Source organism: Xenopus laevis, chromosome 2S (genome assembly GCF_017654675.1).
Source record: "Xenopus laevis strain J_2021 chromosome 2S, Xenopus_laevis_v10.1, whole genome shotgun sequence".
NCBI classification, from domain to species: Eukaryota; Metazoa; Chordata; class Amphibia; order Anura; family Pipidae; genus Xenopus; species Xenopus laevis.
The window spans coordinates 140,944,016-141,014,403 of record NC_054374.1 but is presented as its reverse complement, the minus strand read 5'-3'; the positions used below and the strand labels follow the sequence as shown (position 1 = coordinate 141,014,403).

The 70,388-nt window shown below is 39.9% G+C and overlaps 2 protein-coding genes across 3 annotated transcripts; one reads left to right on the top strand and one right to left on the bottom strand.

Annotated features, from left to right (window-relative positions):
* Positions 1–2,258: 2,258 nt before the first annotated feature.
* Positions 2,259–22,901, top strand: rcbtb1.S (regulator of chromosome condensation (RCC1) and BTB (POZ) domain containing protein 1 S homeolog; the record flags this gene model as incomplete). The annotated part of the gene is given in 12 exon segments (NM_001091080.1): positions 2,259–2,461; positions 5,134–5,301; positions 7,582–7,732; positions 13,521–13,687; positions 14,932–15,090; positions 16,142–16,249; positions 16,557–16,696; positions 18,000–18,190; positions 19,313–19,439; positions 19,934–20,085; positions 21,459–21,589; positions 21,747–22,901. Coding segments are annotated over 12 exon segments (1,803 nt in total). The 3' UTR covers positions 21,888–22,901.
* A 5,839-nt stretch (positions 22,902–28,740) lies between these two features.
* On the bottom strand, positions 28,741–66,891 carry LOC108709920 (PHD finger protein 11). 2 transcript variants are annotated; one of them, XM_041584481.1, is made up of 19 exons: positions 66,680–66,891; positions 65,465–65,566; positions 57,330–57,463; positions 55,773–55,798; positions 54,569–54,684; positions 51,474–51,505; positions 49,257–49,291; positions 47,739–47,836; positions 46,406–46,434; positions 45,157–45,191; positions 44,003–44,082; positions 41,539–41,567; positions 40,861–40,934; positions 39,447–39,593; positions 37,957–38,015; positions 34,626–34,689; positions 33,182–33,307; positions 30,677–30,748; positions 28,741–30,253 (listed from the first exon to the last, which is right to left on the bottom strand). In XM_041584481.1, exons 1-19 carry the CDS (start codon positions 66,857–66,859, stop codon positions 30,159–30,161), a joined length of 1,533 nt encoding a protein of 510 aa, XP_041440415.1. In that variant the 5' UTR covers positions 66,860–66,891; the 3' UTR covers positions 28,741–30,158. The 2 variants fall into 2 exon arrangements, with proteins under 2 accessions (XP_041440415.1, XP_018105679.1); XM_018250190.2 differs by having other exon boundaries at positions 46,406–46,437; positions 66,680–66,890.
* Positions 66,892–70,388: the final 3,497 nt, after the last annotated feature.

Genomic DNA, 70,388 nt, shown 5'->3' with positions numbered 1-70,388 from the left:
GGAAGTTGAAGCTTTGAGGCAATTTTCAGATATTTCACCAAAACCGACAACTTTGGGAAAGCCTTGCGACTCAGTAGTTTGGAGCAGAAAGGCATGGGTACCCATTTTAGATTCAGTAGAATGTGTACTTTCCAAAAATATATGGGTTTGGGGGGTAAACATATATTTCTGTGTTTTTACCCCACAAAAATGCAGTCAATGTGTTGATTTTTCATTAGATGAAGTTACCCACAGGACTATTTGTATACGCTAACTTCATTTTGAGGCCTCTAAATGCCAGATACTTTGGTAAACCTATGAACAATGGCCACCAAATTGTTTGGAGGAACCCTGGCAATCATATTTAGGGTGCTTTTTCTTGGTGCGTAACGATACATGGGTGATATGGTGCTGGGAAGTTGAAGCTTTGAGGCAATTTTCAGATATTTCACCAAAACCGACAATTTTGGGAAAGCCTTGCGACTCAGTAGTTTGGAGCAGAAAGGCATGGGTACCCATTTTAGATTCGGTAGAATGTGTACTTTCCAAAAATATATGGGTTTTGGGGGGTAAACATATATTTCTGTGTTTTTACCCCACAAAAATGCAGTCAATGTGTTGATCTTTCATTAGCTGAAGTTACCCACGGGACTGTTTGTATGCGCTAACTTCATTTTGGGGCCTCTAAATGCCAGATACTTTGGTAAACTTATGAACAATGACCACCAAAATGTTCAGAGGAACCCTGGCAATCATATTTAGGGTGCTTTTTCTTAGTACGTAATGATACATGGGCGATATGGTGCTGGGAAGTTGAAGGTTTGAGGCAATTTTCAGATATTTCACCAAAACCGACAATTTTGGGAAAGCCTTGCGACTCAGTAGTTTGGAGCAGAAAGGCATGGGTACCCATTTTAGATTCAGTAGAATGTGTACTTTCCAAAAATATATGGGTTTGGGGGGTAAACATATATTTCTGTGTTTTTACCCCACAAAAAATGCAGTCAATGTGTTGATTTCTCAGTAGCTGAAGTAAAGTCCTGATCAATTTGGATGTGCTAACTTCATATTGGTGTCTCTAAATGCCAGATACTTTGGTAAACCTATGCATAATGGGTATCAAACTGTTCAGTGGACCCCTGGCAATCATATTTCAGGTGCTTTTTCTTGGTACCTAATATAGTTTGGGATATGCGGAGCAGCAAAATAAAACCTTTGAAATGATTTTTCAGAATTTTGAATTTTTTTTTGAAAAACCGCTATTTTCAGACAAGCTTTTATGTTTGGTAGTTGGGAGTAGAGAGACATAGTTACCCATTTTGTAATCGGCAGAATGTGTACTTTTCAAAAATGTATGGTTTTCTGGGGTAAACCTACGGTTTCAGGATTTTTTGCCTTGGAATCTAAAGCATGCCGTTTTCTGCCTTAGTGCTTTCAAAATTCGGTAATATACTGCCGGGAGTTTTTGCTGTACAGAAATCCTAAATCTCCCTAAAACTATACATATCTGGTATTGGCACGTTCGAGAGACATAAGGCTTTCCAAATCAGTTGGATTATCATCCCTAAAATGAAATATTTTTCTGGTATAAATTGATATACGATGAAAAATGGTAATTTTTCATTTTTTTTTGGTATTTAGCACTATAAATTTTTTTGCACAGGTGGAAATACATGAAAACTCCGGCAGATTTAGAAAGCTCAGTTTCTACCGAAAAAAACAATGTATAGTTTTCCTAGGTAAACTATAGGTTTCCCCTCAGAAAATGCCCCTAAAGTGAGAGAGCACAAAATGTTTCAAAAACGGCTGGCATTTCGCGTAACCAAAATGTGAAATTCTGCTGGCACTTAAAGGGTTAATATCCCCCAATTTGTGTCTGTTACCCTTCCATTTAGACTGTAAGATCTACAGGGAAAGGGGTCACTTAATCTGTAATGTAACTGTATTTTATAGTTATTTGTATTGTTTCACTTATTTGTATTTACTATAGCAATTGCCCTAAGTTTGTTCTACTAATTTATTGTTGCTATACGGTACTTCGCCCTCAAGCAGCACTATACGCATTAGATATATAAACACACTGTCAGACCTTTTATAAAACATCCGCCTCACAAGCGCTGCCCGCCCTACCCCCATATTTATACGAGTGCGTCATTGATCCCGTGACCTTCCGAAGACCAATCAGCTTTACGAATACTATATTTACCGCCCTTCTTTAATATTTAAGACACGGCCTCACTTTTCCCCTCCTTCCCACCTTGCAAAAAAAGAGGCGTTTCTAACAAAGCCGGGCTTTCCTGACTGGTCACGTGATATGGCTTTTGCCCGCCCGGCTCATTCGTTCAGACAGAGACCAGCTGGTAGTTTTCTGCGCAGTCAGAGATCAGCTCCCCGGCGCAGTAACAGGGAATGTCGTTGTCCCAGCGCGGAAGCATTTAATGAGTGGGAAGAGACGGCCGACACTAGTCCGCTGCGTGAGCGGGTAACGGAGCCTTGTTGTTAATACTGGGGGTTGCTGGATATGTAATTAGTGATGTTTCTGTTTATCCTGTGTGTCTTACATTCCGGGCCCCTGTATGGACAGCCTTCTTGTATAATGCGCCGTCTGCCCATTTCCTTGCGCTATAGTGAGCCTGTATACGACGCCTGTGTAATCCGCGTTATTACGCGCAGTCTTGGCGTTAAACGCGAGCTGTTCTATTAAGACTATAGTGCAAATGGGAATCCTAATGATCGGCTGTTAGTAGCTGCCTATAGGGGGCAACAGTGTCAGAACTAGGAATCAGTCCCCCCAACCTTGTCCAATCACCTTTATACCCTTTACACTCATGGGTCTGGGCTCCCCAGATGTTGCACTACAACTCCCAGGATGCTCAGCGCAGTACTCTGGCTATATATTGCTATATATTGAGTATATCCTAATATCTGATTACTGCCTTTAGTGTTAACTCTCCCTCTCCCCCGGGTACCCTTGTTACTATTGCTGTGCCCCTGTCAGCGCCTCTTAAGTATCGCATCATAAATAATTTGAGGAGAAGACACATGGGCTGTGGTTAAATGAAATCTGCCAGCAAAAAATGAATCCCTGAAGTGACAAAGTTCCCCTTTTTTCTGAACGTTTCTCGTCTTGGAAATCAAAAGCGAAAGTTGCCTGTTCCGGCCACTCGCAGCCTCTCTGTAATAGATTCTATTTTGTTTTTGTTGTTCAGAGCTGTTCTGCAGGGTACGGCGTGGATAAGAATCCGTCTGGACGCTGAAGCAGAAACGCACTTTTAAGTGCTTTTGGGGAAAAGTAATAAAGGGTGCAAAGTTTGCTACTGGGCTAATTACTAGGGATGCACTGAATCCAGGATTCGGTTTGGGATTCTGCTTTTTTCAGCAGGATTCAGACAAATCCTTCTGCCTGGCCGAATCCTAATTTGCATATGCAAATTACGGGTGGGGAGGGAAATCGCGTGACTTTTTGTCTCAAAACAAGGAAGTAAAAAATGTTTTCCCCTTCCCACCACTAATTTGCATATGCAAATTAGGGTTCGGTATTCGGCTGACTCTTTCGCAAAGGGTTCGGCAGAATCCAAAATAGTGGATTGGGTGCATCCCTACTAATTACCTATAGCAAGTGTTTACTGGTTATGGGTTACTGCACCTGGCAAACCAAGTGCTTTTTATTACATATGAGGGCTTATGCTTTAACTGTTCAACAAGAGCTGCTGATTTCTGCCCATAAGTAGGGAAACAACTAGTCCCATTGTAATCAGGCTGACCCATGCTGGCCAGGACAAAGACTGGATAGAAGCAGCGCACAAGGACTAAAGAGGAGCCTTTCATATCCATAGCACTAGAAAGTGCATATAATACAGAAATCTGTAAGACTTTTATGTCTAGGCAGTCTCTAGCGCGGTGATCCCCAACCAGTAGCTTGTGAGCAACATGTTGCTCTCCAACCCCTTGGATGTTGCTCCCAGTGGCCTCAAAGCAGGTGCTTATTTTTGATTTCTCGGCAAGTTTTAGTTGCATAAAAACCAGTTGTACTGCCAAACAGAGCCTCAATGTAGGTTGACAATCCACATAGATGCTACTAAATGGCCAATCACAGTCCTTATTTGGCACCCCAAGAACATTTTTCATGCTAGTGTTGCTCCCCAAATCCTTTTCCTTATAAATGTTGCTCACGGGTTCTAAATAGTGGGGATCCCTGCTCTTGGATGTGGATTTGCAAGATGATATAACCTTTCAGGCAGAAATGAAAGTGCTCTTTTGAGCGCCAAATACTGCTTAAAGATCCGTACCAGTGGCCAAGAAGCCTTGAAGAGACAAACTACTAGTAGCAGCAACTTGACATGGCTACAAAAAATAGGTAATGCTCAAATCGAATTTATGGATAACCTTCTGTATTGAGGCAATTCTCAGTATTGTCTATTGCAGGGGGGTTTTCTGGCATTTTATAGCCATGACAAGTAGCTGCTATTAAGTAGCGCCATGTGTCTTCACCCTAAGTTGCACTCATTCCCAGGACATTGTCTTGTCCTGTTTCTGTAGCAGCTTCCTCAGCCCATGCATTTAAGTCTGTATGTTTTTCTTGCTTTGTCCTATTAACACAGACATTAACACATACTACTGGGCTGTACTTTCTTAGAGCAGCAGTTCCCAACCTCTTATGCACCATGAACCAGTTTCAAGGAATACAATTGTTATTGGGGGAGATGTAGATGCGTGGGTGCATTTAACTTACCAAAAAAACTGCCCAAACAGTATTTTGGTCCTTATCATGTTCAGCAGAAGCTTCCTGTGCTTCACACAACTGATGTCATGGCAATGGCACATCAGTGAGCTGGGATTGCAGATAATTAGGACCTTTTTCATTGTTTTTGCAGCTATTATAGACTGCAGCTGGGACCATAGGTGGCCCAGTTTGGCATAGTTTGCGGCGTGCCACTAGTCTGAGGCCCAGTGGTTGGGGACCCCTGTCTTAGAGGAACTGAAGAGTCTGTTCAAATGAACAGTGAAACCAGTTAAATATAAACAGTAAAGGGGTATGAGAGCCCCTTGAGCATATCCACTTTAATTTTGAGATTAGGGTATGTCCCTATTAAGCATAGTTTTGAGGCGGTCGTTACAATGTTTGAGCTATTGTCTAATTTTGTTTCTCCTAAGATATGTAAACCAGTAATAGCCTGCACAAATCGCAACACAGACATGGTGGATTTTGGAAAATGGCCCTTGTTTGCCCTGCTTTCACCTCAAGATTTGGCCTGCATCCGGCAAGCATGTGTCTTTGGCTCTTCAGCGAACGAGGCCATATATACCACTCAGAACAATGAGGTAGGACCATGCTGCATCTCACAATGAATGCATGACTAAGCGTGTATGTTTCAAATAGAAATTGCACTTACAACTCTGAAAAGCTTCTGGGCAGTGACAAAATGTTGGGCATTTCCCAATGAATTAAAAGGGTGGTTCACCTTTCCTTAAACTTTTAGTATTCTATAGAATGGTCAGTTTTAAGAAACGGTTCAATTGGTCTTCATTATTTATTTTTTTATAGTTTTTTTTAAATTTTTTTATTTACTGTTTTCTTCTGACTCTTTCCAGCTTTCAAATGGGGGTCACTGACCCCATCTAAAAAACAAATGCTCTGGCTACAAATGTATTGTTAATGATACTTGTATTGCTCATCTTTCTAGTTAGGCCTCTCCTATTTATATTCCAGTCTCTTATTCCAAGCAACAAGATTGCAAGCTAAATAATTAAAAAAACAAAAAAAAACACAAATAAAAAAGAGAACCAATTGCAAATTGTCAGAATATCCCTCTACATCAAACTAAAAGTTAATTTTAAGGTGAACAACCACTTTAATGAACTACTTTTTCTACCCCTAGTGCATTGCTTCTTTTTGGCTGCCAGTTTATGTCACATTTTCCCAGGTATTCACAGTTTGGTCTTGCATAGCCCAGTAAAGTGGCAGTTCTTAATAAATGCTGCAAACTAAATGCTGTAAAGGAGTCCCTAAGAAAACACATAATTAAATATGTTGTGGCATGCGTTACCTGTTGTGCATAGTGCTTCTATGTATTGCATTCTCTGTTTCACTCTATGCCAGACAGAGGTTACATAAGGCCAGATGGGGCAGAAATCAACCTTCAGAAATCCACAGGCCAATTTCAGCCAGAGCCAGCAAGAAGCTTCCAGATGCAAAACAAGAAGCCACTGCTAGTTGTCTGGGGCTGATTTCAGTCTCGCCTGGCCTTCGCTGTAAGGACATGTTTTATTAGAGTGTACTTCACACAAGAGACTGTTCCAAGTCTGTTAGATGAATGCAGTGTTAATTCTTTATCCCAGTGCCTCCTGTTGAAAATTAAATGTATGTCCCATGGGAAAGGTGACGTTTATAATTGGACAAGCGCTTGCACAATGTGAAGCCTGCTGCCAGGAGCTAATGATTTATATTCTGGGCATTGTCTGAAAAAAATTTTTATGCTCTTGTGTTTGCATTGGTTACTACCTAGACTGTTTTCCTGCCTCTCTTCCGAAAGACGTCTGTTAGGGACCTTAAAGGGATTCTGTCATGATTTTTATGATTAATTATGTAGTTACTTATAAATTACACTGCAAATAATTCTCTACCATATACTTGTAACATTTTTTTTAGTTGTAATATTGGTGTGTAGGCAGCGATCTCGGGTCATTTTGCCTGGTTATGTGCTTTCAGAAAGATCCAGCACTTTAGGATGGAACTGCTTTCTGGCAGGCTGGACCTGGATTTTACTATTGAGTGCTGTTCTTAGATCTACCAGGCAGCTGTTATCTTGTGTTAGGGAACTGTTATCTGGTTTCCTTCCCATTGTTCTCTTTTTTTAGCTGCTGGGGGGGGGGTGAAGGGAGGGGGTGATATCACGCCAACTTGCAATAAAAAGGGACTCAAGTTTATCAGAGCACAAGTCACATGACTGGGGGCAGCTGGGAAACTGACAATATGTTAGCCCCATGTCTGATTTCAAAATGAGATATAAAAAAAATCTTTGCTCTTGAGAAACGGATTTTGCATTTAAAAAACAAACATTTTTCCCCATGACGGTATCACTTTAAAGGAACAGTACCGCCAAAAATGTTTTAAAGGAATTACAATATATTGTACTGTTGCCCTGCACTGGCAAACTGGTGTTTGCTTCAGAAACGCTACTATATTTATATAAACAAGCTGCTGTGTATCCATGGGGGCAGCCATTCAAGTACAGGATACACTAAGATAACTTATACATTCTGAAGAATCCCATTGTTTACTACAGAGATTATCTGTTATCTACTTTGTATCCTATACTTGAATGGCTGGCCCCTTCACTACACAAGTCTTCTCTAAACTAGTAGTTTCTGAAGCAAACACACCAGTTGTACCAGTGCAGTACAACAGTACATTGTTTTCATTACTTTAAGCCCCATTTTTTTGGTGTTGCTTTTCCTTTAGGTGTTAATTCCTTTGTGGCAGATACTTAACCGTCTCTGTATATGAATACAGAACGACTCACTTTTCCAAAATACTCTGGATATTTTGACTGTATTAGCTACATGATATGGTGTATGACTTTTTTTTCTTTTGTTCTCCAGGTATTTGTTTTTGGAATGAACAGCAGCAATTGCCTGGGAACAGGAGACAATCAGAGCGCCATAATGCCCAGAAGACTTGATGTACTTTGTGGCAAGAAAATTAAAGATCTAAGTTATGGCAGTGGCCCTCATATTTTGTTGTGCAATGAAGGTAATAGTGTTGTGGCTATGTTCTTGTCATTTCTGTAGTAGACTAAAGTCTTCTAAATAACATTCATAGAACCTCCACCAAATATAAAGCATTATTTCCTATTAAATGTACAGTGGTTGTTTTTTTATTTCTCTTTTTCCATAGTCACCCATGGTCAGCATTCACCAATGGGTTAACATCCCCGTGGGCCAGCGGACAGGACCTCCCCCAATAGTTCAAAAGGTTACACTTCCCTTCTCCCCTCAGTCTTTTTTGTCCGGGCCGGTGGATAGTATTATCTTATAGGAAGAAGACTAACTATGGAACAGGAGGGTAAATGCCTAAAAAGCTCCCCTTTCAGGGGTTAGCAGGGTCGAGTTTACCTGGAGCAAGATCTCTCCTCCCGCTTGCGGGTCAGGTGATTTCTATAAGCAGAGGGACAGTGTGCTGTCTCACGGCGATCCTCCCTGTGAATGGGTTAGGAGAAGCCGGTGCAGGGATGTGCGCGCTGAAGAGACGCGGAAGACTTGCATAGCAGCATGCTGGCGGTGGAAGTGACGTCCGCGTGCAAGTTCCCGGCGGCCATCTTGGTAATGGAGAGACGCATAGCTGGGGAAGACAGGAGGTAAGGGCGGAAGTGGCCGGGCGGCCATTATGGATAAGGGAAGGCAGCGCAAGTTTGAATGGACGATGCGGCGCCAAAAGTAAAGCAAAAGTAGCGCTTATACAGGCGCAAGGTTGCGCAAGGCCCTTACACTCTGGGATAAAGTTCATAGGGGCAGAGTTCAACCTCCCCCTATTTAAAGAGACCACACTTCCTGTGGGTGCCATTTTGCCAAGCAGTGTATGCTGAGCAGTAAGAGCACTTGTTACAGGTATGTGATGTTTTATGTGAGTTTTCAGCTGGAGAACCCCTTTTTTAAAAAAAAGGAAAGTTGCTGAATTATGTTACTCTCTTTACCTAGTTCAACTATGGAACCTGGTATGACGGGGAAAACCTCTCAACCCAGAGGGAAAAGGTGAGGTTTTAAGAGAGTGGAATAATTATGCAGGACAGCAGGCTTGATTTTAATACATTGTTATTTATGTTCAGCCTTCCTGCCTCAGAAGGAAGAAAAGAAAAGTCACCTGAAAAGCCTTCAGTTTCTGCAGAAGCACGTCAGGAACCTGGTACTTCTATGTCGCAGGAAAATCAATGTTTGCGGAGTCCTTGGCTTCAGTGATAAAACAAGCAGTTATTCAAGGATTCCAGGAAGTATCGAATGCCAAAAAGAGACCTAGACATTCGAGACAGATGGAATCATTGTCTGATGTCTCAGAAGGAGATTTGTCGGAAGATCCCGAAGCTTTTTCACAGGTGGGATCAGAGGAAGGAGAAGTGGAATCAGAGGAGGAATCCACTTTTGATATAGCTGTTATTGATCCCCTGATAAAAGCAGTCAGACAAACCCTGACCTTTCCGGTGGAATCGGCAAAAGTCTCTTCAGCAGATAAGCTATTTCCCTCTTCAAGGAGGAAGGCGGTAGGTTTTCCTGTGCATTCTTCCATCAAGGAGATTATCATGACAGAATGGAAGAAGACGGAAAAGAGAGCCCAAACAGCTGGGAAATTCAATAAGAAATACCCCTTTGAGGAACAAGAGTCAAAGTTTTGGGAGTCACCACCAAAAGTAGATGCAGCCATAGTCAGATTGGCCAAAAAGACGACCCTTCCAGTGGATGATGCGGCATTATTTCGAGAACCAATGGAAAAGAAGATGGAGTTTAATCTGAGAAAGGCATTTGGAGCAGCAGGGGCAGCCTGTAAGCCAGCGGTTGCACTAACCTCAGTATTTAGAGCATTAAAAGTATGGCTGTCTGAGCTTGGTGAGGCAATTTCATCTAATGTAAAGAGACCAAAGCTATTGGAAATGCTATCAGATTGTAAAATGGCGACAGAGTTTGTCGGAAGCTTCAATCGATCTCGTGCATTTGTCAGTGGCAGCCAGGAGAGCACTATGGTTAAAATCTTGGGCAGCAGATACTGCATCCAAATCTAACCTATGCCAACTACCGTTCGAAGGAGAAATGTTATTTGGTGAAAAGCTAGATGCTATTATAAAGAAAATATCTGGAGGCAAGAGTGTGTTTCTCCCACAAGAAAATCCAGCTAAGAAAGGCCGTTATGAACCCAGCTATGGAAAAGCTAGGGATAAAACATTTAAAAGCTCCAGACAATATAAGCCGGGGCGAGAATATTCTAGGCAAACCTCGTGGAGTTCAGGACGTCAAAACTCTAGGGGGACGTCAAGAAGATCGAGTGGTTTCTCCTCAGCCCCTTCTACTTCCAATCAGCAATGAAGGTGGCAGGGCCCAGAGCATGGTAGGAGGCAGATTAGCCAAGTTCTCACATGTCTGGGCCAGAACCATTCAAGATGCCTGGGTGCAAGGAGTGATAGAGACAGGATGTCTACTGGAATTCGTCTGTACCCAGGAAAGATTTTTTCATCGAGTCAGTGTTCAAAGTAGGAAACGAAAATGCAGAGGTGGTACAAGAATACTTGAACCAGCTATTCGAGTCAAAGGCGATAGAAATAGTTCCTACAGAGGAGAAATTCAAGGGCCTTTACTCAAGACTTTTTCTGATAAAAAAAGGCATCAGGAACATTAAGACCGGTGCTCGACATGAGAAGAGTGAACAAGTTCTTGCGAGCCAGAAAATTCAAGATGGAGTCTCTAGCCTCCATTATGCAAGCCGTGTCTGTGGGCGATTGGCTGACGAGCATAGACCTGAGAGATGCTTATTTTCATATACCAGTGGCAAGCATGCACAGAAAGTTTATGAGATTTGCAGTAGGAGATCTGCATGTGCAGTTCAGGTGCCTACCATTTGGTCTATCCCAGTCTCCAAGAGTTTTTACGAAGGTGCTAGTGACACTTATAGCAGAACTGAGAAAAGAAGGTTTGGCAGTGTATCACTATCTAGACGATATTCTGGTGGTGGCAAACTCAAGATCCGAAGCCAGGATACATACTTACAGAGTGAAAGAATTTCTTCTAGCCCACGGATGGGTAGTAAACGAAGAAAAAAGCAATCTGGACCCCAAACAAATTCTTCAATATCCGGGGGCCCTTTTTCAGACAGATCAAAATCTAGTCAGTCTTCCAGTGGAGAGACAAAGAAAGGTGATAGAGCTGATAAAAACATTCAGAAAGCAGAAGAGTGTCTCAGTACAACAATGTTTAAAAGTGTTGGGAACCATGTCGGCAACCTGTCAAATAGTCAGGTGGGCAAGATGGCACACAAGGCCCTTGCAGAATTTTCTGCTAAGGAAGGTGAGACATCCTCACTTACATTTACAAAAGAAAATAGAGGTGCCACAAGAGATAAAAACAAGTTTAACTTGGTGGTGCAGTCGGCAGAACCTGTCAATAGGAGTGCCCTTAGAAGAGCCAGAGTGGGTGATGGTAACCACCGATGCATCAAGCATGGGGTGGGGAGCCCACATAGGCGAAAGATACGTGCAAGGCACCTGGAAAGGAGAAAATGTTTCATCAAACATTCTAGAGTTAAGAGCCATAAAGCAATCTCTTTTTTCTTTTGCACACCTGTTGAAAGACAAACAAGTAAAGATTGTAACCGACAACACCATGGCAGTGGCATATGTGGTGAAACAAGGGGGCACCAGAAGCATGTCACTGATGGAAGAAGTAAAACCCTTGTTTCAATGGGCAGAAGGCTGGCTGGAAGGATTAACGGCGATTCACCTTCCAGGCAGAGAGAATCTAAAAGCAGACTTCCTCAGCAGAACAGTGATAGACCCAGGGGAATGGAGCCTACACGAAAACATTTTCAAGGAAATCGTAAGAAGGTGGGGGCAGCCAAAGATAGATGTCATGGCATCCCCACAGAACAAGAAATGTCGCCAATTCTATTCAAGATTCCCTTGCAAAGGGACTTATGCAGTGGATGGCTTGAGCCAAAGGTGGTCGGAGGACTTAATCTATGTTTTCCCACCATTTCCCTTAATCTGGAGGATATTGAAAAAGATAAGGAGAGAGAAAGTAGAGGCAATTGCAATAATTCCCTATTGGCCCAGGAGGCCTTGGTTTCCTCTTCTCCAGAAGTTGGCAATAGAGGAGCCAATGATAATTCCGAACTTCCCAGGATGGTTGTCGCAGGGAGCAATCCAGATACAAGAGCACAATCATTTATCTTTGATGGCCTGGCGGTTGAGAGGGAAAGATTGAGGAGCCTCTCGCTTACAGATGAAGTTATAAATCTGTTGAAATCGAGGAAAAGTAATACTTCTTCTCAATATTACAAGGTGTGGGGAAAGTTTGCGGAGTTTGTCACAGGAAAAGGAGAAGATCCTTTGGTTCCATCCTCTGCAATGGTTGTAAGTTTTTTATTCTCAGGATATGAGAAAAATCTACAATCAAGTACGTTAAGAGGTCAAATATCGGCAATCTCAGCCCTGACTGGTAATACGTGGGCAGAAGATCCACTAGTAAAGAGATTCTTTAATGCCTCCATGGAACCTTCCTTTTGTCTTGAAAGTGTTAACAAAAGCACCTTTCGAGCCATTGCAAAAGTCCTCATTATGGAACATGACTTTAAAAGTAGTGCTGCTAGTGGCGATAACCTCGGCTTGCAGAGTAGGGGAAATGTCTGCTTTAGCAGCCTCGGAGCCACATACAGCGGTATTTGAAGACAAGGTGGTGTTAAGACCTGCATTTGGGTTCTTACCTAAAGTCGTTTCTAAGTTTCACTCAGATCTGGAGGTGATTCTTCCGTCCTTTTGTCCAGATCCTAAGTCAGAAGAAGAAGTAGTATGGCATACTTTGGATTTAGTGAGAGCCATTAAAATCTATTTGGAAAGGACGAAGACATGGAGAAAATCAGAGAAACTGTTTGTAATTCCTAACGGTTCAAGGAAAGGTCAAGCTCCAACTAAGAGAACCATCAGTTCCTGGATTGTTGCAGCCATCGCTAAGGCTTACAATGTGGCAGGCAGGAAGGTTCCCAAAGGGTTGAAGGCTCACTCTACCAGGGCGTTGGCGAGTTCCTGGGCGACAGAGGCTGGGGTGTCGCCTGACAGCATCTGTAAATCGGCAAGGTGGTCTTCAGTCAATACGTTTGTGAAACATTATAAATTAGATGTATTGGCCTCCCAAGAAGCAGCATTTGGGAGAAAAGTGTTGCAATCTGTATTACACTTATGTTGAATAAAATTTTCTGTTATGCAATTATTCCCGCCCCTCATTTTAGTTTAGGTAATTCCCATTGGTGAATGCTGACCATGGGTGACTATGGGAAAACAGGAAATTGTTTATACATACCGTAATTTCTGTTTCCTGGTCACTCTCCATGGCAGCATTCACCAGGGAGTTTCCCACCCTCATTGAGGACAAGCTTTATAATTAGACTGAGGGGAGAAGGGAAGTGTAACCTTTTGAGCTATTGGGGGAGGTCCTGTCCGCTGGCCCACGGGGATGTTAACCCATTGGTGAATGCTGCCATGGAGAGTGACCAGGAAACAGAAATTACGGTATGTATAAACAATTTCCTGTTTTTTTCCCTCTTTATATGCATGTCCTTTTGACACCAAAAAATTATTGTGCATCCATGCTTGGATGTGCTAATTGTTCAAAATATGTAAAACATGCTTTGAAAACTAATAAAAACACTTTGAAAAAAAAAAAAAAGTACAGTGGTTGGCATGCATATCTGAATGTAGATTTTAATTCTACTCCAGTGTCTGTTTTGTATATTTACATAGGTGGTAATGGATATTAACACCCTGCATTATTTATCTGTTTCTATACAGATGGAGAAGTTTATTCTTGGGGACATAATGGTTATAGCCAACTAGGCAATGGTAATACAATCCAAGGGACCACTCCTGTCCAGGTTTGCATGGAACTGTTGTCAAAAAAAGTAATAAAGGTGGCTTGTGGCTCCCACCATTCAATGGCTTTGACATCAGATGGAGAGGTAAGTAGACTGCATGCCCTTCCCATGACTTAATACAAGTACTTTTGCCTACAGGACTTAAAAATTAAAAAAAAAAAAAAAAAAATTTAACACCTCTATTTGTGCACTAACACAATCTGAGCTGCCAAAAATGTTTTTTTTTACAAAAAAAGATATATACTGATAGTTTGCAGATTTTAAAGAAAACCATGATGGATCCTACCAATCAGACTACAATGCTGTCCTAACTGACTTCTGGCATCAATTCTTTCAGTCTGCAGGGGAAAAGGCCCCCCCCTTTAAATAACAAGTATTGGATCCAGATATCCAGAAAGGAAATTATGGAAATGTCTTCTCCCATAGACTCCATTTTATAATAATCAAATTTTTAAAAATGATTTCCCTTTTCTCCGTACTAATAAAACAGTACCTTGTATTTGATCCAAACTAAGATATAATTAATCCTAACTGTATGCAACTCCAGCCTAAAATTACTGAAAGATCAGTTATCCGGAAAACTTCAGTTTCCAAGCATTTTGGATAACAAAGTCCTATAACTGTACATACATGGTGGATACAGGAACTTTGAACTGGTTGTAACATTTGGTTTCTGCAAATTCTAATGTTCTGTGGCTACTTGTAGCTCTGTTAATGTATGAATGCTTTGGCTAGATAGGCATACCCACTTTGAGGGTACAGGAGTTGATAACATAAGTCATGCTAAAATCCTCTAACTTAGATACTTCCATTTCTAATTTGAACTGATACTGCAACTGGTGTGACCAACATAACTAGCAACACAAACACCGGAAATGATGGAAATAAGTATATCCGTATGTTTTCCTATTTATTTAAGCAGTTTCCTGTGCAGTGTACATCTGAAATGTCTAGTTTCTTTCCTTTAATATGGTCATAAATTAAGCCCATCACCCCTAACAAGGCATCTAATATTGGTGCATCCTGTTACATTTCAGTTCTGCCTGAATCTCTTCTGCAGCTGAGAAATGTGCTGCAAGTGTTGGTCCCTCTTACTAGTGGTGGTTTTTGTGCAGTAGCTCTGTCCTTCACAAGGCTTTTACACAAGCATGCTAAAATAAGAACATATGTTTACACAAGTGTGTGATTTTTCACATCCAGACTTTGGGCTGTGGCAAACTTTCTGCAAGGACTTGAGACCATTATATATTGACTTATGATCTTTATGCAAGCTGCTTGACTAAAGAAAATTACTGTTGTAATAAAATATCTAATGCCTTTCATTTTAGGTTTTTTCTTGGGGCTACAATAACTCTGGACAAGTTGGCTCTGGCACCACTGCAAACCAGTCTGTTCCACGCAAAGTGTCCAGTTCCCTTCAGAGCAAAGTAGTTGTATCGATTGCAGCTGGGCAGACCAGCTCCATGGCTATAACAGACAATGGGCATGTATGTAATTCATCTGCTATAATTCGTTTTTGTACCTAGTGAAGGCTAGCAGTCTTTTGGATCAAGCTTGCCATTTTATTAAAAGGCAGAAGGCATGCTTTACACTTCCATCATATTTAAGTCTAGTAAAAGAGGATTCTATCGTGGCTTTAAAAGAGCGGTCACCTTATTTAGGCTTTGCACAGGCTGACTTTGTTAGGTCTATAGGTATATTTCTATTCTGACCTTCTAGCAATTTGACAGAAGACAAGAACTAGGTGGTCAATCTGGTCATTAAAATACATATAGCTTTGGTCTTGGAACCAGAAGGGTCCTCTTTACCAACCAAGTTGATTTTATTGCCTGCACTGTTATTACACACTGCAGATATGTAGGTAAATATACATATGTGAACAAAAATGAGAGGCACTGGTTCCAGTTTGTGCATTGTATGTAATTCAGAGCCTAAGGCATACAAAGCAGATTTATGTCCCCTCTTCTTGACAGTGTCCCTGTTTAAAGCACAAATCGACCCTCAAAAATCTGCCTTATTAAAAAAAAAAAATTAATAAAGCCACTTTCCAATATACATTTATTAAAACTTTTCAGTGCTTTTAAAGTTACTTGTAGAAACAATTACTATTGAAAGCATTATTTGCTTAACTCCTGCTTGATACTTTTTAAACAATGTTGCAAAAGTCTTCGTTCCCTGCCAGTAACGTAACTAGAGGGGGGGGGGCGGACCCTGGCGCAGGATTTGCTGCTGGGCCCCCCACCCGTACGCTGTTTTTTGCGTGTGTGCAGTGGCGCTCGAGCTGCTGGGGGGCCCTGGCCCAATCGCACCCCCTGCTCCCCCGGTAGTTATGCCACTGTTCCCTGCAAAGCAGTTTAATTCTTCTGCCTAAGTAGAGAATTTATGGTTATGCTGTGGTAAACTAATTTCCTAGCAACACTTTATTATTATTATGTATTTTTAGAGTGCCCACATATTGCGCAGCTTCTTCCTGAAGAGCCACTGTGAAACCACCAACAGGCAAAGCGTTCACTCAAACCTCTCACACTTGTTTTTTAGGTATATGGTTGGGGTTATAATGGCACTGGCCAGCTGGGATTGGGGAATACTGGAAACCAGCTTATGCCGTGCCGACTTGTCTTTGCACAGCCAGTTTGTATTATACAGGTAAGGCTCTTAATAATGTGCATATAATTAAATAAATTCAAGTTGTCATTTTACTATAACTCTGAGATTTATCAATTTATTAGCCAAATAATAAAAATGACTTGTCCTCATAGAACATTTCAGATATGTTTATGTAGAAAGTGATTTCTGCCAAATATCTTGGTCTCATAAGTCTAGGTTCTAAACTTTTGTATGTTATGGACAGTAAGAACACCCAGACAGGCAGTTATTTGAATTGTATGTTTGTGGCCTTGTTTAATAATACACAATCCATAGTTTCACCTGTAACCGCTTGTTTTATTGGCAGGTAGTTCTTGGCTATGCCCACAGCTTGGCACTAAGTGATCAAGGTGTACTATATGCTTGGGGTGCCAACAGTCATGGACAGTTGGGAATTGGGAATAAAAGCAATCAAACTGTGCCTGTAAAAGTTGGTACAAATGAGAGGTAAGAGCACAAACGGGCTGGTAAAATGTTTTGCTTAGTCTATAAACAAAACGGTCTGTAATAAACAATCGTGTCATTGCTTTAAATGGCTTCCCTCTTATCTAGTTCTTCTGGCTGTTTCCAGCTTTCTAATGGGGGTCACTAACCCCATCTAAAAGCTCTGTTAGGCTCCAAATTTATAGTTATTGCTACTTTTTATTACTCCTCTTTCTATTCAGTACCTTTCCTATTCATATTCCAGTCTATTTAAAACCGTGCACTGTTGCTAGGCTCATTTTTACCCTAGCTACTAGTGATGTGCGGGCCGGGTCAAGCTCTTCCTCCTGCTCTCCCCCTTACACTGCTGGTTTTATAGCCACACGTCTGTGCGAGTGCAGGCAGATTGGGTGCAGTTTTAACCCGACCCGCACATCACTACTAGCTACCAGATTGCTGAAATTGCAGACTGGATAGCTGCTAAGTCACTCAAAACCACAAATAATAAACTGAAACAGACCACAAATTGTCGCAGAATAGCACTCTCCACGTCATATTAGAAGTTAATGCACAGATGAACAAACTAAGTCCTAGAAATTGCATCCCTGCTTAATGTCGAACGAGGATTTTTTTTTAAAATGTTTTTAATGGGTAGAGGCTACCATGCAGGATAATTTTCATATACTTGAATGTGTTATAGAGTTTTTTTTGTTTTGTTTTTTAATCTTTAAAAGGGGAACTTGTAGAAAATGGGAGCAAACTTTGTATGCACAAAGTAAGGCTCCGGTAAAAATGCTGTAAAAGCCCAAATGCTTGAAATTAATTCATTAATAAAATATTCAGGACATTTTTTTTCTTTAAAGTGAAGTAAACTTAGCCAAAACATTACTTCTGCAAGTTGCTACATTTAAGCCATAAAAGCACCTCTAGAAACTGCACACTTTGCTTTCCAAATGATCCCAGTAGATTTTACACTGGTGAGTCCTTGCTGAAGTTGTCTTGTTGCTTTGTGTCCTTTTGCAGTTATGTAAAGGAATCCATAGGGATGCCCTTAAAACGACTAGGTGCCTAAGACTTTTGCACAGTACTATACATACTGGCGAGTGGCTCCACTTTAACATGCCTTCAGATTTTAGCCTATGAAGCTGTGTTGATTGTAAGTTACTATTGATATAAATCTGTACTTATATGGTAAAGTTTTAATCTGTAATAAACTCTTGAATTACTTTTCTCATTGATTCAACCTTTAAGATCTGTTTGAATGAGATTCACAATAAAACTAAATGTTTACAGAATGAGGTTTAGGGATATTTCCTTTTTTTCAAAGGATGGTGGAAGTTGCAGCTTGCCATTCTACCAACATATCTGCTGCTAAATCCCAGAGTGGGCAAGTTTACATGTGGGGCTTGTGTCGAGGGCAGTGTCTTCTTTCTCCACATCTCACGCACTTCGCCTGCACAGATGATGTATTTGCCTGTTTCTCCAATCCACCTGTAACGTGGGGATTCCTCTCAGTGGGTAATTGTCTTTCTGCTTGTATGCTAGGCAGGCTTGCATTGGCAGCCAAACTCTGGATATATACCTAGTGCCTAGCAAAGAAAACAATTGATTGCAAACTACAAGTAATTATCCTATAACAAAGACCAAAAACTGTCAAATTACAGATGTCTGCCATATAACTAGGCTTTAACTTTGTTTTGCTGGTTTGAGCTTTTCATTTGCATTAAAATCTAAACTAAATGTTTTTTTGTGCTGTTTCAGGTGCATTCCTTAGGGTTGGGGCAGACGGGGAGATTTAGTCGCCTGGCGACTAATCGCCTCTTCTGCGCGGCGACAATCTCCCAGAACTGCCTTCCCTATGCTTGAGTGAAGAATCGCCTGTGCTAATGCACTTGCGGAGCTTCGATTTCCGAAGTCGTCCAAAGTTTTCTCGTGAGGCAACTTCGGAAATCGAAGCGCCGCGAGTGCATTAGCGCAGGCGATTCTTCATTTAAGCAGACGGAAGGCAGTTCGGGTGGGTTTTTTCTCTGCTGAAGTTGCAACTAAGTCTGCCCCAACCATTAGGGATTGATTTTTAATTTTCCTAGGAACTATTTTCAGGACATAGCAATTTCAAAGTATACCTAGTAATTAAATTTTTGCTTTGAACTTCATATCATGAATTTCCCTCAGATCACACCAAATACTAGTTATGATGTATATAGGAGATTATAACATGAATAGAGAACATTGTTGAAATTTTTCAATCACACTGTACTCAAAGGCAGTAATATACATTTTGTGCCAAATTATGTTGCGTGCAAATCCCCCCCCCCCCCCCCCCACTTGTATGGGTGTAGACTGAATACACTGAGATACAAGGGCCTGTGGGACAGGAGATCAGAGAACTTCAGACATGGTTTTCAATCTTCTGCTGTTTGCTTGGGCCTAGTAGGCAGATCATTGGGTTTTACAGTTCAAAAAGAATGTGTAAAATCTATGAAACGGAGCTTCATCTTATCTTTATGCTGAGCCAGTATGGAGGGGTTAGCATGTACATCTGTCCTTGGAATGGGTAGTTGTATTGTGAATAGGAAGAGGTAACCAATATAGAAGTGTTGAAAGCTACAAATCAACATGTGCTTTTTATTCTTTGCCTAGAACATGATGACTTCCTTACAGTTGCAGAGTCTCTCAAAAAGGAATTTGACATTGAGGAAACATCTGACTTGAAATTCAGAGTTGATGGGAAATATATACATGTGCATAAAGCAGTCTTGAAAATAAGGTAATATGCATGTGCTTGTATATACTCAGAGCCCAGTCTCGACCAATCATCTTACATTATGTAATTGGATTGACTCTTGGCTAAACAAACCTGTTGAGCTAATTTATAGGGGTACCTACTCGTTTTTTTAATAATGGGGGGGCATATTAAGTAAGCGACATAATAAATCAGTGGAATTTTTAAATGTAATTGTGGTTGTAAGTATTTGTTTTATGTTCCTTTCGGGTTTTGACTCAAGTTCAGTTCAATCTAGGTCTGTTAATCATCTGCCATTGTTTCAGGAGTCAGAGCCAGTAATGCAGAAAACCTGCTTTCAAAACAAATATTGACAATTCAGTAAAGTTTATTTGGAGAGTTGCTTAGAATACATATTTTGTTCCTTTTCTTTTTTTACTGTAGATATTTAAATTTTCAGAATGTTAAACCATAATCTAATTAACTTTCTGTAATCTAAAACCAAATTTGTGTAAATTAAGAAGTTTAAATGTTTTCAGGTGTGAGCATTTTCGGACAATGTTTCAGTCCCACTGGAATGAGAATAATAAGGACATAATTGAAATTGACCAGTTTTCATACTCGGTGTACCGTGCCTTTCTAGAATATCTGTATACAGACATCGTGGACCTACCACCAGAAGATGCTATAGGTAAGCTTACCACTTTTTGGCTCTTAAAGGAAAACTAAACCCTAAAAATTAATTTGGCTAAAAATGCCTTATTTTATATGCTGAGCTTATTGCACCAGCCTAACGTTTCAGCTTGTCAATAGCAGCAATGATCCAGGACTTCAAACTTGTCACAGGGGGTCACCATCTTGGAAAGTGTCTGTGACACTCACATGCTCAGTGGGCTCTGAGCAGTTGTTGAGAAGCTAAGCTTAGGGGTCGTCACAAATTGTTAAGCAGAAGATGAGGCTGGCCTGTAATATAAACTGATGCTACAGGGCTGATTATTAAATTCTTATGCTAATTGCACTGGTTTCTGTGCTGCAGTCTTATATTGACATTTATAGTCTGTATACTGTATATTATGAGTCTATCTCTAAGCTCAGTAAGTGAAAGCAGCACAGAGCATGTGCAGTGAATCAGCAGGAAAGAAGATGGGGAGCTACTGGGGCATCTTTGGAGACACAGATCTTTACTGCTAAAGGGGCCTTGGGCCAATACAGAAGCCCAAAACACAACATTCAACATTCTAGCTACCTCTTTATTTATGCTTTAGTTTTCATTAAAGGCCTCATAGTAGCTTCCAGTTGTGCCTTACTGAATGGATTTAGCTCTGCAGAAAACAGGCAACCCTGCAGAGTAAGGAGCAAGAGAGAATGGGATCATTATAGTACAAAGCTCCCTTGAACGTGACAAATCTTCGCTCTGCATTTTGCTACACTTTTAATTCACTTTTAAAATGCAGCAGACAGAACATTAAGTGCTCCAGGCCCAAAGTCAGCAGTCGCCAAGAGCAGTGATAAAAGGGCCTTAATTCAATCCTACTTTTTAAAAGGACAAACTATACAAAAGAGAGTTTAAACCCAAACATTAAATGAAGTAAACCTACTCCAGATGCTTCCCTGTACATTTCAATTTACATTATTTTAACTAATTGCATTTTTAGATTAGCAGTGCTAATCTTAGCTGTATTTACTTTTAATATCTCAAACCACTGAAAATATAAAAATGAACACAAACTACAAGTGCTCAGGCCAGTAAATTTACACTAAGATTTAGGTCCCCCTGTATTTTTCTGCGTAGTTAACTGCTTCTGGGATCTTCTTGTCCCCACACCTCTGAGCCATTAATGATATATTTTATTTTTATACACTGTTGGATCCTAGCTCCATAGGTGAATTAGGAAGGGTCCGTTGTGAGATTCTTTTCTATCTTTAAGAGGTGGAGTGTCGGGTTTTTCCCCAACCCCCCCCCCCCTTGTGGTGGATTTACTTCTGTATCAGTTTGCTACTGTCTGTGCTGCATTTCCTTGAGTTTCCAGGGGTTTTAGGAATGCTGGGTTTATTTCCCTCCAGGGCTGTTGGATCTGGCTACATCCTACTGTGAAGACAGACTGAAGAAGCTGTGTCAGGACATTATCAAGAGAGGAATAACTGTGGATAATGCATTTCTCCTGCTTTCTGCTGCTGTCCGTTATGAGGCTGAGGTATGTAATATAGGTATTCCCCTGCTGTTGGTTCACTGTAGTTCAGTGGGCACTTAAGTGGTATAATCTACTGGATTCGATCGATTACTGCTCACATCCTTAACGCAAATATATTATATATGCAATAAATAACCGTAAACTATTTCCCACCCCTCAGGATTTGGAGGAATTTTGTTTCCGGTTTAGTGTCAATCATCTGACAGACGTCACACAGACTGATGCATTCTGGCAAATGGATGGAATGCTGCTAAAAGACTTCATCGTGAAGGCTGGCAGAAGTGGGGGATTCAAGAACTGACGAGTCTTTCATTAAATGGGGAAGTGTACCTTTATGGTAAAATTACAGCACTTTTAATTCAGACTACTTTTTGTATTGATTTACCCCTTTTGTTGAGAATTAACTTTAGTATTAAGGGGCCCCAGAGTGAGTCGGCTCAGACTGTGCCTGACCATTTTTTGCCGAAAAGGTTAATTTACTCTATATATGAAGATTTTATATGTATGGGGCATTGCTGCTCTTCATCCAAATTATAAAGGGTTTGGCCCTTAATTCCTGGAGGTGCATCTGTGATAGAAGAGCCTGCTGTACTGCTGAACACAACGCATGTAATTCCATTTGAGATTTTTGTGTCTAGCTCTGCATAAGACACTCATGCCCCTCCAGATTTTAATATGAATACTGCCATGTCAACACCCATTCACTTCTTACTGCAAAGAAGAGTTACTATTAACTGTTTTCAGGTGTCCCACATGCCTCTTTATTTGCTTGGTTGTGTTCTTCAACCTAATGGCAGATCATTTTAAACATATTCCTTACTGTTCTGTTTATTTTGTGTGGCTAAAAGCTGGTTTCTTAGGCTTCTTATAGAACAACATGAAATTGCCAAACAGGCAAATAAATACATTTGAATAGGTGTCTGTGATCACCTAGTTTTTCTTTAATGTTGCAATATCCCATGCAGTCGGCAACACAAGTAGAAAATATGTATGCAGGTTAAGCCAAAAGCTTTATTGTTAGTCTCTCCATACCTATCTTCTGTTTCTAGTTCATCAATTTCCTTGTGTTATGAATGTGTTCTTCCGTTACCTCTAGTCTTGTTTATATCTTGTAATGTGCTCTAGGATTTTCAGCTGGTCCGTAACCCATGGTACAAGCCTAGCCTCTGTAACCGCTGTCTGTAAAACTTCTAAGTGCACTTAATGTTTGCTATAACTTTATGTGAATGGCTGGAAATGTTTTGTTTTTTGTATTTAATGGCATGTTAAAGTTCATGTTTTTTTTAATATCTAAAATAAATATTGACCCTTTTTATTAAGTTTCCACAATAAATCATTGAAATGGTCTGAGTCACTGCAAATCCTGGTCTAACTCCATGGAATAAATGTTGTACAAATATAGGATTAGCTGGAATTCTTGGGGGGGGTCATCAAGTGGTCATCATTTGGATCACCATACCTTACATCTGCTAAAGATCACTTAAACTCCATAGTAATTTGCTACCGATATGGATTAATCCATTTAGTTACAATCAAGTGCAAGGTACTTATAACAAAGGAAAAGTCACTTTTAAAAAATTAGCATTTGCTTAAAATGGACTATGGGAGGTGTTCCAGCAACTGGAATGTTTTGGCCCTGGATAAGGTAATTACGTCATTTAAACCACCATTCCCTATGGTTAAGAAAAAAATCCATCATTTTGTGCTACCCTAGTTAAGTGAATTGCTGAGAAAAAAGAAAATTCTCATCCTCCCCGTCAACATGAAAATTCACTAATAGGTTAATCTCCTGCTACTCCCAGCCTGGACAGAAGATAGTTAATTTTAAGAACCCATAAAGCCCACCCTCTCCTGGCTCACATCAGTATTTATAAAGCCACCATAGGGAGGGCATGTTGACGGGGAGGATGACAGGAAAAGAAAATTCCGATAAGTATATTAATTTTCTTTTTTCCTGGCCATCCCCCGTCAACCTATAATGTACTAATGGGTCATATCCAAGCAATTAAACCACAAGTGACGGAAGATGATTATACTTCAATTTATATGGCCCAAAAGGCTAAAAAAAAGAGAAGACTGTCCAAATTGGACCTGAGCTGAAGACATAACCTTGAATCTGTAGTCTAAAAAGAAACGTAGTAGGGGTAACTGAAGATCATTTCCTACCGCTGATGCCCAGGAGGCTGCCACACAAAGTGTCTAATGTACCTTACTCCCCTAGACAAAACGTTGCCCTGCTATTTACAAGCACTTGATATGGTCTTGACTGTCCAGGAAAGAGTAGGTTTGGAGGCAAGTTCCCATTTTCTCCTTCCTGCTGGCACAGCAAACGGCATTCTAGACTTTCGGAAGTCTTCTCTTCTTCTGAAATAAATCTCAAATTTGTATGACTATATCTATATTTGCATCCTCCTACCGAGAGGATGCTGGAGGCTCCAAGGGCAGCAATACAATTAGTTAAATAATGTGGAACTTAGAAAAAAACTTTAGACAAGATACTGATTGGTCTGAGAAATACTTTCTCCTCATGTAACATCCTGTAAGGAGCATCTATTGAAGAGCCTGGCCCTCGAAGGGCTGACGTCAAAAAGTTTTCAGAGTAAGCAACCACAAAGAACTTGGTCTAAATCAGGGGTGTCCAAACTACGGCCCGCGGGCCAAATGCGGCCCGCGATCCGTTTTTGATTGGCCCGGCAGCAAATTGCAAAAGTTACAGGATATGGCCCGCATATTGCGCTCAGTTATTTAATTAATTTTAAGGGCAGAGAAGGCTGACAATACCGGCAATGATGAAGGCGGGGTCGTTGTCCTGTGCAGAGCTGCAGTGACTGTGCTGCTTGCGCGAACCTCTCAGCCCCAATGACACGCTGTGAGAGTTCAGCGCAAATCCGCCAGGCTGCAGAGAGAAATAGTGGATGCGGACACATGCGCACATTACTGCGGGGCTGATGGGATCCCCACGGGGAGGGGAGCAGGCTGCCGTGGAGGTAATGGGACAGGCAGGGGTTTTGGCGGACCTCATTTATGTCACTCCGGAACTGGTCCAGAAGGGATCTCTGTGGAACTGGAAGGAGATCGCACAACCAGGGCAACAATGTGACGCGCTGTGTCTGGCGATATGGTGACCCCACTGGCTGCCTACAAACTGCACAAAGAGGTGACTATGCTTTGGACCTTGCACATCCCGGGCATCGCAAAGGTAAGAACCATTGTTACTGCAGAACTGCAACTCCCTGCTCACTAACCCAAACATAAGTGCTAGCTAGCCTTATAGGACCTTCCTAGTCTGACCTAGTCTGAGTGACGTCTAGGCTAGGAGGTGGAGCTACTGCTACTGAGTTTGTTTTAACGCGTCATCTAGGACCTAGTCTAGAGGTGGAGCTGCAGCTACTGAGTTGGTTTTAACTCGTCATCTAGGACCTAGTCTAGGGGTGGAGCTACTGAGTTGATCAATCAAGGCAGTTCCAGTATATCTACAAAACAAAATTCAGGAAAGAAAAATTTTGCCACAGCGCACTGAAAATGACAACACCTAAGAAACGCAAGATAGCAAGTGAGTGTAGAAAATTTCAGACACGGTGGGAAAATGAATACTTCTTTATGGAAGTCAAGGGGAAGTGTGTGTGTTTGATTTGTAATGAGAGTGTCGCAGTGATGGAGTACAATGTAAAACGACACTACGAAACCAAGCATCAGACCTACATGTCCTACACTGGTGTGGAACGAGAACAGAAGGTTAAGCATATGACAACTATCTTGCTAGCTCAACAACAGTGTTTTTCTTCTGCCCGAAAAACTCAAGAAAATGCCACAATAGCCAGCTATGAGGTGGCTCAACTTATTGCCCAGCATGGGAAGGCATTTTCAGATGGTGAATTCATAAAACAGTGCCTCACTAAAGTCGTAGGAATAATATGCCCAGAAAAAAGTCAAAAATTCGACAACGTTAGCCTATCAAGAAACACAGTTGTGTGGCGAATCGAAGATTTGTCAGCCAACATAAAACATCAACTGTCAAACAAAACGTGTGCTTTTGATTTCTACTCCATTGCATGTGATGAGAGCACAGACGGCACAGACACCGCACAGTTATTAATTTTTTTGCGGGGAGTTGACAATAACTTTTGCGTTACAGAGGAGCTGCTTGATCTCAGCAGTCTAAATACCACAACAATGGGTAAAGACATTTTTGAAGCTGTGTCAAATGCAATTGACAAAATAGGACTTAAATGGGACAAGTTGTGTGGAGTTACAACGGATGGAGCTCCCTCAATGACAGGCAAGCGCAAAGGAATGGCCTCTATGGTGTGCGCCAAGGTGCAGGAGAGCGGAGGTGAGGCAGTTAAAATGCACTGTATCATCCACCAAGAAGCACTCTGTGTCAAGACAGTACAGCTTAACGATGTGATGAACACTGTTGTGAAAACGGTAAACATAATTAGAGTACGAGCACTCTACCACAGAGAATTTCAAACTTTCTTAACTGACGTTGATGCTGAATATGGGGACCTGCTCTACCATTCAGAAGTGCGCTGGCTAAGTCGCGGCTCCGTGCTTCGGCGGTTTTATTCTCTGAGATCAGAGATTGACCAGTTTTTGAAAGAAAAGGACCGACCTCTTCACGAGCTAAGTGACCCTCTTTGGTTGGCAGACCTGGCGTTTTTAGTTGATCTCACTGAGCACCTCAACACACTCAACAAAAACCTACAAGGCAAAGACCAACTTGTACCGCAGCTTCACGCACACATGAAAGCATTCTGTGTGAAGCTCCGACTGTTTGAGACACAGTTGCGCAACTTCAATGTCGCACACTTCCCCACACTGGCCGAAATCAGATCTGCGTTTCCAAAGGCCAATCTCTCTGATAAAAAGGAGAAATATGTGTCTGTGATCACATCTCTCATGACAGAATTTTCTCAGCGCTTCCAAGATTTTTCTACCATTGAGAACGATATCAAGCTTTTTGCAACTCCCTTCATGATAAATGCAGAAGAAGTGGAAGAGAGTCTGCAATTAGAACTTATAGAAATGCAGTGTGATGATTCTCTGAAGAATCAACATCAGCTTCTCTCCTTACCTGACTTCTACCGGAGCTTGGAAGAAGCCAAGTTTCCTCTGATGAGACGCCACGCAAAAAGAATGACGAGTTTGTTCGGCTCAACATACATATGTGAACAAACATTTTCTCTGATGACGCTGAACAAAAGCAGATTGAGAACCAAAATGACCAATGACCATCTCTGTGACGTCCTTCGCATCTCAACCACAAAACTGACTCCGGACCTGCCAGCAATCCTGCAGACCAAAGGGCAACTTCATTGTTCGCACTGAGCGCAAACCTTGTTCCCCTGAGTTCAAAATATTATTACACGTTCCATGTGTTATTAAGCCCTATTGGCCTATTACTTAATAAATGTAATCGTTCATAGCATTTTTAAAACAAATATAGCTGATCTGTTAACAATCCAAACTTATTTGCATAACAAGCTTGAAATATACTCTTTACTACTTGTTTACTAAGTTTACTTCTTAATAAACCAGGTGAGGCAATACTTCACCTCGAGTGAGTCGCCCGGCTGTTTGTGTATTTTACTGCATATGGCCCTCGGTGAAAAAAGTTTGGACACCCCTGGTCTAAATGCTCAGTCGTGCCGTAGAGGGGGGGTCTCTGATCAAGAGGAAGACCCCAGGTTGGACAATTCGACCTAGTCGGACAAATTTTGAGTTTTGATTGGAAACGTATCTATTAATGGATCTCTCGACCACCTCTTCTCCAGCAATGCAGAGACTTGCTCTTTCGGAGTGCTGAGACTCCGACCCTTTTGTAACTCTTTGTTAAACTTCAGGATATCCACCGCAGATGGTGTTAAGGATTAAGATGCATCTCAACAGCCCAGGAAGATATCTGCTATGCTTTATAATATTTACAGTTTGTGTTGCATATCCGTTGATAAGGGTTTGACCTGATCAGAACATTCATACTCTTAGGATCCTCCTTTCAACCTCCACACCATCAGTTTGAAGTTGATTGTGTTTGGATGCTTCCAACTGCCCTGGAGAAGGAGACCTCTGGTTTGTGGAAGTCGTAACAAACAATTGATTCTCAGGAGTAGATACCAAGGTCTTCTAGGCCAATCGGAATAATGGTCATCACCTCCATCCTCCACAATAAGATCTTCTGCAGGACTCTCCATGTTATCTGTACTGGAGGAAAGATGTAAGCAAACAGACCGTCCCAACTCTGTGAGAAGGCATCCACTGCCACAGTCCCATACAAGGGACTCTGAAGAGGAAGATCTGAAGCTTGGAGTTCAGATCTATCGCCATCATTTTCAGCTCCGTAAACCCCACTAGATGACAGGCTGAGATAATCTGCCTCAAGATATTGTGCTCTTGGAATGTACAGAGCAGTTAAATCTTGAAGGTGGATCTAAGCCCATTCCATGATTGGGACAGTCTCAAGAACTTGCTCCCCTTGATTTCTAAAATAAGCTGTAGCTGCTGCATTGTCTGACCTTCACTGCAGACCCTAGGAGAACCACCCTGAGCTCTAGGAGATTGGTCAGTATCTCAGAAAACGTCTTGTACCTGCCCCTGAGGCATCTGTGAACACCTCTATCCAAGCCGGTTTCCTGAGGGGAAAGTCCTTGCAGGAATTGCTGGGTATTTTCCACCAGGCTAGATGTCTCTTGCACTCTGTGTTGATCTAAATTGTTTCAAGATATAGGATCCTACTGCCTGAGAAAAATAACTTTCACCAAGTTTATAGTTGAAATCAGAAGGCCAAGAATGATCCCGAGTTACTTTGCAGATGTGCAAAAGGACAATAAGAAATTGTATTTATTTATTTTTACCAAAATTGTGTCAATTTGAGCTCCAAGGTATGCCATTTTCTGGCATGGTATCCTCTGACTTTTAGCTATCCTTATGATCCAGCCAAACTTAAACCTCCTTTTTATGAGACTGGATGATGATGTGGCTGGAATCATCCAGGTAATGGTAGATCTCTATGTTCTCCTGCCTTTTAGCTTGGCTATTATTACAACAAGAACTTGGGTAAAAGTCCTGGGAGAAGTAGCAAGGTCAATGGGAAGACGGCAAAATTGGTAATGTTGGTCTGTATGGTCACAAGAAATAAAGACTGGACTACTAGGTAAATGCACATTGTTTTGTTTATTGTTGCATTTGTCTTTGTCTTAAAACCGTACAATATATGATGTCATGTACTAATGTAACTTTTGTACATTTCAATAAACAAAATTGTTTTTAAAAAAGCATATGGGATTTGTTTCATGCATGCACTCATTCTTCACTTTTCATTTAAAAAGTTTACATGCCACTTTATACTACGGTAACAAACTAGTGATAATGAAGGGGATGAGCCCCCCCATGGTTACTATGTGGAAGGAGTTGACTAATAAAACACTCCCGCTTATTAAATTGACTTACATTGCTAGAGGCTCACCTGAAAAAATTGTAAAAATCTGGTCATCCTGGCTGGATGCTAAGCCTGAAGAGTCTCCCTTATTCCCCATAATTAAGCACTCTACAGACCTGTTCCATTGATGGGTATGTGTTATCTAATGTATAACTAAATATATGTATAACAGATAATGAAAACTTATTCACGTAAATAGGAACAAATGCACAATTGTTTTTCTTTGTTCATTGGTTTATTGTTAAAAAAAAAACGTAAATAACCTACTTTAAAAAAAAAAAAAGTTTACATGCCACGACCTGGATCAGTATTTAAGGGCTATAATTTTAATTTGTTGGGGGGGGGGGGGGAGTTGGAACAGGGATGTTTGCTATAACTAGGACTAGTTGCCTTTAAATTGTTGCTTATTTAGCTTCTATGTACTAAATAGTGATGCACCGAATTAGTTTTGGTTTGGGATTCAGCCTTTTTCAGCAGGATTTGGATTTGGCCGAATCCTTCAGCCTGTCTGAACCAAATCCTAATTTGCATATGCAAATTAGGATTTTGATTTAGTTCGGTATTCGGCTGAATCTTTTGCGAAAAGATTCAGGGGCTGAATCCAAAATAGTGGATTCGGTGCATCCCTAGTACTAAAGCATCAGCAAGAGACCAACAAACCTGCTTTTAAGTCAATCTATACCTGATATGACCCTGCAACCAGTTGGCAGTTTGAATTTATGAATGGACACGGGTACAAAGCAGATTATAAAAGCAGGAGGTGAAAACCCCTGCTAACATGTTAGGCCTGAGATAGGATGGGGCAATAGTTCTATGCAGACTGACTAGCAGCAGAGTAAAGCTGTCAATACACTGCCTCTTGGCTTTTGTACAGAGCCCTCCCAACTGCCGACCTGACTGATATCTGTCAGATTGCTTTGGCACATTAATGCAATGGTCTCCCTAGGCCCCCATTATTATGTAATTGTTGGCCTGGGGCCCAATACAATTAATCCCAGCTTGTTGACAGCTAAATCCATTAAAAATGCACTTGTTTGGCCGCCTCACCCAACGTCTGGATTGTTGTGTTTGACTTAAACTTCCGTCACTACTAGTCTACGGATGTGGCTGGTAATGGGATAGGTTTCTTCCGTATCATTTTCCTGTTCCCAGTAAGTCTGTCAGAGCCTTGTACTCTTTTTGTAGTCTATCTTGAGTTTCCTCAATAGACTGGAGCTTCCTTTGGATTGCTACCAATGAGATAATATATATATATTAGACATGAAAGCACTAAGTGAAAATATTTTACTTTTAAATCTGAGTCTGATACTATTTCATGGCAGCATATGCTTTACTGGAGGAGTATTTTCATTCTTTAGTCATGTAGAGAGCCATGAGGAAACATGACCCTTTATTCCCTATTCAGCATGCATGGCTGCCCCCATGGCTACACCTTAATGACATGAACTATAGTAGTGCTTCTACTAGCTTTTACTAGCACTGGGTAGCATTATGATACATATAAAGTGCTCTCCTTTAATTATACGCATTCAAATATATTTTTTAACTTCAAACTATAAACACAACACCCCCATCACACACTGGTGTGGCTCAAAGATTGTAGGGCAAGATTTAGGGTGGATGATGCTGAGCTGAAATAAAAGGATATTTACCTTGCTTTTCTTGTAAAAGAACACTTTCTAGGCATCCGCTTCCCCACAGATACATAAATGCTGCCTCGTAATCTGTAAAAAGATCATCTTAACATTTGCCTTTGTAGAAACAACCTGTCTCGGTCAGTGGTCCCCAACCTTTTTTGCCCCAGGGACTGGTGTGAAGCCCTAATTTTTTTCAAGGACCAGGGAGGAGGCGTTAACTCTGTGTGGCGCTTAAATTTTCATTTGCTGCGCGTCAAATTTTGGGCGTACCGGATCAAGTTGACTGGAGTTCAATAAAGCAGAATGTAAAGCACCCACTTACTCTATCAGACTCCTGAACATTATAATAAAGCGTTACTGCTTCACCCCTTATATCCAGACATGTAGAAAGTCTTGAGAGCCCAGTATCTTTCCCTTTCTTTTTGGAAGAAAAACGAAATTTCCTGCCAAGTCTGCACAACAGCTTCCTCCTTGGTCCTGACTCCAACCTATTTGAGCTGCTAAGCCCTGACCGTATCTTAACTGATATGTTAAATGATACTCACAGTCAGTTATTTTGTTCACTTAAGGTTTTCCCACCCAAATTAAGCCAGGAGTTCCATGGCTTTTAAAATTTCTACAGACAAAATAGCTAAATCTAGCTAAATAGGTCAATTAATACAGAGCATTTCCAGAGTTGGAATTGCAGGGGGGTTGCATCTTATCAGTAAAGCTGGCCATAGACACAAAGATCCGATCATACGAATCGTGGATTCGTACGATTTTCGGACCATGTGTGGAGAGTCCCTACATTTTTGTCCGTCGGAGATCGGTCGTTTGGTCGATCGGACAGGTTAGAAAATTTCTGTCGGCTGCCGATAATATCTCTGCGTGTATTGCCGATCTTACGATTTTCAGAGGGAGACTGTCACTAGTGTTGTCAGACATAAGTATCGTACGATTGCTGTCAGGGGCAGAACATTGGGTGATCTGTTCTTATTTGATCGGAATGGTAAAGACTTTGATCTGAATGGTTAGTGGAGGGTCGGGAGATGGGAAAGTCCGATCGCACGTTGATTCGTACGATCGGATCTTTGCGTCTATGGCCAGCTTAAGGATGAAGACACAGAGCTATTAGTAGCAGCTACTTCTTGTGGCTACAAAATACCAAAAAAATACCCTGCCATAGACAATACTGAGAATTACTTTTACTAAAACACACATAGGGGGTGATTTATCAAGATTCAAATATGAATTTTTGCCATAATTCAAATTTTTTTGCACAAAAACAACAAATTTGAATTATATTTTAAAAAACACTGTCTGGTTATCAAGCAAATTGTTTTGGAAAAACGCGAATGTAGAAAAATCTGCATCTAAAAGCTGGCGAGTTCATGTAGAAATCAAAAAATTCAAGCCATGTTTTTTAATTCAATATTTTCAAGTTTGTAGACTGACCAATTTAAAGGGATAGGGTCATGGGAAAAAAAAAAATTTTCAAAATGAATCAGTTAATAGTGCTGCTCCAGCAGAATTCTGCACTGAAATCCATTTCTCAATAGAGCAAACAGATTTTTTTTATATTCAATTTTGAAATCTGACATGGGGCTAGACATATTGTCAATTTCCCAGCTGCCCCAAGTCATGAGACTTGTGCTTTGATATACTTCAATCACTCTTTACTGCTGTACTGCAAGTTAGAGTATCACCCCCTCCCTTCCCCCCCCCAGCAGCCAAACAACAGAACAATGGGAAGGTAACCAGATAACAGCTCCCTAACACAAGATAACAGCTGCCTGGTAGATCTAAGAACAACACTCAGTAGTAAAAACCCATGTCCCACTGAGACACATTCAGTTACATTGAGAAGGAAAAACAGCAGCCTGCCAGAAAGCATTTCTCTCCTAAAGTGCAGGCACAAGTCACATGACCAGGGGCAGCTGGGAAATTGACAAAATGTCTACCCCATGTCAGATTTCAAAATTGAATCTAAAAAAATCTGTTTGAATTCTGCTGGAGTAGCACTATTAACTTATTCGTTTTGAAAAAAATATGTTTTCCGATGACAGGATCCCTTTAAGTTCTTAAGCCTATAAACTCAAGGTATTCGAGTTTTAAACCTAGAAACTCAAGCAATTCAAGGTATATAAGTGTTTTTCACAATTGTATTCAATAGAGTTATTAACATTCACATTTTTTCATAAATAAACAAACATTCAAGCTTTTTTGAATTGTGAGGTTAATTCAAAGTAGAAAAAACTCATCAACCTCACATTGATTTTTGATAAATAACCCCATACTGTAGTGTCTTAGCAAAGCAAATTATCACTATTGTCATTACCATTATATTTTGTAGCCGTGACAAGAAGCTGCTACTAGGAACTCTGTGTGTCTTCACCCTAAGGCTTTTCAGACAATAGAGAGACAATATTCAGAGAATAGAGCGGTAAGAAGCCCTCAAAAAGTATATATATTAGATATACAAATATATATATATATATATATATATTCATTATGAAGTTAGCAGTATAAAATATATACCTTGATTTTCAGCTTCCCCACTGAGGATTTTCTGTCTGACTGATTTTACAGAGTTCTCAATGTTCTCCAACAAGAATTTTCTGCAGTGGTTGGTTTGGCATTTAGTCCAGAAGCCTTTGGCAACTCCTAAAAAGTGTATAGAGCTAAAATCAAAAATGCTACACCTATATATCTAAATATTTACTTTTCTTTATGTTAAAGGGGTAGTTCACCTTTGAATGAACTTTTAATATGATGTAGTGATATTCTGAGATAATTTGCAATAGGTTTTTATTATTTGTTGTTTTTGAGTTATTTACAGTAGCTTTTTATACAGCAGAAATTTCAGTAAACCGGTTGCTAGGATCCAAATTAGCCTAGCAACCATGCAATGATTTGAATAAGAGACTGGAGTATGAATAAGAGAGGCCTGAATAGAAGCATGGGTAATAAATAGGGATGCACCAAATCCACTATTTGGGATTCGGCCGAATCCCTAACCAAATCCTAATTTGCATATGCAAATTATGGGCAGGAAAGGAAAAAGTGTAAAAAAATTCTTCTTTTGTGACGAAAAGTCATGTGATTTCCCTACCAGCCCCTAATTTACATCTGAATCCGAATCCTGCTGAAAAAGGCCGAATCCCAAACCGTATCCTGGATTCGGTGCATCCCTAGTAATAAAAATAGCAATAATGCTAAATTTGTAGCATTACAGAACATTTGTTATTAGATGAGGTCAGCTGAAAGCAGGAAAGAAGAAGAAGGCAAATAATTCAAAAACTATAAAAAAAGAAAAAATGAAGGCCAAAAAGTTACTTAGAATTAGCAATTCTATAACTTAAAGGAAAACTACACCCCCAATATTATTACTTAACCAACAGATAGTTTATATCATATTAAGTGGCATATTAAAGAATATCACCAAACTGGTATATACTGTATATTTAAGTAAATTTTACATCTCTTGCTTTGAACCGCCATTTTGTGATGGTCTGTGTGCTGCCTCAGAGATCACCTGACCAGAAATACTACAACTCTAACTGTAACAGGAAGAAGTGTGGAAACAAAAGACACAACTCTGTCTATTAATTGGCTCATGTGACCTAACCTGTATGGTTTGTTTGTGTGCACTGTGAATCATACGATCCCAGGGGGCGGCACTTATTTTTTAAAATAGCAATTTCCTATTTACAATTACCCAATGGCACATACTACTAGAAAAGTTTATTATTATGAAAATGGTTTATTTACATGAAGCAGGGTTTTACATATGAGATATTTTATGCAATATCTTTTTATACAGACTTACATTGTTTGGGGGGGGGTATAGTTTTCCTTTCATTAAAGTCAACTTAAATGTTAGCCACCCCTTTAATTATTGTTTGCTGTCACCCTTGGTTGAATTAGTACACAACATCCAAATTGAATGTTTATTTTACATAGAAAGAAAATGAATACCCACCTTCTTTTAGGTCGCCTTTTAACATCTGATCTCTAATATTTGTGTATTCACTGAAAAATGCAACCTGGAAAATTAAAAGAACCGTTCCCAGTTTCTCAAGACAGCATTACAGAAACCATAATTATATACCCTTGTATTAAAGGGGTTGTTCACCTTTAAATTGACTTTTAGTATAATGTAGATGGGGATATTCTGAGAGAATTTGTCTTTATGTTGTGTGTGCTTTTTTTAATGTAAGCAATAGATTTTTGGGTTCGTAACCCATGTTTTAAAGCTGAAAAGAGGCAGAAGAAAAAAAGCAAATAAATAAAAAATAATTAAAAATAAAAGGTGAAGACCATTTGAAAATTAAAGGGGAACAACCCTTTTAAGAAACTGGGGTGCTTTATGTGTTATTTATTTAAACATGTTTAAACGTACATATGTAAACAATAATTTACAAAAAGTGGTGATATTGATACAAAATAAAAGTGGAGATAAAATTGTCAGATTTCCCGCCATATTCACAAACCTCTTGTGATAACTTGCCTGGAGTTAAACCAGGTATTCCTGTGCTGTCTGCATTACCGCTGCTCTATGTGAGCAGACAGCTAAAACCATGGTTAACTCCTATGGCTATACCTTGTGACTGCAAGTAGGCATGGCTTGTTTCAGCTGTTGCTGGCTACTGGTGATCTGTGTAAGTCATTAAGCTGCCTATAAAACCCACTACTCTGCATTGACTCATTGCCCAACGTAGGTCTATTTCCTAATAATTCCAGGGTGTGATATCTGTCTGATTATCTGTTTCTGACCTTTGTCTGTTTTGACCTTTTGCTGTATCACGGAACCAACCCTTGCCTGTTTGACCACTCTTCTGGATCCTAACTTTGTGCCATTTTAGCTACTTGTTTTGACCCTGTCCTGTTTATCCTGACTACGCTCCTGATTCTGTACTGTACTGTCTTGTACGGTTCCTGCCTGTTCCATGTCGGCACTCTCTGTTCCCCGTTCTTCCTGTATATACGTTATGGTTCCCTTGCAGGTTCGGACTGGGGGGCCCTTGGCCCACAGGGGCTGCTGTCCCAGGGTCCCCCTCCAGCCTCCCTTGTTGAGCTGGCATGTTGGCACTCTGACGCAATGTGCCGCATGTGTGCGCATGTACACGCTCAATGTTTTTGCCGTGACCACCTGACAAGGTTACAGCACAAAGAAGTTTCTGGATCCGGATCTGGCACGGCCCAGTCCGACCCTGTTCCCTTGCCTGCCCAGAGCTTCCCCCTTGGTCCTCTCACATTAAGTTCTGGCGGCATCTGAGTAGCGGAGAGCTCCTCCCGCAGCCAAAGGCAGCTGCTATAGGCAGAAGTGTGAGCTGAGACCGGGACCTTGGAGTTTGCTCTTGGTTTTGGGATACCATACCATCTCCACGTCTGTGAACTTGTCTTTTAAACAGAACAGATTTTGTCTTTTCAAACAATGCTTTACCAATATTTTTCTGAATTTGCCTTTAGTTCTTCCTAAACCTGTCAGTCTGTTATTAGGTGACTCTCTCTCATGGTCAGCCTGGACATTGGGGGCCCACCGGGTTACAAACCTCTGGGGCCCCCTGTGCATGTGCCACGTGGCGCTGACAGTTGTTGTTTTAGTGGGCCAGGCAGATCGTGAGAGGGGGTCTGGGGCCAAAACTGACCCTGCTCTCACTGTACCTGTGCCTTGTACTAATGGTTGTGCCCTTCAGAGAAGAGATTCCCTGCCACTTTTAAAGGCAAAACATTCCCTTTACCTCATGCCCATTCCCATTATTTATTTAACCAATGAACATGTGCAGTAACTCAAGATCCCAGTTTAGCTGCCAGTGTGCATGTACCTACTCACTGGTCAGCAAGATGGATGCTGGGAACAGAAGTGACACAGTTAAACGTCGGGCCAACACTGCTGGGCAGCTCTTCAGGTCTGGGCATGATGGGGGGTACAAAAACTATAATTTGCCAGGGTTGCTTTACTTCACCTTCAAATAAAGATCTATGCTATATATTTACTTAAAATGCTGCTAACACTGTCTCATTCATTTAGCAAAAAATAATATAAATAGAGGTAAAAGCATGTTTTTGTCCCCTCTTTTACAATGCCAATAAACTTATACTTTTATATATATATAAATAATATATACTGTTTTTCTTGTTTATACACAAAAAACAGGATTTGTAGCTTGACAACAATTAGTCCCCCATACTGCACCGACAAGTGGGGTGAACAATGCAAAGTTGACACAGGAGGAAAAGTTACACCAAGCTTTTCTCCATTCAAAAAATATTGGGAGAAAATAAATGTTGTCAAAAATTTTGTTTTTTTCTCTGCTTATAGACACAAGTGGGACTCATTTATAAACTTCGTGCAGGGCAGATGTCTATAGGAGCTTTTTAAATATGTCACAATTTGCAAATTGCGAATATTTATGCGCACACTCTGCGACCCAATTACGCCACAACTTTGGTGGCGGATAAAATATTTGCAAAACAGTTTTGCAAACTGCGAATTTAAGTTACTGTCAACGTTATTTTCGCGCACAACAACCTCGCACATTGGGTGCGCTCGCGCAAACTCCTGTCTCATTTGCGCGCCATTTGCGAAAATTTATTCACACTGCGAATTTGCAAAAACCGGAAAGACGGGCAGAGCAGTGCAATATATTAGTGTTCAGGAAAAAACATGCGCAATACAACCATTTGCGAAAAATATGCGCTGCGCGGACTTTATAAATGACCCCCAGTGTCTGTAAGCAATGTTCTTTCTAAGGTGTGGCCCATGCCCTTGCACATTTTAAAGCCAGGCACACAACAAATTGTTGTGCGCACAAAGAATTTTGTGTGAAAACACAAAATTTTGTATTAATTCTGACCTGAGCACACAGTTTTTAAAAACTGTGCACAAAAGTTTAAAATTTCATCACGAAATACATTTTTTTTTGCACACATAGCCGGGAAGAGATTGGAGGGAACGTTGTCTGTAAACTGTTATTTCTTACGCCAATAAATAAAAAATGTGGCAATTGAGCTGGTATTTTGCCAGATTTCTGTTTGTGACATGGTATTTACACCATTTTTTAAACCAGTTTTACACCAAAACAATGCTTCCTCCACTTTTGTGAATTTCACCCTAAGAGCTTGTAACAGATGTGTTCAAATAATCAAATATGGTAAACAAATACTCAAGGGATGGGTTAATAATATGGTATTTGTAGGTCAGCACTTGCTGGGGGTGAATAATGAGAAAAGCAAAGGGTGAAAGGTGGATTCTTGAAAGACCTTGATCAGAGAGGAGCAACATAAAATGATTAAAAAAAAACTCTTACTTTGGTAGAAGTATCAATGTCCGCAAATGGCCCATCTTGGTTTTGAGTACCCCCTAAAACTGGATAAGATCATTTAGAAATCGTTAAACTCAGTAGGAGGGCATATATATTTTTTACCAATATTTTGGGATTAAGAACAAGACAATGCTAACAGCACAGACTGTGTATATGTAAAGTGCCACTTTACAAGAGTACTACCTAAAGTGTATAGCTCTTTATTTATAATGGTTATTTAGACATAGACAATGGCATATCGAGATGGGTGGGATACCTCTCTTCTAGAGATGAAACTGAATCCAGGGATTGAGCTAAATCTCAGCACATTTTGCAAGATTTCGATATTCAGCCAAATGAATTAAACCTGCATCCTTACTGTGTGATTCTCAGGAGCTACATACATGAAAGGAAGGGTTTCCTCACTTACAGGGTATTTTGTATACTAAACTTACTGCACCGGCCTAGATGTTCAGTGTACATATATAGTAATACTAATAATCCAGGCCTCCAAATTTGTGCACAGGAGCTTGCCATGTTGAGTTTCAGACACTGCACATGCTCAGTGCTTTGGGGAGCTGAAAGAATAATAGATAAGACGTTTGGGGAATGTAATAAAAGCTGCAAAGAACAAAACTATTTGCACAAATAAGAATAAAAATGTGCATTTCGCATTGTAATACTCTTCCTTAAACTGTTATTGCTTTGCAAATGTTAATTGCCCATTTTTAAGGAGTGCTTGAAGGTTGACAAGAAGAACTGTTCATTCATGATGGATAATAGTTTGTATAAAGGAACTAATAATATAATATAAAATGTCAGTTTCATCCCCCAATTCCTTAATAGACAGAAACTGACCTAAGCTAAGTGAGTGAAGTAGGATAAACGGAGGTCCTATAAAGTAATATAAAACTGTGCTCATATAATGTCAAGGCGCTGCAGCCAGAGGTCAAAGATTAACATCAGTTGGGACATGGGCTAGAATTGTAGCTCTAGAACTATTTTTTTTTTTGACACTGCGAAGTTTTACTTTGTAAGAGGTCTTGGTAAATAAATTACCAACAAGGTATTGTCTCTTTTGGAGCCAACACAACTTATTCAGTAAGAAGTTTTTTTACATTCACTGCGCACTGGCGCAAACGATAACATTCGCAAACCGTCTTCCACTGTCGGAAGTGGTTACTAAATAGTTTTCGGGTTTTCAAAAGCTATATTAAATTCACACAAAGGAAAATTGGTCACACAAAGGCATAACTTTTCGCATTGCGAATATTTTTCCATTGCCGACTTTTATTACATTCCCCCCATAAAAAATCTAAAAACAGAGCTACAGGCAATAATGGTAAAAAAAAAGTTCTTATACTGTAGAACTACATTAAGGAATGTCTTGTCCCAAACAGAATTATCTGCAACTTTATGTTAGGAACTGAGGTAAAAAAAAACCTAAACATATACAGATCTGGAGTAAACTGATCAAACAAATACAAATTACTCACCTGATTCAGAAGTAGAAAGAGCACTACTCATATTTGGTCCACTAGGAGAACCTGGACACCCTGCCACTAACAGGCCATGGGAAGAGTTTGTACTCTGTGCCTCAACTGTGTCTTTTGTTCTGGGAGAACTTGTACTCTGTGCCACAGCTAAAATTAAAATAAATCTCAGATTAAACAGTTTATTTTCTGGAAAATGTTTACATACATGTGGTTTGGCAGTTTTTTTCCTGGTGTCCCGCCGGCCCAGTCTGACCCTGTCAATATGATCAGGCTCCTAAAACCTTTCCATTTTCATGGATATGATCTGTGTACTGAGACAGGCTCTCCAGCTCTGCATTGTGTGTTGAATGAACCCCTGGTAACTGTACCATTTTCCAACTTGATGTTCTCTTTTTGGATATGAGACCATGACCTGACTTGTCTACTGTTTTAGCTCATTATTCCTGGCTTAGCGGAGTACCTCCCCTGACTTCTGTCAATTATCTTTATTATCTTCCATTTTTCCTACTCTTTCCAGCATCCTCCATTGTCCATGGTTTTAACTGTTCTTTCCCATTATAAAATTTACATACAAAACCAACTCTAACACCAAAAAGTAAAAGCTGACCAATTGAAATTTGAAAATAATTGAAAGTAAAACTTCGAGCATTATATGTGGAACAGCAAAATAAAGTTAAACTGTAGCTCACTCAATGGGGAGGAGAGTGACCTGGGTGTATAAACCCCAGGTCTATCACTTTCAGTTTAGACTCAGTTTAGACAATATAATTAATGTAGGTGAAATCAGCTTTTTTTTGCACTCACCAGTAACGGCAGGTGGCTCGGGTGCCGTGGCCGAACCAATAGCTTGGGGTGAAGATCCAACCAGAAAAAATGAGCATCCACTCCTGGACTCAGCTGATGAAGTTAAAATTTAAGTTTACTCCGTAATACTAAAATTACACCTCCTGACGTGTAATTTTAGTATTATGGAATCAACTTAAATTTTAACTTCACCGGCTGGCTCCAGGAGTGTGTGCTTGTTTATTCTGGTTGGATTTTCCCATTATAAAGTCTTACTGTATATTGCAAACCACTATGTTCCTTTTCAACATTTTTCTCTAATCTCTGCCACTCCTTCCCAGTTTCCAATTCAGAACTCCACTCCCTTCATCTTTGTTATCCATTTCCCAGTGTTACAGCTCTCTAGTTACAGCCAGGGCCATATTTACCATATAGGCACTCAATAGCCCGTGACTATGGCAGCAGCTTCAGTGGGGGCAACCATCAGGTGCCTAAATGGCAAATTAAAATGTGAAGACAAAAAGATATCCCCTGTATCCACTGGTTATTCAAACTGCACATTACAATGCATGTTGCTTCCATATCATACAATATGATTTTATCTAAGGCCTTTAGCACACGTAGTACTTACTTAAGGACAAGTAATTAAGTAGTTTATGTTTTGGACTCAATAAGGATTCACTTGAGTCGCTTTCACTCGATGATCTGCACAAAATGAAAACTCAAGTAAATGTTATCAATGGCACCTGAATTATGGACAGTGTTAAATCTATTATCAACAGGCTAGCGCTCCTTTAATTTTACAGCAACTTATCAAAACTAACTAAGGGGAAAGTTGGACAAACCAGGATTACTTGTATTCTATATAGGCTGCAGTAAGTTGTATATTATGTGAAAAAAACAGATTCAATACATAATGTTTTATGGTTGAAGCTTATACAGGTATAGGATCCATTATCTGGAATGCTTGGGACCTGAGGCTTTCCGAATGGAGGAATCTTTCTGTAATTAAAATCTCCATAACTTAAGTCTACTAAAAATCAACCTTCGCCCACAAGCCGGGGAGGGGGCAAAGTGGTCAGCCAGGGTTGCCTGGGGGGGCCAGTTGTCTTAGTCCAGACCTAGGGAATAAGTTCCCTTTGTATTGTATGTCTGTAAACATTCTGTTAAATTTGCTTTCAAGTACTTTGCCTTTATCCATCTTTGTCCCTTGCTAGTGTTGGGATTCTACTGTATAGTTTGAAAATGCTGTATTTGAAAAGAAACTATCAGTTTCCTCATCTTTTTAAGAAGAAATCAATAATCTCACCGATCACATGACGTGTTATGTTCTGTTCCCTAATTTAAAAAGAAAAAAAGGAATTGTCTGTTTTCTGATGTAAAATGCATTTCTGTGCTTACATATAATAAATAGCAGAATATTCATTCCCACTCATTCCCAATTTTAAGATGTGCTTGAATAAAGGTTCAGATGCAAATATAGCTTTTTCAGTATGAAGTTTTTCTTATATACACTTCACATTTGTACAGACTATAAAATTTACAATCTTTCTTCCACTGGCAGATGTGGACACAAAACAATTTCTTTAAAGGGATGGTTCACCTTTAAGTTACCTTTTAGTAAGTTATAGAATGGCTAATTCTAAGTAACTTTATTATTTATTTTTCCTAGTTTGTTAAGTATTTGCCATTTTTTATGATTCTTTCCAGCTTTCAGTGACCCCATATAAAAAACAAATGCCCTGTAAGGCTACAAAAGTATTGCTATTGCTACTTTTTACAACTCCTCTTTCTATGCAGGTCTCTCCTATTCATATTCCAGTCTCTTATTCAAATCAGTGCATGGTTGCTAGGGTAATTTTGTCCCTAGCAACCAGATTGCTGAAATGGAAAACTGGAAAGCTGCTGAATAAAAAGGTAAATATCTCAAAAACCAAAGAAACTAAAACTGAAAACCGATTGCAAATTATCTCATAATTTCACTCTCTACATCATACTAAAAGTTAACTCAAAGGTAAACAACCCCTTTTAACTAAACCTCATCCCCTTAGGGTAAGGCCACACTAAGCGATAGCGCGGCGATTTGACTCGCGGCGACTTTTCGCCGCGACTTTTAATCCGCAATCGCTGGCGAAACTTTGGCGCTGGCGTCTATGGGGAATCGCGCAAAATCGCCAGCGTAAAAACACACGCGGCGATCTTTTTTCTATTGTCGCTTGAAATCGCCTAGCGAGGCGATTTCGAGCGACAATAGAAAAAAGATCGCCGCGTGTGTTTTTACGCAGCGATTCCCCATAGACGCCAGCGCCAAAGTTTCGCCAGCGATTGCCGTTTAAAAGTCGCGGCGAAAAGTCGCCGCGAGTCAAATCGCCGCGCTATCGCTTAGTGTGGCCTTACCCTAAAAGCCCTTATTGCTGCAAAGATGACTCTAAAATAGTCTATATTACCATAAGTATCCAGTAGCCACCTCCCTGTCCATCAGCTGATCCCAAAACCAAGGATATTAACATAAAGTTGGTCCTCCCCATGTTCCAGATGAATAGTTTTTGTAATGACATTCAGTATTCTACTTCCAGACACAGACTGTGGGGTATATTTATCAAAGAGTGAAGTTAATAGTGAAGTTCCGCCACTAGAGTGAAATTCCGCCACTCTCCATTCATTTCTATGGGGTTTTTATAGGCGTATTTATCAAAGGGTGAACTTTCACTTTCACCCATTGATAAATACGCCTTTCAAAATCCCATAGAAATGAATTGAGAGCTGCGGAATTTCACTCTAGTGGCGGAACTTCACTCTTTGATAAATTTACCCCTGTGTCCAGTTGGGGCCATATATCCAGGTCTGGACTGGGAGTCAAAATAGGCCCTGGCATTCCATGTATACAGATGCCCAAAAAGCCCCGGCCAGTCCAATATATAGTTACTGTCTATGGCATTTTACAGCAGTCTCTCTGGCATTTGCCCTCAGATTGCCAATCCGGGCCTGCATATATCATATTAGATTGAATACATATGCAAAAAGCATTTTTTTTTATTAAAAAAAAAAAAAAAACATTTTTACATTAAAAAATTAAATATCACAGATCACTGTTTACCCTGTAGGATTAAAGGAGAACTAAACCCCCCTCCTAAAGAGTGTCCCCATCTAATAACCTCCATTCACCCCTCCCTGCTTCCTCTCTGCATAGTCCACGATGTTGTAGAAAGTTGCACAGACCTTCCGATGCAGAGCAGCGCAGCTCACAGATGCCATCTTCAGTATCTTTGGATAAATCACTAAAGGATCACCGTTTTCACACATGTGCAGTTGGAGCTCTTTCCTATACACGTCTACTGCCGGAGCACTCAGTAAATACAGTAGCCGAATGGGAAGAAGAGGATCCGAAGGTACTGAAGATGACACACGTGAGCTTTGCTGTACTGGCCTGCATGGGAAGGTCTGTACGACAATTTTTTAAATAGTGGACTATGTAGGGAGGAAACGGGAGGTGGGTGAATGGGGCTATCTTTAGGAGGGGGTTTAGTTCTCCTATAGAATGACAGATAAAACAAAAGCTTAGCTAGACAAAGGAATAAACTTTACAGTTTTATGGAAACTGGGTAAATTTTTTATTATTATTATTATTATTATTAATAACATTTATTTATATAGCGCCAACATATTTTGCAGCACATTTATTAACATAAAACTACCCAGCACTAATTATAAGTGAAACAATGAAACAGTAATATTTAAAAAGGGAATGACAGTATGACGGTATCCCTCCATACCTCCACAGGCAGTAGTCCTTCTGATGATTGGTTTGGGGTGCAGACTTCGTTGGCATCCTGATTTTCACTAATGGGCATAGCTAAAAGGTACAAATAAACAATTTCTTGTTGAAACGTACCATTTGTGTGTTTTATTTGATCAAAACTACTAGAATATACAAGCAAAACAACATATTTGTAACTTATATTTTAATACAAAGCATAAAATAAGCATAACGTACTGGGAGTTTTTGTTATAAAACTCAGCACTCCCTTTATTTAAAGGGGTTATTCACCTTCAAACACTTTTTTCAGTTGGTTTCAGATTGTTCACCAGAATCAAGACTTTTTGCCAATTACTTTCAATTTTCTATTTGTGATTGTTTTTCTAATATTGATGTGTAAAGTGTCATTTTTCACCTTCCAAAGCAGCTCTGGGAGGGGGGTCAATTAAACGTAGCAAATTCACTGAGCTGCCACACTGAAACACTAGAGACACGAACATTAAACTTTAAACTTCAAGTTTGAGAAACGGTAAAAGAAAATAATTAAAAAAAATTGGATTATGTGATTATAATGGAGTCTATGGGAGACTGCCTTTCTGTAATTCGGAGCTTTCTGGATTGCGGGTTTCTGGATTACGGATCCCATACCTGTATATTAGTATTTAAAGGGATACTCAAACAAACACAAATTAATAGTGAGTGAGTGTTTTTCTTAGTGAGTTCTTTTTGTAGGTATCTCTGACTAAAGGTGGCTATACATGGTCAGATTAAAGCTGCCAATAACAGTTCTATAGACAGAATCAGCAGTTTATCTACTTATGTATGGGGGCTTCCAATGGGTTTCCCCAATCAATCTCTAGCAAAAATCGCCAGATATCAATCAGGGAGGTTTGATTTTCCAATGTGAACGAGGACCGCCTGGGCTAGTTGATGCGGTCCTCGTCCCTTTGGTGCCCATTTTCCTTTGTTATAACCCGGTATCGCCCTACTGTTGGTGGGCATATCGGGGGAGAAATCAGCTCTTTTGACGACCTTGTGAAACGAGCGAATCTTTTCGTGTGTTGCCACCTTAAATAGGGGACCTCAGAATAAGAACATGGTGGTACTGTTACCTAATTAAAATGCTCTAAATTGAGTGCTTCCAATGTTCATTCATTTATAATATCTCACCAAATATAATTTTCTTCCTTGCATTCGTTTTCCTTCTAAAACAGAAAATGCAGTGGTGTATTAGTACATGTTGGGGGGGGACCCATAATCCCAATCAGGCAAAATATTATTGTACAGGTTTGAGATTTGAAGTTTCTGTAATTTGAATCTTCAAGACTACTAGAAAACATTAAATAAACCCAGGCTGGTTCTGCTTCCAATTAATTATATCTTAGTTTGGATTAGGTACAAGGTACTGTTTTATTATTACAGAGAAAAAGGAAATCATTTTTAAAATGTATATTATATTATATTTATGCATTATTTGGATAAAATGGAGTCTATGTAATTCGTAGTTTTTCTGGATAATGGGTATCCAGGGACCTATCTATTCACCCCTGGGTTACCTTTAAGGGAGGGATCACCTTTGAATTAACTTCTAGTATGGTATAGTATGGCTGTTTTTTTCTTTTATATAGCTTTTGAACTATTTTTATTCTGCCGCTTTAGGCAAAAACCTGTTGCTCTGTGAGGCTACAACTTTGTTATTGTTGTTTTTTTAACTTACCTTTCTGTTCGGGTTCTTTTTTTTATTCATATTCCAGTCATTCAAATCAATGCCTGAATTCTAAGGTAATTGGGACCCTTGTAACAAGAATTTCAAACTGGAGAGCAGCTACATAAAAAGCTAAATAATTAACAAAACACAAATAATAAAACATAAAGACCAATTGCAAATTGTCTCAGAATATCACTCTCTACTTCATACTAAAAGTTAAAGATGAACAAGCCCTTTAAGAGGGCATTTGGCCGGGGACCACTAGGACAGGAGATCCACCATCAAACTTTTCATTGAATAACTTTTAAATGATAAATAACTAAGGGGGCCCAGGCTTCCGCCACAGCAACCCTTATCCCCTGCTTCCCCTGGGCATTATACAACTTGCATCTCCACAGAGGGCAATGCATTATTTTAATTTGTTGAAAAAAAATCAATAAAATAAAATAGTTTATTATTCCATGAAGAACACTTTGTTGCAATCCATACTTGCACCCACTGTAAGTTACAAGTGAGCTTAAAAACATTTTTTTGACATTACCCTTATAGATGTAAATACGCAGAGAAAGAAAGAATGCATTATTTTTGGAGGGTTTAAATGATTGTAAGATCAACTTAATTTATTCATGTATTCTGCAAACATTTTGAAGTCAGGAAGATAAATTGTAACTACATCAAGTAAAAGACTTTTTATGGAGAATATTTCATTACCTTGGAGTGGTGTCTTCAAGGTCCTTCTGCTTCTAGTAGAAAAATCAAAATGTCTAAATGAACTCTGTAGTCGATAAGGATTAAAGAACATTTACAAACGTAAATCTGTTTTAAACCCAGTGCCTTGTTTTACTCTTTGCCTTCGATACAAATTCTATTTTGCACTGTTAGAACTTTTCTGTCTCAAAAAACAAAATTACATGATTATTTACATACAGTATATTTAACACTTAATGAAAACTAAAGCTTTGTTTTAACTCAGCTCCAGGGTTTCAGTTAGTCACAGGAGGTACAAAAGCCCCATGTACTTTTCCTTTCCCCACTCTTTTTGGAACATGTTCTTGTCACCTTGTTGCCTCTTTACCTACACGCTGATGCATACAAGCAGGCCTTTCGAATAATTGTTTCTCAAGCCATTTGGTCTCATATTAAACTTTTGGTCAAGAACGTTGAACTTGCCCTGCAGGAATGGCATTTGATTGGGCAGGCTACTTTATCCTATGCATGCTAGCCAGTGCATAGGACTGGCAATCTCTAGTAGATACACAAACTGTATTGGATGGGCTGGCTCAGGGGATAATTTTTATTCTTGCACACACATTGTGAATAATCCTAATATATTTGTTCTATTTTATACGTATTTTATTTATAGTTTATAACTGGTAGGAAGGACAAAATACAATCCAATAATTATAATAAACTCTTTGGGGCAGATTCACTAAAGGGCAAAGAGGCCAGCTAGCGAAAATCCGCTATAAATCCAATCCGCAGGGACATTGCCAATTCACTAACAGGCACAGACGACAATTCGCTAGCGAAAGAGACTGTCGCTAGCGTTCGTTCGCACTCTATCGCCAGGCGACTTTTCGATGTGGCGAATGGTTCACTAAATTGCGGATTTCACTGAATGTTGCCTTTTTCACCACAGTTCCCTTCTCCACCTTAGACCAGGCGAACTGCGGAAACAAAGCTGCATCTTCCTCAATCTGATGTCAGTGACATCATATCCTGTACCCCAGAAAGTCATTAAAAGTGTAAAAAAACGCAGGCGACTTTTCTATTTTTAAAAAGGATTGCCTTAAAAAGTCCGAACAATTACTAGCGAATTTTCACTAGGCACCAATGAACGCTAGCGAATCTTTGCTATGAAATGCTCACATTGAAGAAGTATCACTAGCGAAAAGTTGCCAGCATTTGGCACCCAGGACGCAAGTTTGCATTGTAGTGAATTAGCATAGTGGTAATGAATTTGCACCTGGCGAAATGGTGCGATGTGTGCGAATCGGTCTCTGGCAACAATTCACCCTTTAGTGAATCTGCCCCTTTGTCTCACCTGCTTTTTCTGCCTCTGTTCTATGTTTGATGTGTCAGAATTCCTTGAGGATAGGCCAGGCTCAGAGATATCTGCACTGTCTTGTTCTTTCCCGCTTTCTGTAAACATAAGGTACCATGATAAAGAATAGCAAAAGGAATTATAACCAACCTTGCATCTTTTCTTTAAAGAGGTACTTGGTCAAAAAAGCTAATAGAGACAGGTGTTATTAAAGTGAATGATATTCTGAAGCCAGATGAATTCCCCAGTAGTAAGAACAGTTCTACAGAAACATTTAAAGAATATAGAAACAGGTTGTGTAGGGACATTCAGGATGGCAAAAAAAAAATAACTTCAAGTATCAATTAATTACAAAAGCAACCCTATCAGCAAAAAACGTGACCTATAGGTATTTTCTAATGTAGTTTTTTAGGGGCACATTTACTATGGGTTAAATATCGAGGGTTGATTAACCCTCGATATTCGACCATCGAAGTTAAATCCTTCGACTTCGAATATCGAAGTCGAAGGATTTACCGCAATTCGATCGAAGGAAAAATCGTTCGATCGAGCGATTAAATCCTTCGAATCCAACGATTCACAGGATTTTAAATCCATCGATCAAACAATTTTCCTTCGATTACAAATTGCCTAGAAAGCCTATGGGGTCCTTCCCCATAGGCTAACATTGGTGCGCGGTAGGTTTTAGGTGGCGAAGTAGGCGGTCAAAGTTTTTTTTAAAGAGACAGTACTTCGACTATTGAATGGTCGAATAGTCGAACGATTTTTAATTCGAAACGGTCGATTCGAAGTCGTAGTCGAAGGTCGAAGTAGCCAATTCGATGGTCGAAGTAGTCAAAAAAATACTTCGAAATTCAAAGCTTTTTTCCTTCTAATCCTTCACTCGAGCTAAGTAAATGTGCCCCTTAGTGTCAGTATCACTTTAATGCTACCAAAATAATGCTTGTGCTAAATGAAAACTATACCCCAAACAAAACTGCCCATATGTAAAACCCTGCTTCATCTAAATAAACTATTTTCATAATAATATCGTTTTCTAGAAGTATGTACCCCTGGGTAATCCTAAATAGAAAATTGTCATTTAAAGTACTAAGGGTCGTCCCCTGGTATTGTATGATTCACAGTGCACACAAACAAACCAAGGGCACACATAAATATTAGGTCAAATGAGCCAATTAATGAACCAAATTTTGTCTTTTGCTTCCACGCTTCTTCCTGTTACAGTTGTAGTATTTCTGTTCAGGTGATCTCTGAGGCAACACAGAAAAGATTATAAAATGGGGGCTTGTGTGAAAAAGATGTAAAAGGGCAATATTTACTTATATATATTTCAGTTTGGCAAGATTCTTTAATAGGTCACTTCATATGATATCATATATTAGTTGGTTAAGTATTCATGCTGGTGTTATAGTTGTCCTTTAACTGGTCTGCATACACTTTGGGCGCAGAGTACTTATGCCATCCATCATCCCCAGGAGCCCCTAACAACCATTTGAAATGTTCAGTGTGATATCTCACCATTAAAGTCTGCCATTTTTGCTTTTGTTCTCTTTCTGTAACAGAAAATGAATTTGAGATTAGTGAGTTCTGAGCAAGACAAAAAAAGTCCTGTCTGTTCTTCATTCTTTATTCACCAGCTAATGGGTAGTGAGTACCAGCCAAGGTCAAAGCTAAGGGCATCATTTTTTTTTATATCCTTTATTTTCAATTTTCTGTTTTCAAAAACATAAACATCAAATAAAGACAAAAGAAAAACATAGTATAAAAGGCATAGTTCTTATATCATAGACATCATACATGTATCTTAACATCCTATTGGGTAGAATTTCTATATTTGTATTCTTCTGACAGATATTATCCCTTTAGTCTCACATTCTTGACTTCACAGTCATTAACTATGCATAACTATACTATTGCAACAATCACAACAAGGGGGACGCAGTTCTATATCACTTCTTCTCTCACCTTCTCTCAAAAAAGGAGCGTTATTGAACCCATATTTATTACATGTCCTAAGTAGTTACTCAGGTCACACCGTATTGAGATTGGTGACAATGTTTTTCCTTCCCGCTATCATAAACATATTTTTGATTATCACTCTTAAATAACTAATATGTTATTATCAGGGGCGATCCGCCAATGAGGCGAGCTGAGGTGCTCACATCAGACGGCAGCGCCAGCTAGGTTTCCAGGGGCGGCAAAAAGCCGCTCCTGGTGCCTTTAAGAGCTCAATTTCCATTTTTTAAACCGGAAATTCGGCTTTACTCGGGTGAGAGAGCGCAATTGCGCTCTCCGCACTAGCGTTGCTGTCTCCCCACCCGGAAATGTAATCGGGCTGGGGGGGCGGCATTACTGGAGCCGCCTCAGGCGGCAATATACACAGGATCGGCGCTGGTTATTATATTCCGGCGACTCTTTAAACAGGGTCCAGACAGACCACGTATGAGCATAATTATCTTGAGTGTTGTTAGATAACGATTCTTCCATACGCATGATGGAATTGAGTTCTGTTACCCAGTCACCAATAGGTGGTGTATGGCTCTTTTCCCAATATCTAGGTATTACTGCCCTGGCTGCTGTCAATGCAAAAGCTAAATAGTGCTTTTTTTGTGATAGGGCAATTGACAGCAGTGCCAAAGCAGGATCTAAAGGAAGATCTGTGGCTATAACTTGCGAAATGTATTTTAATATTGCTGTCCAGTATCCTTGTATCATATGACCTTCCCACCAAACATGTATTATGTCCCCTCTCTGGACATTACAGCAGCTCCAGCACATATTTGACCAGGTAGTAAACATCGTATGCAAAATCGTCAGACAGCTATACCAACGCAAAAGGATTTTGTAATTGGTTTTTCTGGGCCTTACAAGCAGTTGCCATAGTATGTGTCACCTTAAACTAAAGTCTAAAATAGAATAATGTTAGAAATGCTGTATTTTGTATACTAAATATAAACATGAACTTACTGCACCAGCAGCCTTATAAGACAAATGATTTATGCTTTCAAAGTTGGCGCAGGGGGCTGTCATCTTGTAACTTTGTTAGACATTTCTGCATTATCAAGACTCACACATGCTCAGTGTGGTCTGGGCTTCAGTTGGGAGGTTAAGCTTAGGGATTGTCATAAATTATCAAAACAGCACAAGTAAAATAATATCTGCCATAGAAGCCAATACAGAAAAACTGATTAATAATCAGAATTTAAAGACTGCACTGAGTCTCTGGATACAAATCTCTACATGGAATCCAACAATGCTGCTCGAGTTCTGGGAAGTAAGGTGGGGGGCTCCCCCTGCCATTTGAAAGTATGATCGTTTACTTGAAAAGCAGTTAGGGGCCGTCTGACAATTCCTATCCACAGCAGTAAAAGAAGGGGGAATTTCACTGCATACAGTCAGGTTTATTATAAAAACAGTAGACATTTTTTAATTAAAGTATATTGGAGATAGATTTCTTTTTCATTAAAGAAAGTAAAAATGGGATTATATATTTTTGCTAGTGTTAAAAAATGCAGAAAAAGTAAAGTTTGGTTATGAACAGAAAGTTTTACAGATGATTTCAGCAAAGGCAATAACCCCAAACCCAAGCTGTGTGCCAAGGATTTAAAAACAAGTCATTAAACACTCAGCAGATATTTTTGTTTGTTTAAACCATGCTGTTAAAACAAAGGCCAGGCAGATACATCTAAATTAACTATATACAGCAGAATATTTTTACAGAGAAAATGTCTTTACCTTGCTGTACTGGCCTCAGTTTCCTTCTGTTTCTGAATTGAAAAAAACAAGGTTTATTAAATTATGTTGCAAATAAATTAGAGAGCATCAAGAACATATGTAAAAAATATGTGATTTGAAGGAGGGTAAAGGTTTTGCCAACCTTTATTTTATGTAATCCCCTATGAAGGTACAGAGTGTGAGACCTCGTCTTTATTTATTTTTTATTTCACAGTTTTCAATTTAACCACACATACAAAAAATGAAAGTAAAAGCTTAAGAAGAAAAGGAAAGGAGTAGAAGAGAGAGAGAGTGAGCCCAGCTGGTGCATTTAAACCCCATAAGGAGAGCGCTAAATAGACGAGGGCATCCGTGCAGACCTTGGGGTTTGACATTCCAACCACCTCATCTTTAAAAAGATGTTACATTTAGGGTCATATTTATAATTCTTTGTAAAATTAAATTCGCCAAAAAAAACTGTGTCAAATAAATGTACTTTTATGCCTTTCGAATGCTAGCTTTTACACTTATTTTACATTGCTTCTGGCAGAAGTCACTCTAAAAAAAAAAAACGCATAAAAAAATTTACACAGTTTTTTACATAGCGAAGCTTGGAGATGTGTGGTGTATTATCCAGTTGTTTTTTACACACCATAATAAATATGTCCCTTGGAGTACAGTGTAGGGCAAAAAGGGTTAATAGTTAACAAAAGTGAGAGGTAAATGTGGCAGGAGCTGCAGTGCTGGGTAGAGAAAGGGCACTGCATGGAAAGCTTGATGAAAGAGATAGTATACACCCAAAGGTTGAAAATGAGGTGAACTTGGGGGCCTTCTGTGGTTCTTAGCCAAGGTCAGACTGGGCCAGCGGGACACTGGGAAAAAACCCAGTGTCGGACTGGGATGCCAGGGGCCCACCAGAAAACCTTAGACTGTGGGCCCAACAGAATATCTTAGACCATGTGCCCAGGTTCCAAACTATTATTCCTCCTCCCCTTACTCAACCTCTTTATACTCCCAGTCTTTCTCTTAATCTACTTACTATACTACTTACTCTATTCTTCCATCATTACACATTTTTTTCCATAAAGAAATAGGGAATGACCATGAAAAAGGCTAAATGCTTAGAAGCAATAGGGCCCACTGACCACCGGGAGTTTTCCTGGTATCCCGGTGGGCCAGTCCGACACTGTAATCTTAGCAACAAGTACTGAGCTCTTTGAAGTGTGAGTGACAAGCAGAATAACAAATTGGGAGGTGCAAGAGAGAGCACAGACAGGCAAACGCAGAGGTTTTTACATCTGTTTCCTGAATCCAATGAGTTATCAATTTTAAAGTGAACCAAGTTTGGGGGTACTACATGTACTATATTTTCTGATTGTACGAGAGAATAGAGCACATGCTGGATAATTGAATTGTCACAGAGATTGTGTGTAAGGAGAAAATGACAGTCAACTCCCTCAGCCACCCTTATTGGGCCAAGAGGATGACTGCCTGGAAGGGCAATGGAGTGGTGTTGGCGCCGTACCATATTCATGCATGCGCCCTTGTCGTAAAAGGATGGAGAAGCTCCACCCCAAATATTAAACCTCTTATGATGTGAGATGAAAGTTCACATATCTGGTGCAAAGTCTTCCCCTACCCTGCTGATATCCCATGTGGGTGAATTTCTCTTAATATATGAGCTGAGTTTTGTAACATGACCCACCTAGGTAGATCTTTTCCCATTCTGGAGTTTGGGACTTGATTTAAAATGCACTACAGACAATGTTAATAGGCACCTTGTTTTTTTTGTAATAATTATTTTTCAAGGCGAAGTGTGTACTGGCAATTTTTCTCCTTTTCTGTGTACTAATAATGGCTTTTTATGGCTTTTAGCAGCTGGTCAACTCCAGAGTTTGGGTTAGAATGAGTTCTGGCACAAGGGTGTTTCTAGCAGCTGGTCAATGCCACAGTGTGGGTTAGACTGAGCACTGGCGATTGCTTTCTGTGTTTCATATATAAATTGCAGCCAGTGTTGCTTCTAGCTGCCATTCAGCCTTTAGAATAGGGAACCACTTACTACTTACAAGTGTATGGTAATTGGCTGAGGCTTAAACGCTCCTTACTTGCTCACTGGAGCTCCTGAGACAAGAGTAATTGCAACAGAGCTGGGTCTTACTACTCAGTTACACTGTTTGCTGGGAAACTTGATTTTAAATGCACTAAAGACAAGCGTTTACATTTCTTTTTTATACAGAAAAAAGCCATAAAAAAAAAAAAAATTCTTTGCAAATATTTATTTAATGGTTCTCTGGTGAATATTACATAACTCATTATCATGAAGCAAAAGTTAGTGGTAACACCTGCTCTGGAGTTTCATTAAATATTTTGTTGCAAAAACACTTTATGATTGCGAAATTTTATTACATACACTGCACACGTTCACAAAAGCCATATGTTCGCAAACTTTGCGAGGAATCATTGAGGTCTGAAATCAGTCGAAAAGGATGCAAAAAATGAAAATCTTGGCTGCTAATGTTCGCAAACTTGTTTGTGAATGTTTTTTGTGCTAGCTAAACATGTTACATTCCCGTATTAGAATGTTAATAGGCAGTGTAGGACTCATGTTAAATGAGGGGCCTTGACGTGGCACGTGAGCTTGTTTTGACCAAAGTGTGATGCTAAAACCTCATTTTTTGTGTAATAATTATGTTTAAAGGCAATTTTTCTCCTTCTATATGTAGTCAAAAACTGTATTTGCAATAGACTATACGTTAATGGAAGATCTGGGAAGTTTTGACAGTTTCTCCAAAAGGGCCTCAAAAGTAAAACTGCACAGATATCAGTGATAGAATTTCACATCTCCTGCTCTGAGCACGATGCCAGAAAGGATGCAAAATTAATTCTGGGAGTCGTATTTGCATCAATTTATATGTTTAATAAGGCTAAATGTGCTTTCACTGATACAACTTCTGGAAGAAGTTAACCTAAAGCATTGTGTGTTTACAGCATACTATTAAACATAGTAAATGATCCTTTTTATTTGAATTTCAGCACTGCTTTCAAACTGGCAATGCAGCAAATTATAATATTAAAGCAAAACTATAATTTTGTAGTCAAGTTTAAATCTCCTTTACCCTTTTTTTCCTTCCACTTCGTTTGACTGATGCATCAGAATCCTCTGTAGATGAACTGGTGCTCAAATCTGAACTTGTTCCTGAGTATGAAGGATATCCATCTTTATCCTGCTTGTCTAAACAAAACACAGAGTCTTAAATAGTGTAAAAAAAAAAACAGCTTCGTTTTTTTTTTAATTTAAAGAAAAACGTAATCCCTTTCATTGGTTCTCCTTTTTTTTCCCAAACTGCCTCAATCTTGTTCCCCAAAATGGTCCTGCTCCCTTATACCAGTCTTCATAAGCCAGAGTTTTGCACTAGGGTTGCTGGGGCACAACGACTGCCAACCAGGGTACATAGACAATGGTCTAAGGCACAATCTGGCTTCTAGTGCTCATAGTTACATAGTTAAGTTGGGTTGAAAAAGACCGAAGTCCATCAAGTTCAACCCCTCCAAATGAAACCCAATTCCATACATACACACTGACCCCTCCCTACCTTTACATAAACTATATATAACTATATCTTTACTAACTGTATTTTTTAGTATCACAATAGCCTTTGATATTATGCTTGTCCAGGAAATCATCCAAGCCATTCTTAAAGGCATAAACAAAATCAGCATCACAACATCACCCGGCAGTGCAACCTCACTGTCCTCACTGTGAAGAACCACCTACATTGCTTCAAATGAAAGTTCTTTATCTCTAGTTCGAAGGGGCGGCCTCTGGTACGGTGATCCTCTTTTTTTTTCCCAGGGAAAACAACCCCAACAGCTGCATGTTTATTTCATTACAGAGGAGCAAAGAGAGAAAGTGAAGCAAATGAACATGGCAACTAACACCCCTGCTTCAGAATTCTGCATTTGGAAGACTGGTACAGGGTAGCAGGGATGTTTTGGGGAGCAAGACTTAAGTGGTCCAGGAAGTGGACCACTTATTTTAAAGAGGTAACATAAAAATTCCAGGGAAATACCAGGCATATTGGCTAAGAATTTATAATTTTGTACTCAAAATTGTACTCAAAGTAGAAAGAAAAACTAATTTAACGTCTTAATATTCTTCAGCACAGGCAACAAAACATCCTGTATGCCAGGAGCCCTAAGGGAATACAGGCAAACAAATAAAAGCACTGAAAGAACTGAAATAAAATCCAAATAGCACGAAAAGTTCTAAAAATTGTAGCGGACAATTTGTTGCTCTAACATTTTAATCAAATTACTTACCATTTTTATGGTCTTTACAGTAAATTCTGTAAAACAATATAATAAGAAATAATATAATAAGAAAATAAACATAAATTATCATGTTATACACGTTGCATTTATCTATACAGCCCAAGAACCTTGGTGAAACTTTGCTTTTTGCCAGCTGAAATAAAGACATTAAAATATTGATATGTTTCCTTTATAAAGGATTGGCAAGAGCAGAAGTTTTGGGAAAACCAGAAAAGATAAATGTAATCCATAAAACCATTGACAACACAGAACTTCTCAAAATGATGAAATAAGTGTGAAGGTGGAGCCATAAAAAAAATTCTGTGTAGTTTGCACCCATGCTATTTTGTTACTGCTCCTATTAGGAGGGATTAGGGGAGACTTTCTAAAGCCACAGTTGTCAGACATTTTTATCTATTCAGAAAAATCTCACGGTTTATCACGTGAAAACACCATTGAAGTTTTGGGGGGGAGATGGAAGCGAATTAGGGCAGCAGATTTTTACTAAAAAGTACACCTTTATTAACTCTCAAGATGATCTTTCTCCATTAATCTCACCTAAATGACATCCAGACTGAGCACCTGAAACTGCTCCAGATGTCCCCTGGTGGCCTAGCACCAAAGTTTGGGGACCCCTGGTATAAGGCCTATGAAAAATATGGTATTCTGACTGATGCTGTGCTCTTGGGGAGAAATTTGGTTTGCTACACTGCCTGGCTTAAAAACTGAGATACAAAACTGTATGCTTTATCCAAAGCAATTCAACTTTGGATCAACCTTTTTATTTTTTAGTTTCTGCTTCTTTTTCTCTCTGTTTGTGACTCCTTGGGAGTTGAAGGTTCATTGGGGCCATAACCATTTGACTCAGCTGACCCAATTACAGTAAATACAATGTGTCCTGACATAGTTATATTTTACATTTTACAGTGGAACTTCAGCACCCACAGAAATCAATGTATTCCTTCAAAAAATAGTGATATAAAACTAACTTTTTACAAAACACAATTAAGGCGGGTATTTACTAAAACTCAACTTTTTCTCAATATAATTTAAAAAAACAAACAAAAAAAAAACGACCTTACTTCCAAACCCGAATGCTCTTAATTTACCATTAAAACTGCAAGAAAAAGTAGCAGAAAAATCATGCATCAATTCGAATCGTGCAACGCTTTCAAATTGACGCCCCTGAAAACTCGACTTTATTGAATTGTCGCCACGACAACTCAAATTTATCGGATTATCGAATGAAATCCAGCGCAAACTATCTAGAAAATTGAAGGTAAAAAAACATGTTCCAACAGTGACTTCTACATGATTTTGACAGATTATATCTGGAGTGTTTTCGGATTTTAATTTTTAGCAGCTTTAGAGCATAATAAATCTGGAAAAATAGTTTTTTCTTCTAAAAATCTTTAGATTTTCCCTTTTAAAAACTCAAACAGAAAAATTGGTGGTTTAAGAAATAGGCCCCTAGGAAATCACTTGTAAATGTGTATGTGATCATCAAGGGCTTGTATAAGTGACACTGTTTTACCATTGTGCAGCATAGTTCAAAAATGTACTCACAAATATTTTTCTTCGTCTTCATTATCAATAATTTCAGCACCGTCACGTTTCGCACACATATAGTGATACGTTTTCCTGCACCGTTTTAGCTCGCAGCCAATAGTTGCTCCAATTTTTCCACACACTTTGCATTTCTGAAAAACAAAACATAAGTACATGTTTTTATTTTGAGAAACAAGACAGCAGTATGGTTACTTTCGGGGGATGTGGTTGTATATTATCAAATCTAAGGATCTTCATTCCCCCCCCCCCCGCATTTCACGAGGCCCTTCAACGACCTTTCCTTATCTGTCCAACTACAGAGCATTAGCCCCACCCACCAATGAAGTAATTGTGCAGTCTCATCAAAGGGGAGCCATTTGATTGGCAAGGAGGAAGGGCAATTACCTGGAAAATGGTGGGAGACAAAAGAGCAGCTAGTAATAAAGTTCTTTAAGTTTACTTGATGCACCAGTTCCCATGGGCACGATTGAGAGTATATTTATAACTACTCCCCCATGGGGCAGATTGTAAGCTCTTTTGGGTGCTGGACACTTGAGTGACTTTCATTACATTTGTGGCATGGTATATTTTAATGATGTGTGCAGGACCGTATTTATATATAGGCCCCCGAGGGCCTGTGCCTACGGCATCTTGTTTTTGGGGCAGTCCTCGAGGTGCCTATTTTTTCATTTTTTTAAATAAAAAAAATCCTCCGCCACAGATTTCCATAGGATATCTGTTGACGGAGCTAAGGGGATGAGGGGTAGGGGGTCCGAAGAACCCTGCCGAAGTGATGTCAGCGCGAATGGCATGTGACATCAGCACGCATGACGTATGGGTGGCATCGGACCTAAATACAGCCCTGAATGTGGGGGTTGTAAAAATTCATCCGGTGCCCTCATCCAATCTGAACCTAGCCTGCCCAACCTGCTCATCGCTGATGTCATGGTAGGGGATGGGATGGGGTAGGTGTGAGAGGGTATAATTAACAGCAGGCGGTTTTCTGTAACTAAGCCCACACTGAATGAACTTACAAACATTACAGGAGCATCTGCAGTCCAGTAGGTGGAAAGCATATAAACATTTAAAAGGGAAAAAATGTAGAGATATTGGGGCAAAGGGTGAACTCTCTATTTTCATAAATATATCTCTCAAGATGGGGGAAATATAACAGGGACATCCAAATAGTGATCACAAAGTAATCAATAAATTTGTGGCTTAGGCATGCTAACGTTTGTAAAAATGATCTCTAAACCATCACCCTTTATCTCGTGCAACAAAATGAATGCTGCTCCCATGTTTACTAAAGTGCAATGAGACAAATTTGTCTTACGACTAGTGGCGCTGGTTGCTAAGGTCCAAATTCCCCTAGTAACCATGCATTGTTTTTAATAAGAGAGTGATATATTAATAGGCGAGGCCTGAATAGAAAAATGAGTAATAACAAGTAGCAATAACAGTAAATTTGTAGCCTTATAGAGCATTTGTTTTTTTAGATGGGGTCAGTGACCCCCATTCGAAAGGTGGAAGAAGTCAGAAGAAGGCAAATAATTCAAAAATTATAAAAAAGAAAAATGAGGACCAATTGAAAAGTTGCTTAGAATAAGCCATTCTATGAAATACTAAAGGTTGGTATTTTGTAGAAGTGAACCATACATTATGCCAATAGCCACAGTAATGAATAGTTTATATAAAATAGTAGTTATAAGCAATTTATGAATGTATTAATAAATATACTTATAGGCAAAGAAGTAATATCAAGAATCAATTATTTTCACATTATATAGATTACTCTTAATTAATTCACTAATAATACATTTTTAATACATAATTAACAAAAAATGTACCTTACATCTCTCCCATTATACAATTTCTGGCTTTGTTTCACATAATACCACTCTTCAGGTGCCAATAAAACTTGGCGACAGTTTTGTCTATCATGAATGCAATAATAGGCAATTAATATATATGTGTGCCAGAAAATCCGCAATGACAAAGGCGCTCGTACTTCAGTAAACCTGCTCTTGCGTTTTATTTCTATTTTCCTTATTCATTGTAAATTATACATTCTGTATAATATGTCATTGTATTAATCTTCTTATTCTGCATACTATTTGTTATCATATTGATTTTTATGGTTTATTGTGAAAACCAAATAAAATATTTCAAACCTATTTTCCTTAAAGGGGAACTTAAAGGGGAACTCCGGCTTCCAAACCAAAATTTGATTAAGAGGCCCACATAACACAGAAACCCTAATATACCCATCACAGTTACCTTCAAAATGTATGAATAAATGCCATTTTCTATGATGCAATCCAGCTGTTTTTTTTTTAATTTCTTTTTTTTATTGCTTTTTCTTTCTTTCTTTTTTTTTTTTATAAACATACATCCACATCTTGAGTACATCAGTTTTAACATCATCCATTCAGTTATCTGAGCAAAATTGACATAGAATATCAAGTTCAAATCACATGTCAGAAGTTCTCCTTAGATTCAGTTTGAATTGTAAGCCTTTACATGGAATTTAAGTTTTCAGAATATCAGGATGTTAACTATCATACAAATAAACAAACATAATACCCATCAGTGTTGTATGAGTCATTATTCCTCTATCTTTTCCCTGGCTAACTTGGGGTGGGGGGGAGGGGGGGGAAAGGGGGGTTATTTAGGGAGGAAGGGGATTTTGGGTTCCTTGAGAATCTGTTAAATGAAAGTCTAGGGCAGGGAGGTGCTCTGTAATCCAGGGTGACCATATTTTTTTGAATTTGTTTGGGCAACCTCTGTAAATATAATAGCTGGTATGGAGGGACAGCATCATTGACCATTTGTATCCATTGGCTTTTTTGTGGGGGGTGAGCTGGTTTCCACCTCATAGCAATGAGTCTTTTTGCTTAAATAAACAGGAAATTAAGGAGAGTCTGCTCGGCTATTGTAGGGGCAGTTTCTTTGACTTGTTTAATAGTACAGTTTCAGGGTTTAGAGGGATAATAAGTGCTAGGATGAGACCAATTTCTTCTATCACTTTTTTCCAAAATTTCATTATTTTTGGGAAGAGCCACACCATATGCATGAAATTTGCTGGGGATTGAGAGCATTTAGGACAAATATCTGGTACGTTAGGATTTATTAAATGGGGTCTATGGGGTGTCAAATAGGTCCTATGAAGGTATCGGAACTGAATCATTTTATCTTTTGAGCTAACAAGTTTTGAACTGTGTGTTTCTAGAATATCTTCCCACATTTCTGTGGTAAATTGCGGGACGTCCTGTAGCCATTTGTCATACAGTTTTTTAAGTATAGGGTTTTTTGGGGTACTTAGAAGAGCATAAAATTGTGAAACTGGTTTGTTAAGGTCCGGGTTAAAGGCCAGCACCTCTATTTTTTGGGGTGAAGTGTCTGGTTGTACTAGTCCTAATTGTGTTTTTATGGTCTGGCGCCATTGCTAAAACCTAGGCATATATGTATTAGGCATATTAAAGGTAATTTTTAGCTCATCAAAAGTTAACAATTCACCCTGTGCCATAACTTGCCCTAGGTATTTAATGTTGTACTGGGCCCAGATTGTAGGGTCTGGTATAGTTCGTAATTGTGGGAGTTGTGGGTTGTACCAAAGAGGCTGGTTGGGCGAGTATTGATTTTCGTGTTTTGGAAAGAGTTGTAAGGCAATTTTCCAAGTTTGGACTGTGGCTGTCATTAGTTGTGTGGAGGACTTGTAGTCTTTGGTGCCCCGGTACAACATATTTTTAAGAGCTTCATATGAGCCAGCTATTTGGGCCTCTAAATTTGTAGTGGCATTTTGAGTGGAGGGGACTATCCACCACCAGGCATTAACCAGTTTAGTGGCAAGGTAGTAGAAATATAAGTTGGGTGCTGCTAGACCTCCTGAATCCACTGGGAGTTGCAGTGAGTGCATTGCGATTCAGGGAGCTGCTGCTGCCCAGTATAAGGTAGTAGCTAGGGAATTCAATTTACGAAAGAAGCTTTTTGGTATCATAATTGGCGCTTGCCTAAAAAGGTATGTGAATTTTGGGAGCATGATCATTTTAAATAGATTCACTCTACCTAGTAGAGTTAAAGGGAGAGTATTCCAAATTTTAGATTTATTTTCTAGTTTTAATGTTAGGGGGGTTAAAATTAACTCAATATATTTGTCTAGTTGGCAGTGTATGTACACCTCCAAATATTTAAATGTGTTGACCCATTGCAATTTTACTTGTACTCTCTGGCTGTCGATGTGGAAGGAGTCTATAGGAAAGAGAACTGATTTTGCCCGAATTACTTTCAGTCCTGAGTATTCAGTGTGGTGGTTTATTACCATTAGAGCAGATGTGAGGGCTTCATAGGGGTTTTCTAGAAATAGGATTGTGTCATCCGCATACATCACTACTGTTTCTGTTATAGGGCCTAGTTTCAGTCCTTTGACTCCCACATTTGTTTTTAGTAACCAAGCTAGTGGCTCCATTGCCAATGCAAAGAGCAATGGGGAGAGGGGGCATCCCTGCCTTATGCCCCTGCTGAGCAAAACCGGTTTGTATATGTTTTGATTGGTTTTAATACAGGCTTTAGGATCATGATATAAGACCTCAACCCACTTTCTGAAATTGGGTCCTTTACCCATTTTTGTCATGGTGACCTTGAGAAAGCTCCACTTGATGGAGTCGAAAGCCTTCTCGTTGTCAAGAGCGGCTAACACTCTATGACCCGAGTTGTCATGTTGGGCTGCTATATTTGTGAAAACTCATCTGACATTAATGTCTGTGGTTCGGCCCGGTATAAATCCTGTTTGATCAGGGGATATCAATTTTGTAATATATTGGTTGAGCCTACGGGCCAATATTTTTGCTAGAATCTTGGCATCAACATTGATTAGCGATATCGGCCTATAAGAGGCACAATTTAGTGGGTCTTTGTCTGGTTTTAGAATTAAGGTTATCAATGTTTCACTCATGGATACTGGCAGGTCCGCCCCCTCTAGTACATTGTTAAATAAAGAGGTTAACAGAGGAGTTAAATGCTTAATATGCTTAGTATAAAAGTCTGTTGGGAGACTATCCAGGCCAGGTGTTTTTCCGGGAGTGAGTGAAGAGAGAGCTTCCACCAGAGAGTCTCTGTCTATAGGATCTAAGTGAGGGATTGGAATCTCTTCCAAGTAGTCCTCTAGTTGTTCTTGTGTAAGGGTCATCCTGGAAGCATATAGGGAGGAATAGCATTGCATCAACACATGGTTAATTCCTATGGGATCTGTTATTATAGTGTCCATATTGTCTTGAATCACTGGTATGGATGTTTGAGGAGATAATTCTCGGGAGAGCAGTGCCAGGAGTTTGCCATTTTCATCTCCTCTGGCCAGGATATTGGCTATTTGGCGTAGCTGTGTTTTTTTACCTGTTTGACTCGAACTGTCTGTAAAGCAGTCTGGCCCGAGAGCCAAGTTTGTCTTGTTTGTGGGGATGGGTGTAGAGTAAATTGCTGTTAGGATGACTTCTTTCTCCAGATCAGTGATTTCTTCTTGGGTTTGTTTGTTGAATGTTTTAATTTGGTTTATGTATTGCCCTCTGGCAAAGGCCTTCAGGGAGTCCCAGACTATTTGGGGTGAAGCCGTGTTGTTGTTTGTCTCAATGAAACTATTGAGCTCTTTGTCAATCGGTTCTGTGATCTTGTCCTGATGTAACCAAAAGCTGTTCAGTCTCCAGATTTTATCCAGTGGGGGTAAACCAATTGTCAAGGTTATGGAGAGTGGGGAATGGTCCAATATCCCGCCTGGCAAGATATCTGCTGTTGTTGTTTGAGACAGTATTGCCGGGGGGGCCTAAGGCGAGGTCTATCCTGGACATAGTGTTATGAGTTGCTGAGAAGCAGGTAAATTTCTTGTCCATGGGATGTTTTTCTCTCCATAAATCCGCAAAGTTAAAGGCAGAGATCCAAGTTTGTAAGCTATTGGAGGGTCTGGACGATGGATAGAGCCTGTCCATTGAGTTCATTACTACTGCGTTAAAGTCTCCCATTATAATAGTGGGGGCCAAGGGGAGGGTAGCAATTTTGCTCATTATTGTGGACAACAGTCTCACCTCAAAGGGGGGTGGGAGATAGACATTGACCAAGATGTAAGTTTCTCCGTTTGCTGAGCAATGTACAATAATGAAGCGGCCCTCTGAGTCCGTAATGAGTGCTTTAAGAGTAAAAGAGCAGATTTTTGACACCAGTATTGACACTCCTCTAGAGTAGGTCGAGTACGTGGAATGATAAGAAGCTGCTATCCATGGTCTTCTGAGAGCAAGCAATTTGTTCCCATCTAAGTGGGTTTCTTGAAGCATGGTGATGTGAGGTTTTAATCTTTGAAGTGTTTTGAATAACAAACCCCGTTTTATTGGGGTGCCCAGGCCCTGGACGTTCCATGGCAGCAATCGCATTTCAGCCATAATCGGTGGGGGGTGGTATTGGTGAAGGGGGAGAAATAGGGGAAAAAGCAGCCAGGAAAGAAGTAGAATATCCAAAGGTTTTATGATCCCTGTCCCTCCCTACCTGCTGCGCCCCAACCTGAGCAGGTCTTAGTCCCAAAACATAAAACATTTGTGAGAGGGGGTAGAACTAGAACGGCTGGCGCGTTGAAAAAATATGCTCTGTTGTCTTTTATTACCCACAGGCGGGCAGGGAATATCATAGAGTATTTAAGCTGTAATTTACTAAGCTTTACCTTGACAGTGTTGAATTTGATCCTCTGGTTGCGTACTGCCATAGAGAAATCGGGGAATATAGAGACTTTATGGTTTTCATATTGTAAAGGACCTTTCAACCTTGCCTCTTGGAGGACTGCGTCGTGGTGTGGTCTCGGGGGTGTCCCTGGTGGTGGGTGCTTGCTAGGGCCCGTTCAATAATGAAGCACATAGAGAATGTGTCCTTTCCAAATGTGTGCAAAAGCCAGTGTTCCAGAAAGCCCTCCACATGTTTGCCTTCAGCTCTTTCTGGGATGCCAACAATGCGAATGTTATTTCGCCTTAGTCGGTTTTTCAGACTTGGATTGTAATTCAGAGATTTTATGGGCATGGTCCTCCATAGCATTGTGCAGAGGCTGTGTACTATCTTCTAGATCTGAGATACGTCTCTCAGTTTCTGTAGTACGTTCTCTCAGTTTCTGCTTGATTATGTTAAAATCAGTTTTAAGCTCGTCTAGTTTGTTCAAAACTGAGGCATGATTGTATCCTATCAGGGTCGCATTTTCCCCTAATGTGCGTTCTGCAGGCGGCAGCTCAGGGGAGGGAGGGGAGACATTTTGTTCCCTGCCAGCCATGGTGTCCATAGAAGTATTATGTATGGAGTCGGCTGGGACAGTTCTGGCATACTTGCTTAAAGTTAGTGGAAGCGCTCACTATGGGGCTTACCAATTGACGCTGTGCTCCTCAATGCCGCCTTTACTTAAGGAGCGCGCTGCTCCGCCATCTTGTGAAGCCACATGGTGATGTTCGGCTGGACGGGTTTTGGGCAGTGCGCCTTTGTTCTTCCCCATTGCATCGGGTTGTTGGTACCGGAGTGATCCACGGGAGGTACGGTGCCTGGTAGAAGCTAGTTTCAGCCCGTAGCAGGTTAATTGCAGGGTTATATGTCCCGGAGCTTCCGGAGTTGCGTCCTACATCTAGCAGTTCCGGTCACGCCCCCGCAATCCAGCAGTTTAACAGTTCTTCTCTTTCTGCATCATTTGAAATCCTGGCAGGGAAGGAGGGACTAAACAATGATGTTACAAATTGTAACAACTTCTCCACAGCTTACAGACAGCATGCAGGAACTACATAACCCACAATGCATTGCACTGTGCTGTTCCTTTCCTTATTGAAATCACGTGTGCAGGGAATTGTGGGGTTTGGAGGAGGCAGGCTAAGGACAGATGGCTGTTGATACAAAGTAACAGTAGTCAGCCAGCTCAGCAAAGTAGTCAGAGAGATCAGCAGGAGAGCAGGGGGCTAGGCTTACGGAACTGTCAGAAACCATTAAAAATCATGACATGCATATTATTTAAAAGATATATATTGCAAAGTTGCTTCAAATTATGTTTACTTTTCAAAAAGCTTAAGTTATTTTTTTGTGCAGTTACACTTTAACGAGGGTTCTGTTTATAACCACAATAGCATTTCACTCGCATGTTGCTGTAATCTTACCATATTTTTTCCACGTTTGATTTCTTTTTTCACAGAATGGATATTAAATCCACCGAACTCCTCACTGGGTGATTTTACTGTTATCACTTTAGGTGAAAAGATCTAGGGGAAAACACAAGATTCTGTTATACATGTCATCGTTTTTTAATCCAGTCATGGCAACTGTGATCCACTTTGCCCCTGTATCAGTTAGCATTTCAGATTATCATGCCGCCCAGCCACCTCCCTGGGGAGCACAGAAGAGAAGGAGAAAGGGTTAACAAGCTTTTGTAAAGGGATGCCTGGTGGATACATAAATTCGATGATTTAACTTCAAATGGTTTAAATTGTGATTATGCTTTAAGCACAGTTTTTAGGTAAATGAAAGGTTTTTAATTTTCCAGTTTATGGGTGTACAAACTGTACTTTAAACAAAATGGAATACTTAATATAATAACAACAGATCAGTGACATATACAGTACATTGCATCAAATATCAACTTTGTAATTTCAATTATATACTGTACACATGGTGGTGCTATAACTGTGGGGATAAAAGGATGTGTTTATTGCTTAATATAACCCTATTTTGACACCACATGTATTATAGGATGTATATCATTAATATCTTATCATACTCAGGTCCTGAATCCTCTTTGCTAAAAGGAAGGGTACTGGGAATTTCTCTCATGGCAGTGCCTCCACCTACTGGGATCCGGGTATACACCAACAGGTGGCCCCACTAGGAACAATGAACACACAGTTGCAGTAATTCTCGACCCGCACATCACTAAAGCTTAGGGATCATCATAAATGATCAAAACAGCACAAGTCAAATAATATCTACCATAGAAGCCGATACAGCAAGACTGATTAATAATCAAAATATACAGACTGCACTGGGCCTGCGGATACGAAGCTCTACACGGTCGCTGGCTGCTTTACAGGGAAACAAACGAAGCTGCTCGAATTCTGGGAAGTAAGGTGAAAGGGAAGAAAGTATGACTGTTTCCCTGCAGAACAGTTAGGGGCCGTCTGAAGTTTCCTCAACAGTTTTAATTACAGTATATTGGAGATAGATTTCTTTTTCATTAAAGAAAGTAAAAATTAAGGATTTTATTTTTTTGCCTTTACATTCCCTTTAATATATTAGATATTAAGCTCAGTAGATCTATCATCCCAATGTCTATCAGTAAGGAACCACTGCCTCACATTCTGCCAGATCCAATAACTCACCATGCAGTTAAAGTGGGCTGTTACACCATCATCACTGGTCTTTAGCAAAGCACCGGTCTCCTTATTCTGTTCCCGCTGGTGACAGAAGCGACACACTCCCAGAACTGGTGTAGAGTGCGACATGATGGCACAAAGACGGCAGTGAGACACAGAATCAGTTTGTATCCTTAAACGTAACATGGAAAGCACTAACAAGTTTCACTTTCATTTCTTGAGTACAACAGGCGGTTCATTTCCCTTTTCTGATTTGCATCCAAGCCCGGAGGGTAAAAGGGGAGGGAGGAATGGATGAGACATTCTGGCTATACCACAGCTGCAATCAGAAAAACACATATTTCAACCTTCTCAAAAATCTGGAGGAAATGTTCTTTTTTTCTGAACTGTAAAACATAAAATACATATTATACTGTATGTATAAAGAATTAGGAGCCAGTGATTCCTAATCAAACTCATTATTAAAGGAACAGTAACGTCAAAAAATAAAAGTCTTTAAAAGTAATAAAAATATAATGCAGTGTTGCCCTGCACTGGTAAAACTGATGTGTTTGCTTCAGAAACATTACTATTGTTTATATAAATAAGCTGCTGTGTAGCCATGGGGGCAGTCATTAAAAGGAGAAAAGGCTCAGGTTAAACAGCAGATAGCAGATAAGCTCTGTCTGTCTAATGGTTATCCATTAGTTAACCTGTGCCATATAGTCGTTTTTCAATTTCCACCATTGCTCCACAGCAGTTTGTTTATATGAACTATAGTAGTGTTTCTAAAGCAAACAGATCAGATTTACCAGTGCAGGGCAACACTACATGATATTTTCATTACTTTTGAAACACTTAAATTTTTTGGTGTTACTGTTCCTTTAATCCAATATAGTTACTGGTGGTCAAAGGGTAAATAAACCCCTCTAGAAAGTTCTGGAGAAAGTGGATTGTCCAAGAAGAGTATTAAAGTTGGGACAGACCAAGTAGATACTTTTATAGTTGGATCAAGGACAGACTGAAGCAGGAAGCCAGAAACCTAATGCATAAACCTGTGGCTGCATACCACAAAAAACCCCACACTCATTTGTATAAACATTCCTACTGAATTGGGGTGGAGCATGCCTTAGTGGACTTCCACTTACCCCAGTTCAGGGCTTGGCTGTGTAGCCCATACCTCCCAGCTGTCCTACTTTCTGTGGGACAGTTCCAATTTTGACAGCCAGGACTGGATTTACATAGTGGGCACCCCTAGGCCCGCTTACATTCGCCGCCCCCGTTCCCTCCATTTAATTCGTGCAAGTTTTCATCGGGACCAGAGAAATGGGGACGGGTGCATGGGAAATTATAAAAACTATGTTATCCTCCCAGTGTTTCTGAACCAATGTGGGTATGGTTGGGCAGCATGCCGCCCCCTTGGCCCGGGCCTTGGTGGCCTTTCCACAAATCCGGGCCTGTTGACAGCTCAGTCTGCAGTCCTGGGTTTCTTACTGAAATATCCTGAGTTCTCTTTGTTCTCCTGCAGTGATGCGAAAAAAAGATACAAAGTTTATGAAACAATTAAAATTAGAGGCTTTTTGGCAGAGAGACAGAACACTCAGCGCCCGCACTTAGATACATTTGTAACAATTTAAAATAAGCAAAGATACAATTGTAACTAATAAGTTAAGCAGGTCTCTTGGGAGAACTACCAGCTTAAAGGACAATTTCAACCCTAAAATTCCCAGAAATGTGCTCAAACTTTCATAACCAAATTTTATAAAATGTACATGGTAATTAGGGGGTGCAGAAATTAGGCATGGGCAAAAATGTTGTTTTTGTCCCTCTTTACATTTTTCAAATGTTTGGAGGTATGGTAACCCTTGAGCCTATGGGAGACAATTAAATCTCTCAGAACAGAACATCATTTTATAGTACATTTTTAGTTGTTAAATTCAATATTTTTCCCACATTTGGATGTCCCTAGGTAATTCAAACATAATTGCCTTTGATGTTATTGCCGAGTCTCACCAGATTGAGAGGTGCTAGGCCCTGAATTCCCATACCCATAAATAGTTAAATGTTGTGATCTCCCCACAGGCTCAGTGACTGTATCCCCAGTGGCAGATTAATGAATAGGCTATCTTAGGCTATAGCCTAGGGGCCCATCTAGCTTTTTCAATTATTATTTTATTTTCTTTAAAAATGTATTTTTATTTGGGCTGCAGGGCCTTGGTCCAGTTGGGACAAGTGCACAGTCTGTACCTGCTGGGAGAAGATTGGGTAAAGCAAGGCACGTGCATGCTCTAAGATACATCGGGTTTGGCACGAGCCTGTGATGTCACTGGCTCATAATTTAGCTGCCTAATCCTCTCCCAGCAGGTACTGACCATGCACTGTCCCAACTGGAACCAAGCCCAGCAGTGCAGATAAAAATATAAAAGAAAATACAAATAATAATTGAAAAAAAGCTAGATAATGGGCCCCTCGGGTCTCCAGCTGCACCGTGACCCTGATTCATTGTTGAGTGGGAGTAGCCTAGAAGGGGACCCTGTGGAAAGTATAGCCTAGGGGCCTCATCTCATTTATCTGCCAATGTACATCCCTTTGAGACACATCAGTCTGTATAGATGAGTAATTAGGTGAGTAGTTAATTGATTTCTATCATTAATGTGATACTAAATTGTGCAGAACTATAGGTTCCATGAAAAATGCTGCCACTTTGCTGAGTGATTTGTCTAAGTTGGAAAACTGGGCAGCAAACTGGAAAATGAGGTTCAATGTTGATAAATGCAAGGTTATGCACTTTGGCAAAAATAATATAAATGCAAGTTATACACAAAATGGCAATGTGTTGGGAGTTTCCTTAAATGAGAAGGATCTAGGGGTTTTTGTAGCTAACAAGTTGTCTAATTCTGGGAAGTGTCATTCTGTGGCTAATAAAGCAAATAAAGTTCTGTCTTGCATAAAAAAGGGCATTAACTCAAGGGATGAAAACGTAATTATGCCTCTTTATAGGTCCCTGGTGAGGCCTCATCTGGAGTATGTAGTGCAGTTTTGGACTCCAGTCCTTAAGAGGGATATAAATGAGCTGGAGAGAGTGCAGATACTTAGTGCACAGGCCCGGATTTATGGAGAGGCCACCAAGTCCCGGGCCTAGGGTGGCAGGATTTTAGGGGGCGGCATGATGCCAACCACACCCACATTAGTTCAGAAACACTGGGGATGCGCAGGAGAAACAATAGTTTTAAATTTCCCATGCGCTAATCCCCATTGCTCCAGTCCCGATGATGAATATTTGAGCAAATAAAATGAAGGGGACAGGGGCGACAAACAACAGTGGGCCTAGGGGTGCACACTATGTAAATCCGGCCCTGTAAGTGCAACTAAACTGGTTAGAGGGATGGAAGACTTAAATTATAAGGGTAGACTGTCAAGGTTGGGGTTGTTTTCTCTGGAAAAAAGGTGCTTGCGAGGGGACATGATTACACTTTACAAGTACATTAGAGAACATTATAGACAAATGGCAGGGAACCTTTTTACCCATAAAGAGGATCACCGTACCAGAGGCGTCCCCTTTAGACTAGAAGAAAAGAACTTTCATTTGAAGCAACGTAGCGTAGGGGGTTCTTCACAGTCAGGACAGTGAGGTTGTGGAATGCACTGCCGGGTGATGTTGTGATGCTGATTCAGTTAATGCCTTTAAGAATGGCTTGGATGATTTTTTGGACAGACATAATATCAAAGGCTATTG

Bases quoted from the DNA above. Each gene is read 5' to 3' on its own strand.
- LOC108709920 (XM_018250190.2), bottom strand. From the start codon at position 66,859: ATGTTACGTTTAAGGATACAAACTGATTCTGTGTCTCACTGCCGTCTT. The intron at 40,935-41,538 runs GTGAGATTATTG...CATTTTGTGCAG, and splicing joins CATAACACGTCATGTGATCG to ATCATCGAGTGAAAGCGACT. The intron at 30,749-33,181 runs GTATATATTTTA...ATCTTTTTACAG, and splicing joins TGGGGAAGCTGAAAATCAAG to ATTACGAGGCAGCATTTATG.